General features: G+C 35.1%; 2 protein-coding genes and 1 pseudogene across 32 annotated transcripts; all 3 read left to right on the top strand.

The window, feature by feature from the left end:
- Positions 1-5438: 5438 nt before the first annotated feature.
- On the top strand, positions 5439-7886 carry LOC147566916 (uncharacterized). Of its 2 annotated transcripts, XM_086653493.1 has the most exons (7): positions 5439-5634; positions 5744-5845; positions 6467-6570; positions 6949-6989; positions 7404-7484; positions 7573-7629; positions 7734-7886. In XM_086653493.1, the coding sequence occupies exons 2-7, from the start codon at positions 5793-5795 to the stop codon at positions 7809-7811; spliced, it is 414 nt and encodes a 137-aa protein (XP_086509619.1). In that variant the 5' UTR covers positions 5439-5634; positions 5744-5792; the 3' UTR covers positions 7812-7886. The 2 variants fall into 2 exon arrangements, with proteins under 2 accessions (XP_086509619.1, XP_086509620.1); XM_086653494.1 differs by lacking the exons at positions 5439-5634; positions 5744-5845 and having other exon boundaries at positions 6453-6570.
- An 11235-nt stretch (positions 7887-19121) lies between these two features.
- On the top strand, positions 19122-21235 carry LOC147566915 (two-component response regulator ORR10-like; annotated as a pseudogene). The gene is made up of 4 exons (XR_015230614.1): positions 19122-19259; positions 19361-19461; positions 19710-19787; positions 20942-21235. The product of XR_015230614.1 is annotated as a two-component response regulator ORR10-like (transcript).
- A 3501-nt stretch (positions 21236-24736) lies between these two features.
- Positions 24737-55457, top strand: LOC147566914 (tubulin-folding cofactor B-like). 29 transcript variants are annotated; one of them, XR_015230594.1, is made up of 12 exons: positions 24742-25339; positions 26016-26134; positions 26362-26416; positions 26509-26679; positions 26863-26904; positions 31432-31507; positions 37811-37963; positions 38147-38188; positions 40466-40613; positions 42739-42935; positions 44105-44180; positions 44525-44932. XR_015230594.1 is itself a non-coding variant. In XM_086653492.1 (9 exons), the coding sequence occupies exons 5-8, from the start codon at positions 31502-31504 to the stop codon at positions 44168-44170; spliced, it is 267 nt and encodes an 88-aa protein (XP_086509618.1). In that variant the 5' UTR covers positions 24737-25339; positions 26016-26134; positions 26362-26416; positions 26863-26904; positions 31432-31501; the 3' UTR covers positions 44171-44180; positions 55098-55389. The 29 variants fall into 29 exon arrangements, 5 of the variants coding, with proteins under 5 accessions (XP_086509618.1, XP_086509617.1, XP_086509616.1 ...); XR_015230613.1 differs by lacking the exons at positions 26509-26679; positions 42739-42935 and adding an exon at positions 55072-55389 and having other exon boundaries at positions 24737-25339; positions 44525-47436; XR_015230609.1 differs by lacking the exon at positions 26509-26679 and adding an exon at positions 55072-55389 and having other exon boundaries at positions 24741-25339; positions 42694-42935; positions 44105-47436.
- The last annotated feature ends 230 nt before the right edge of the window (positions 55458-55687 follow it).

The following is a 55687-nucleotide window of genomic DNA, read 5'->3' as shown; positions in this document are numbered from 1 at the left end:
AATTCACTAAGTATGAAACTGATGATAATCCTATTAATAGGAACGTAACGAAAAATATATCATAAGAAACCTTTGTTTCTAGCACACGACCCAAGCTTGTTTCAAGCGATTTCTCTAGTCGTTGTAAATCTTCGATGGTTAATCTTTGAAGATCATCCCCTCTCATCTGTTCTTTTCTACCACTTCATTGGTTAACCTGGCATAGTCGTTATTCTGTGACTAAACAATCCTACTAGCACACGTCCCAAGTCTATCCCAACATTTGCACAATTGCACTAAATTATATGCACAACCCAAAGACAAAAATCGTGAAATAATAAGATACGAACTATGATCTTCAGGGGCGTAGGTAAAATGATGCCACCGCACATGGCCCCCACTCTATCTAGGACCCAAATATTATTTGTTGGTCAATAGTTATAACTCAAATAAATTTACTGCGTAACAAAAAGGGAATATATAGTAACTTTGTAGTATTGCTTTCTCTCTCTATCTTTTGTTCTCTCTCTTTTTTATTCATATGTACTATTGTGCTTCCTCTCTCTTATTCTCTCCAAGACTCTTACACTCCAGCGTTCTTTATCTTGGGTCAATCCTAAAAATATATTTAATATTTGACATTAACTGGCCTAATTGTAATGTGTCATGTTTTAATGTGTTATGTGTCATATTGTAATATGTTATGTGTGTAATTTGTTTCTCTCTCCAACTCACCAATATAATTCTACCGATGAATACCTATAATATTATATATGTTATATTGTCTTATTAGATAGTTAAAATATTTTTTTCATATGGTAATTTTGTGTTAAAATCTTTATTTTATATGATTTTAATCTTATTAATAACATATATAATTATATAGATGTAGATATTATTATAATTTAAACACAAATACAGAATTAGTTTTTCAATTCAGCGATATTTAAAAAAAATTATTTAGTATTCTAACATTTTTTTGGAGGATGTCAATCTTTCTGTATACGGTCACCCGGAAATCAATTGAAATTCACTAAGTATGAAACTGATGATAATCCTATTAATAGGAACGTAACGAAAAATATATCATAAGAAACCTTTGTTTCTAGTACACGACCTAAGCCTGTCTCAAGCGATTTCTCCAGTCGTTGTAAATCTTCAATGGTTAAACCTCGAAGGTCCTCCCCTCTCATCTGTTATTCTCTACCACTTCCTTGCTTAACCTGGCATATCCACAATTCTGTGACTAAACAATCCTACTAGCACACGACCCAAGTCTATCCCAACGTTTGCACAATCCCCCAAAATTTTGTACACAAACCAAAGACAAAGACCGTGAAATAATAAGATTCGAACTACGGTTTTCAGGGGCGTAGGTAAAATGGTGCCACCGCACCGGGCCCCCACTTTATCCAGGCCCCAAATATTATCTGGTTGTCAATAGTTATAACTAAAAAAATTTTACTGGGTAACAAAAAGGAATATATAGTACCGTTATAGTATTGTTTTCTCTCTCTAACTTTTGTTCTCTCTTTTTAATGCAATAGGTTCTATTGTACTTCCTCTCTCTTATTCTCTCCAAGACTCTTACACTCCAGCGTTCTTTAACTTGGTCAATCCTAAAAACATTTTTAATATTTGACATTAAGTGGCAAATTGTAATGTGTCATATTTTAATGTGTCATGTGCTAATGTGTTATGTGTCATGTGTGTAGTTTGTTTCTCTCTCTAACTCACCTATATGATTCTACCGATGAATGATGGGTCATGAAAATGTCCCATCTAAGTCGTTTAATTTAGCCAAGTTAGTCGGTTTCGAGTCTTTATTATAATAAAATGGTTGGTTTTCTTGATTAGGTGTCTTTTGCAGAGTTAGGTGTGAAAAACGGTTAAAAATGAGGAAAAGGTGCATGAAGGGTATTTTGGTCATTTGGAGTGAAGAAAATTCTGGTAATTTGGCCAAGGTCAGTGCGTGGTTGAAAAGTATAGGTCGAGACGAGTCCGTAGGAGAAAACGGAAGTCAAATCGGAGTCCGGACGAAGGAATAAATCATGGTCAAAGTTAAGTCAAAGGATGTTTACTGGTGGGACACCTTCGGGCAAGATTCTGCCCCGCGGTATGCCTAAGGACACGTGGCGAGCTCTAATGGATGGTATATCCAATTCCCGTGTTAGCGCTGAGCAGCGAAATGGACCCTATAGGTCTGATCTAGTGTGGCGCGCTGCAACTTAGTCCGGTAGTCCCGCTCTCACATTTTAATCGTCACCGTTACCTTCCGTGTTTTGTAGATCCAACGGCTGATGTGTGTCCCATCCTTTATCATTATCCCGTGTTACCCGAAGCTACTTAGAACCGTGCTCTCTGACGTGTGTCTTCACTCCCGTCCCTCCGGATCTGCGTGCCTCAAGATCTAACGGCGGCTGTTTCGTCCCATCGTACTATGCTACCTCCGGTTACACCCTAGCATCCGGATTTGAACCAATATTAACCAGCCGCCGACCATACTTGTGCTTTAGGGTTTTTTATATTTTAAACCCCCATAATTCCAAATATAATTCTCTCTTTTATTCTTTTTTACCATTTAACCCAACCAAAACCCCAACTCTATTTAATAGCACTTGCTCCTCCATTAAAACCTAGACTTGAAAACCCTCTCAATCTCCTCTTACCTATTTCTTTCTCCAACCTAATCCATCTTTTCCATTCTTTTTCTATCTTTCTCTACTACTACTACTTCTTCTCTACCACTATTATTATTCCATTAATAGTCTTCTCCTTCTTCCTTCCATATTCTTCTATCATCTTTACCCCCTTTCATCTTTTCTTTCCAACTTCTTTCTACATCTAATTTCTTCCTTCTCTTTCTTTTTCTTATTTGGGTGGCAATAAAATAGCTATTACTTGGATTTTTTGGAGTAAAATTCTTAAGCACAAATGGAGCAAATTTTGGATAAAATGGAGATACATGGGAATATGGATTTTGAACATTCTTGGTGATTTCTTTCCATTAATTTCTTAGTATTTTCATTTATTTTACAATGTCAATGAATGTTACTCTAGATTTCATGTATAGTTAACTTAGCAATCTAAGGTTGTGAATGAAACCCATTTTGGATCTTTATAATACTTGTTCTTGATTAATTAAATCCTTTGATGTGCTTTAATGTCTATTGATTGTTTATCTATATGGATTGGATTTTCTTTCCATTACTCATGCATCATAATTAGATATTTCATACTTTCGTTAAGTTGTTAGATGGAGTATGCTTTTTAGATGATGAATAATAGTTAAGCAATCCGAATCTCTATAAGGAAGACAATTAGAATTAGTAATCATAAAATTGTTTTATCTAGAACATCATCCGGAATCCAAATAGTTCATTATATTGGATCCCGAGTATATACAAAAGAGATTTAAGTAATTAGTGCTTGTTTTATAAAGTGAAAATTGCGGGGGATTTTATAACCTTAGATATCTTCTCGCCTCTTTCTTAGATAGGTTTAGTTAGTTTTATTTATTTTCTTATTTCTTGCAAATCAAATTTATGAGTGGGGTGTGTGTGTGTGTTTTAGTCTAAGTTAGTTATTGACATTTTGATTATTGGGCTAAACTCGCCGTCAATATCTGAAGTTACCTACCTATCCCTTGGGACGATACTCGATCTTATTTTCAATACTATAACTTGACCCCTACACTTGGGGAAAAGACCTAATTTTAGGCCTATCAATGAATACATATAATATTATATATATATATATATATGTTACATTATCCGATTGACTACAAAAGACCATTTGTTTCCAACATGCTCTAAATTTGAAAGTGTCAGATTTTATCCGACAAAATTAGAAGACTGTCTGGTTTAGGTCTGTATAGTTTTTCTTTCCACTTCTAACGCATTGGTGTTCCTGAGAATTAACCTGAAGTTCATATAAGAACGAGGCAATGAGCTCAGAGTTAATTATGTTTCCTTGGTTTTGATTGAAGCTGGATACCCATAATCGTAATCAACAATTATATATTCTTTAGTAATACTTGAAGAGGAAGAAAAACTACCAATAAATTTGTGTTTATGTTCTACTTTAAAATAAGGAGATAAAGTTAAGATGTTTATTAGTAATGCTCCCAAATTCAGCTCGCACCTTGAACTCGGCCACAATAAATGGGTTGTGAGTTTGATAGTGTGGATTAGGGGTGGGTACCTTTTCTTAGAGCGATCAGTGAAGTTCAAAGCAAACCAAACATTTTTTTTGGTTGATATTGGTTAATTGATTCGTATTTAGCTTACTTGTTTGTTGTTTGATATTGGTTGATGTAAGAAATGAAATTTCGGTTTCGGTGAAAATTTCGATCGGTTTAAAAATAGGAATGTTTCGGTAGTGTTGAAATTTTACAAATTAACGGAAATGATTAGTGGTGGCCAACGGGCCGTGCCGTGGCGGCACAACCCGTTTGACAGCCTTGGCGTGTCTGACACGCCACGTCAGACATGACTGTGAGCCGTGTCGTGCCCAGACCACAAAGGTCTGGGCACAGAAACGACCCATAGGAACGCCCCAGCCGTTTCCGTGGCGTTCCCGTGCCGTTCCCTGCCGTGGCGTTTCAAGGTGTTTCCGTGTTCGTTCCCGTGTTTGTTCCCGTGGCTCCGACCCCCTCATAAATATATTTTTTTATTTGTTTTAACTAAGTCTAAGTACCGACTCTTTGTCTCTCTTTCAACAAAAAAAAATCTTAGTAAAAAAAATATAGTAAAACTTTTTTTTTAAGTACAAGTATTACTTTCTTTTGTTAAGTCTTTCTTATGTTTGTTCTTTTTGTAGTATAAAGTTCTCATAAAATCTAACCTAGGTGATTTTAGTTTTAAATTTAAATAACCAAGGTGGGTAATGGGGTTGTGGTTGGTTTTTTCGTTGCTGGCGTTTTTGTGGCGGGTCGTTCCCGTTTCACTGGTCGTGCCGTGCATGGCCCATTCTGTGGCGTTCCCACGTTTCCAACGGGTCATGTCTAACGGGTCTAGACTATAGAATCCCAACCCCGTTACAGAACGCCTGCCCTGTGACGGGTCGGCACGGCACAGAACGGGTCGTTCCGTGCCGTTCCGTGTTCTTAAATAAACGGGTTGTGCCGGTCCGTTTCCGTGTCGGCAAGGCCCGTTGGCCACCACTAGAAATGATAGAAATAAATGCAATTGTATATAACAAGACTATTTAACCATCATTAAGCATAAAAAAAGATGCTATCTTGCGGGTTATGAATTTACATGACACATTTAAGAGAGAAATTAAAATAAATATTAGAATACACTATTGAAGACGGATTTGTAACAAAATTTGTTAATTTGAGGGGTAAGATTGTTATAAAAACTTGATCTAAGGAGTAAAATTGAAATTATTTATTGAGAATTACACCCACAGTATTGTTGGCGCCCCCTTTTATTCTTGTTCTGTTTCTAAAAATTGTCTTTAGGGGCGCTGATAAATCAGTGCCGTGAAGATCAAAACGACTCCTCAGTCCTGCCTTTTTCTCTCTCTAGCTTTTCTTTTCAACTAAAACCCTAAAACTTTGATAATCATCTCTACTACAAGAAATCAGTGAAGAGGTAGTGAAGAAATACAGTGTAATAAACCAGAAAAGGAAGAAGCGAGAGAGATGAGGTATGATCCTTGATCGGATTTTCGATTCTAACAAGTTTCGACTTTAATAGGTATGATCTATTGACCTCATCTCTCGGAAAATAACATTGATTTCTAAATTTCATATCAGATTTCCACCGAAGTGAAGTTTTGTTTCAGTAACTTGAAAAACCGAAATAATGTCAAGATATTACCTAGATACGGAAAGGGAAAAAAGATGCGCGCTCATCAGGTATTACTAAATTTTAACTTTTGTGAACTATTTACATTTTTTTGTCAGTTAAGAACTTATTACAGTAGGTATAAACCCTAAATTGATCATCTTCATTTGAGGAAGACACACTCTCATACTCCTCAAGGCTCAAACTTAGGTTACTCATCAAGACATCCCTCAGAAATTTCACTATTACTGTCAGGCATATTGACATTAGAGTGAGCTATGACATATTTTATTTCAGAAATCACCCTAGATTGAAGCATATACACACGCAAAACGTTGACAACTCAAAAAACATACTTTGCATTCAAGAAACAAATTCGTAGCTACATGCTATGTTCAAGTATCATACATTGCATTCTCTGTACATAAATGGTAAAAGTACCACCCCCATGATGAACCCCCTAGGTGACCTTTTTGCCCTCACCCTCGCCTCTTAGTTAGCGCTAATATCTCTCAATCATCATGTCGATATAATGAAAAACCTTAGTCTGAAACTTTATTTAGATTAAACTCTAGAGTCCAGTTAGATACACCATTTTGGAGATGAAATTCATTGTTTCCGGATTGAATTTCATTGCTTTCTAAAACCCTAATACTATATCCTAAAATTAAGTTAAAAATGTCATACTGCAGATCTCGTGATTTCCTATTCTGTGAAATTTGCGGAACTTTGCTTTCTCTGGGGTCTCATAAGTACGCAGAGTGCTCTTCATGCGGTTTCACTAGAGACATTAAAGGTAAACAAAAAATTTCCCAGTTTTATCTTTGAAGGGTTTTACTGTTTAAAATTTTATTTTTTGTCTATTAAAGGTAAACAAATCACTAGAGACATTAAAGGTAAAAAAGATATACATTCCATAGCTGTGACTTGTGGGTACCCTTTCAAAGAAAAGCGATCAGTGAAGTTGAAAGCAACCAGACATTTTTTTAGGGTTTAGGTATAGGGCGTAACGTCTACTGAATTGATTTCTAGGAGGACATGTTTTTAAAATAAGGAGATTTTGATATACTACTTGTTAGGCTGTCTGTTAAAATATATATATCTTACTTTTCTAAGTGATCATATTATGTTTTCTCTATGGTCTACCTTAAATTTGGGGTTGTCTTATTATTAGATATTGCTGGAAAAGAGACAAGCTATACTATCACTGCTGAGGTATGGCCAATATTTTCTCTAATAAATCTATCTCTTTCTCTCACACACACACACACTCTCACACCATTGAAGTATCATGGTGGGTCTCTATGTACGGGACACCCATCCTCATCTACCCGCACGATGAAAGGGACAAATTCCTCAACCAACCGTCCATATGTATATATATATATACTATAATTATGGTATAATACAACCTTAATAAGCTAATCTGAATCCTTCTATTTTTCATTTTTTTACTTGAATAATGACTAGAAAGTACATGTTACAACGATCTTATAAACACATTTTATCATGAAAAGAATCCATGTGAAATCATTGAGCTGTTCTTAGTCTGTTCTCTAGTGATTTTACCCTAAAATTAATGTATTTTCATCACAGAATAGTTCAAGTTTACTATTTTGTATTTGATAGGATATTAGGAGGGATCTAGGAATTGAACCTTTCGTGGAACTTGATGGAGACACTGCTGAGGTAGAAGTGAAAAGACCACTTGTAAGTACTACTTTTCATCTTTTGCTTGGTAGAAATCATACATTTGCTGTTTTTCAAAGCTTAAATATATTTTTTTGGCCTGAAATAGGTTAGTCTAGAATGTCCTTCGTGCCATCACCATGAGGTTGAATACTACACGAAGCAGGTATCGATCTATCGTATCATAATCTTCTTCCTCCTCTCTTTATAAGATGAACTTTGTCTCAAGAAGTCATTTTATATTGACCCATCTTTTCATGGTTTGTGCAGTTGAGATCTGCTGATGAAGGGCAGACTGTTTTTTACGAGTGCCCAAAATGTGGATATTCTTTTAGAGAGAATAGTTGAATATTTGTTATGGAATCAAAGGTCTTTGAACTTGAAACTTGTAAACCATTACGAAGAAAAAGAAAAATTGTTACATGTTTGGTTCTACGTTTTATGCTTCGATGACCCGCATATATATATATATATATATATAAAACCAGAAATGTGGGGAGATTATTTGTCGTAGAAATCTGTGATCGAGTTGCTTCTTTTGGGAAGTGCTTGATTTAATTGGCTTTGTAGTAGTATTAGTAAATCAGTCTCGTGCCATATGATTATCTTCATCATTTTAGGGATAGAGACGACAGGAAAAGAGCAAGTTTCATCATTTTCTGAACCCCGGAGTTACTTATTGTTTCGACTCTTTTTATTTTGTATTCATTTACTTTTCTGAATTGTAAAGTGAGAGTATAAAAAGTTGTATTTAGCTACTAAAGAATTTTCATTCCGAACAAAATTTTTATATTTGTTCTTTAGTGACCGGTGCCCGATCGACCGATACTCGGTTTGTCCGATTATTAAAACGGTCACGGACGGACACTTTGTTGGAGAAAAATCCGAAATGTCCGCCTGTTTTGTCTGGATGTCCCAGTGGACACTTTGGACTTGTGCCCTTTCCACCTTGACCGATTGTGTTAGTGTCCGTTTCGTCCGGACCAATTCCCGCTCCTAGTGTGAATGGATGAAGTAATCATAAATTTACCGATTCAGGAGTCCTTTGGATTTATTAGTCCATATATTTTTCGAAAAGTCATTTTTAATCTATTTGGTAACAAACTAGGACTCTTTATTCTTTCATTCAGAATGCTTTGATGGCAACAAAGCATAATTCTAATTTATAAAAATAACATTTTACAATAAATTGTAAGAAAAAATTGGATTTTTTTACAACATAAGTTTAGACCATAATTTGAATTTTTTCATGCAAAAATTCTAACCTCCCTTCTGTGTTTCCCCTTCTTCTAGTTTTTTCTTTTTTTTTTGATGAGAACCCTTCTTCTAGTTAATACTATGTAATATGTATTATATTATATATTATATATATTACTCCCTCCGTCTCACAATGAAAGTCCATTATTCCTTTTTGGGTTGTCTCAAAATGAAAGTCCCATACCATATAAAGCCTATAATATCCATTGTTTTGGCAAATATACCCCTCATAAATTCTATCAATATCAAGTGCATTTATTAAGAAAGATGATGCATGCACTACTTTTGTCCAATGACATTCACTAGATTGAATTACAATAAATGCTAGCATTCTAATTTAATACGGACAATATTGGAACACACAAAACGAAAATAAATCAGGTGAGTTTCGATAATGGACTATGAATATGAGACGGAGGGAGTATATTATATAATGATACTTCCATGTGTACTCACTGAACGAGAGAATGGGCATAGGAAACAAATCCCATGAAATGAGCCATCTCCTGCACGCTGCTGACACACTACCCCACCTCACCTAGGGTTGGGAAAACGGTCCGGAAATCCGCGATCCGGCCCGAACCGTGAGAGACCGATGACCGAAGCAGCCCCGAGCCGGGCTAACCCGGCCCGATATATTGGGCTAATAGGGTCGGGACTCGGACAGGTTCTCAATTCCGAGTCCCGACCCGTTAAGCCCGTCCGAGTCCCGGCCCGATGCGTAGCCTGAATACAAGCCCGACGACAGAGCCCGACGACAGAGCCCGACTACAGAGCCTGACAGTTAGCCCGAGAGGGTACCCGTTAGAATCCGCGTGTCATTTTATAATCCAACGGCTGAGATAGGGCGCCCCTTCAAATCACATCTCAGCCGTTGGATTAAAACAACGACCCTATAAAAACCCTCACAGTCGAACCCTAAGTCTTCTCTCCTTCTCCGCCTCTCTCTCCCTCTCCGCCTCTCTCTCTCTCCTACCACCATCCACCACCAGTAACCTGTAACCCTAAAGCCATAAACGAAAATGGAAGCTCTCTCTCCGCCTCTCTCTCTCTACCAGTAACTCTAATACCTAAAGCCCTAAACGAAAACCTAAAGCTTCATCCAAGTAACCCTAAAGCCCTAAACGAAACATTAAAGTTCCCGGTCATCTTACCTTCATCATCCAACAGATAGGATCTACAAAAATGGTTAGTATCTTCTCTCTACTTTTAGTCTTCTACTGTTTCTACTTCTGCATGCGATGTGGGTTTCGAGTTTGGACTTTGGAGAAAGGGATCTACTTCTGAGTTCTGACTTCTGATGATGTTCGGTTAATGGTATATGCTGATGATCTTTAAGATCAAATGAAGCGGTTAAGCCTTCGAACTCATCTTAGATAGGTTTTTTATTTTTATTTTCTGTTATGATGTTGTTATTTGTTTTTGATTTGTGAAAAGAAATATGATGTTGTTATTAGATCTTAGATAGTTACTATATTCTTAAAATGTTAACAGATCTGTTTGATCAGACAGATCAGAGTTCTAAACCTTTGATCTGTCTGATCAAATAGATCGGATTAGGGTATGTTCTTGTTGTAATTTTCTTTTTTGTGATTGATGACTTGAAGTCGATGTAAGATGTACTATGTACCATGTACAGACACAAAAAATAGTGGAATTTTTTTTTTTTTTTTTTGTTCTGAAACAGAACACTCATTTGATTAAACAGATCAAACTCAAATGAGTGTTCTGTTTCAGAACCGTTAGATAATATTGATACAAGATGATAGATCATAGATAATAATCTTTTTTTTTAGTTCTGAAACAGAACACAAACATTGAGTTTGATCTGTTTAATCAGACAGATCTGAGTCATCTGACTATCGATCTGTCTGATTAAACAGATCCGAGTGTTCTGTTTTAGAACCATTAGGTAATTAATAATATTTATACACAGATCTCTTTTTTTAACCAACTTAGTGAGACTTGATCATAGATTAAAGTATTTTTTTTTTTTCAAACAACTCAGTCAGACTTGATCACAGATCTGAGCCAACATGATGATCTTGCCTTCATGTTCAGGACAATTAAAATTTTTTTTTTCAACCTTTTTTTCTTTTCTTTTTAAACAACTTGTTTTGCAAAACATTTTTCTCTTTCTTTCTTTTTCAAAACAAATCTTTTTTAAAACTACTCCTCTTCTTTTGTTTTTCAAAACTACTCTTCTTCTTCTCTCTTTCTTTCTTTTTTAAGACAAGTTTTCTAACCTTCTCTTTACCTTCTTTTTCTAAAACAAATCTTTTTTAAAACTACTCTCTTCTTTCTGTTTTTCAAAAATACTCTTCTTCTCTCTTACTTTCTTTTTTAAAACAACTTTTCTAACCTTCACTTCTATTTACTTTCTTTTTCTAAAAGAATCTTTTTTAAAACTACTTCTCTTCTTCTGTTTTTCAAAACTACTCTTCTTCTTATCTCTTTCTTTCTTTTTTAAAACAAGTTTTCTAACCTTCTCTTTACTTTCTTTTTCTAAAACAAATCTTTTTTAAAACTACTTCTCTTCTTTCTGTTTTTCAAAACTACTCTTCTTCTTTCTTTCTTTCTTTTTTAAAACAAGTTTTCTAACCTTCACTTCTATTTACTTTCTTTTTCTAAAACAAATTTTTTTTAAAACTACTTTTGTTTTTTCTGTTTTTCAAAACTACTCTTCTTCTTCTCTTTCTTTTTTAAAACAAGTTTTCTAACCTTCACTTCTCTTTACTTTCTATTTCTAAAACAACTTATCTTCTAAGTTCTTAAACTTGTCTGTTTTTTAACTTGTCTGTTTTTTAACTTGTCTATTTCTAACTTCTATGTTTCTTACCTTCTCTGTAGGACTCATGATTTCAGACTGGATCACTTGTCATTCCAGTTTTGGATGCGTTGTTTAAACACTTAGAAGGACCGAATTGATGAAGAACCTAAATGGTTCTCCCAATTGTGGACACTTCTTTGTTGTTAGAACACTGTAACCAAAATCGGTGATTCAAGAAAGCTGGTTAGAAATTGAATGTCCGAACGAATATTGATGTTCCTACAAACCGATGATGAATTTCGTTATATTAGATCTCTCATGAACTCAGCTTAGTAGAATAACTTTCTATGTTGGCTGAGGTTCTACTTAGGTTGATTTGACGGAGAGTCAGAGTGGTGCTCATGGAGAAATATCTCCTGCTGGTACTGTTGATCCTCCTGTTCCTGGTGTGTCTGCTCCTGCTGGTTCTCCCGCAGGCGAAGTAGATGTGCTGACTGGAACGTCAACCTGTACGAGAGGCAGAACTTCTAAGGTTTGGGACTTTTATTCCTTTCATGATGCTCCTGATCCTAAAAATGGAGGCAAGATCATTAAAATGGCCAAATGCAACTTTTGTGGTGTTTCTCGAAATTCGAAATCTTCTAACGGGACAACACATTTCAAGAGACACACATTTAAGTGTGCTAAAGCACTAAAAATCGACTTGACTCAATCAAAGTTGGTACAAGATCCAAACAGTGGAAATATGGGTTCATTTCAGTTTAGTCAAGCGAGAGCTCGCAAAAACACGATCAAGCTTTTAATCCTTCGCGAGTTGCCGATGCAATTTGTGGAGGACCCCTTCTTTCAATTTTATATTACTGATTCCTTCCATCCTGGGTTCAAGTCATTTTCTAGGAGCACTGTTAGAAATGATATCCTTAAATACTTTAAGGAAGAAAAAGATGCACTCAGAAATGTTTTACTTAGTGCTCCTGGTCGAATTGCTCTTACTTCTGATATCTGGTCTTCGAACCAGAGGCTTAGTTACATGTGCATAACAGCGCATTACATTGATGAAATTTGGTGTGTCCAAAAGAGAATCATCTCTTACATTCTGTTGGACAAGTCTCATACTGGGGAACACATTGCCAATGTTTTGTATGATAAGCTAACTAATGATTGGATTATGTCTGGCAAAGTGTTTTCCTTGTCAATGGATAATGCTAGTGCAAATACTGTGTATGTTTCTCGTTTAATCGAGTTAATGCCTCATTTACCATTGAGAGGCGAATTATTTCACGTTCGATGTTGCTGTCATATCTTGAACTTGGTTGTTCGGGATGGTTTTAAAGTTCCCCAGTTTAAAGAAATGCTTACACGGCTGAAAGGTTGTCTTGAATATATCTCTGCATCGGAGACTCGAAATGCACAATTTCGAACACATTGTGAATCAAAGAACTATTCTCCTAAAAAATTGCAGTTGGATGTAAAACATGGTTGGAATTCAACCTATCTTATGTTGAGAAGTCCCCTTCCGTTTAAGGATCCGATTGACTCGTTCTTATCTGATCGATCTCCGCCTTTTGTCTTATCGAGTAGTGATTGGCAGCACGCCAATTTGTTGTACAAGTTTTTGAAGCCTTTTTATGAGGCAACCAACTTCTTTTCTGGTGTTGATTATGTGACTTCTAACTCCGTCTTGGAGTATTTGGTTGATATTGGGATGATATTTTTAGATAATCGACATGATCCTATGTTTGCGGGCATTATTCATTTCATGGAGGCTAAATTTTGCAAGTATTGGGGTGAAACTCCCGTATTGTTTGGTGTTGCATGTATTTTAGATCCAAGGATCAAAATGAAAGTTGATATGCTCTTAACCGAACTTGAGAATTGTTTCGATACTTCGGCTCATGTTATCAAGTGTTCTACTGAGCAATCTGCCACCATGATCGACAAGTTACGTGAATTATTTAAAGAGTATACGGCTGATTTGAGTGTGCCTACATCCGTTTCTTCGTCGTCTACTGTTGATCAACCCCAGAGTGAGCCCGATGGACCGTCTAGGCGTGGTGCTTTTTGGAGAAGTATTAAGAGAGTCCGAAAGGACCCTATAGCTACCGCTTCCGAAGAAATATCTAGATATGAGTCTGAGCCAGATCCTGCGGTCGATAATATTGAAAAGTTCGATGTTTTGGGTTGGTGGAGTGAGAACGAGAAGAGGTATCCAATTTTGTCCCGAATAGCACGTGATGTTTTTGCTGTCCCGATTTCGACTGTTGCTTCCGAGTCGGCTTTCTCTTTAGGTAAAAGAATTTAGGGGGACTATCGGAGTAGCCTAACTCCGGAAATGTTGGAGTGTTGTGTTTGTCTTAAGGATTGGTGGAAACATGAGCTTAATGTTACTTTGAAGGAGTTTGATCCGTTAAACGACGGGTTTCCCGAACCAACTCCTAGTCCTAGCATTTCTCAAGTTCAATTGCTCGATTAATGAATGAAGGAGAGAAATGTAACTTTTTGTTTATATTTTGGACTTTTTGTTATTAAAATGTTGAAGGGAGGGAAATGTACTTTTTGTTATTAAAATGGGTGATTATGTAATTTTGTTTATGATATAATCTGATAATCATATATATAATGGTTGGTATTTTAATTGATTATTGTTTTTTTATTAAATTATTGTCTTATTATTAAATTATTGTTTATTTTTTTTTAATAATTCATTAAAACCCGAGCCCGCCCGACCCGAGCCCGTTGAAACCCGTTCGGGTAGTCGGGCTCGGACGGGCTACGGGCACTTCAAGTTTTGGATTCGCCCGGCCCGATCCGCCCGGCTCACTACCTCGGGCTCGGCTTATCCGAGCCCGATCCGCCCGAGCCCGGCACTTGGTAGCCCGAGCCCGACCGAGCCCGCCCGATTCCCACCCCTAACCTTACCTGCTCAAAAGATACTGTAAAAATGAACACATGATTTTGTTATACCTAAAATAAGATAAAGTAATGAAAGCTTAGAGCATCTCCAATGCAAAACTCAATCTTAGAAATTCGGAGTGCCACATAAAATTTTCTGAGTTTTTCTTAAAAAATCGTCTCAAATGCAAAACTCAACTAAGATCTCAAAAATGATGTGTTGAGAGTGGAATAGAGACATCTCAAGAGGACACTCTATTTTCAGAGTGTCCTCTTAAGATATCTCTAATTGTCCAACTCATCAATATTTAAATTTCAACCAATAGAAATCAAGTTTTCGTATATTTCCAAAATAACTAATTATTTTTTTTACAAAAACAACCATGACACGTAAGTAAAATAAAAGAGTTTAGAGTGTTGCATTGGAGACATACAAGAATTGAGGATTTCTATTTTCGACACCTAGGAGTAAGAATCTCAATTGGAACTTGACAAATCGAACGAATAGAGATTTTTTTGAGTTTTGCATTGGAGATGCTCTTATGTCCCAGTATCTCTATCTTAAAATTTGCTTGGTCCCACACATCCTTCTCCTCTTTTATAGGAGCATCTCCAATGTAACACTCAATTTTAGAAACTCTGATTGCCACATATGATTTTTAGAGTTTTTTCTTAAAAACTCTTTCCAATGCAACACTCTATTTGGATCTCTAAGATGACGTGTCGAGGATGGAATAGAGATATCTCAAGAGGACACTCTAGAAATAGTGTCCTCTTGAGATATCTCTAATTGTCCTATTCATCAATATTTAATTTTCAACCAATAGAAATCCGAGTCTTCTATATTTTTTAAATAACTAATTATTTATTTACAAAAATAACTATACCACATAAGTAATAAGACTAGTATAGAGTTTTGCATTGGAGATACAAAAAAATTGAGGATCTCTATTGTCGCCACCTATGAGTGAGAATCTAAATTGCAACTTGACACATAAGATGAATAAAGATTTTTTTGAGTTTTGCATTGGAGATGCTCTAATTCTCCAAATTGAGATTACACTCTCAAAATCAAAATAAGTACGGAGTTAGCTTTCATTCTGGATGTCTCTGTCAAATATTAATAAAATGGTTCGCGTGTGTGAATTTTGACAAAAATATTTTTCATACAATATTTGAAGTTATCTAGACATTGACCTCAACTATTTAGTAATATAAAGATTACAGCCCTTAAATAAAAATATTTCTTGAGTTGTCTCCTATTCTAGATTTTTTTCGTCAAATATCGTTCAAGTGGTTCGCGGTTCGCGTGGCAACCACATGTGCGAATTTCGTCAACCTTCATAAAACATCTATGTAGTTTGCATAAGAACACACCCTAAATCCTCCAAACTAAATCTCCCAAACCTTAAAAAATATCTCATGTCTAGTCGCTTTGTCTTTCTTGGGAACTCCTTCTCTTTCTATCTCTCTTCGAAATCGGCAACCACTATTCCAAGCTTGAAACAAGGAAAAACATAGATTTGATTTTCATTAGAGGTTATAATTTATTCCACAAGTTATTAATAGTATAAACAAGAAAAAATAAATCTAAAATATATTATATGTCACAAAATGGAAAATTTATTCTGACTCGGCAAAAATTAGGTGATTAGTTAAAAAAAATTTAGACTAATCGGGTTTTAGGCAAAATATTGGAGGAAAAAACCATAATTGACCGAAGGTTCAAAGCCATTTTTTTCCAAACCACCATAATCCTTTACTTGTGGAATCACCTAAAATTCTTCGTAATGCATTACGAGTGTTCATAATGTATTATGGACCGTGAACTCATTTTATGAACTGTCATATAATGTATTATGAATGAACATAATTACTCATGACAAAATTCTATTTTGTTCTTCGACTCAAATGCAAAATTGTTTTATTTCTAAAACTAATTTTTTTTTTACGTTTCGATTATCCATTAAACTTGAGATCTTATGATTAGTTCGTCATTACTGTCATTCTAACAAGAGAGATATTAAGTAGAGAAAGAAATCGACAAGATTAAGCTTCACTTGTAGTTTTTGTGTGTAGAATAACTATGACATGCATCAAGGCTAAATTTGTCTTCCGTGTGACGAAATATTTTGTCTATTTGTAGTTACATAGACCATCTTTAATATATAATTTCACAAAATTTAGTTTATCTCCTGATCGAAATAATCATATTTGTCTTACGGGTTTTTCTTCTCTCTTTAGAAGTACAGTATTTTTGATAACACATTATCAACTATCATACTTTGTAAATAGTTTTTCATGATACGTTATTTTCTCGTACGTCATTTTTCCGTGCATCATGTAGAATAGGATGAGAGATATTTTCGCCAATTTTTCCATCTGGACCTCTTGTCTATGTTTTCCTGAGATAGAACCTCTGGTCCACTTCTAAGCTTGAAATGGGTTTTGGTAAAATTTTTGTATAAATAATAGCATGTACGATAGTCAGCGTGACCTTTATTTTTAATCTTTTGAGAAATCAACTATGATCTACTTTAGTCATTACAAGACAATGATACATCGTCAAGATGTGATAAGCACAATAACTGTCTAAGTTAAACCACAAATGAACTGGACCTAAACCTCAACAACATACTAACGAGGCCTAAAGCTAGGCAAACTTATTATTTATACCTTTAATAACTCAAATTCAGTAATCTTGGATTCTACCTACTTTGAGAATCGAACCTGGGACTTCTAGAATTTTTAGAACACTATCAATCACTTGCGCAACTAAGTGTTGACAGGATGACATTTACAGTGTATGAGCGATTGTATATATGACAGTTAGGTTGAAAATTGTGTTGTATCAAAAAATGCAAAGAGAAATAAGGTCTTCAAAGTATAATTGTGAGATGTAACCAATTTTACAAGAATTTTATAATGATTGTTCATTTTTAGAAACATATAAGGGTATTTAACGATTAAAAATAATAACAATGAGAAATGATTTTCAAACATTTGTCACTAGTCAGGTGACAAAATATGACATTTTTAAATATTGGAACAATCATAACGATCCTCAGCCTGCTTTAAACAGTCCTCTTGTTCATATTTCCACCCACATTATTACTAGAAGCATCATGGTGGAATAAGTAAATTTAAAAAGGGTTCATTCTGATATGGTCTTCTAATGTGAGCAACTCCTTTCTCAGGGTCGATCCTGAGATTTTGGAGACCCAAAGCGAGTTTCAAGAATGTGGTCTATGCGCATTTCACAAAAAAAAATTATCTATCGGAACTTTTTACATTTTTCTTGCACATAATGTGAAGTTTAAAAATGAAACTTGTGTTCATAATTTGTAATCCGAATCGAACGATCTGATTGAATTATTCAGAAATCGGTTTGGGTTCGGGGAGAGCCCTCGACAGTCCTTAGTCAATCTCCCGATCAAGTGATTCAACGAGGAACTCGACGAGTCAATAGCTTGTTCAGTTTTTTTTAAATAGAAATAAGAAAGTATCAGATAATGATTCTCTGAAAATAGTCCAAAGAAATTTCAGCCTTCTTTTTTTTTTACTTAGGGTGATAGTGTTGGTTGTGGTTTGATGGTGGTTGTGGTGGCGGAGGTTTAGTATTAATGGTGGCTGTGGTGTTGAAGTTTAGTAATGATGGTGGTGATGGAAGTATAATGGTAGATGTTTGGTAATCATGTTGGTAGTGGAGGTACAACGTGAAAGTTTAGTAATTGTGGCGCTGGTAGAAGTGTCAACTAAAGTATTAAAAAAAAACAATTTAATGGTGGTGGTTATAGCATTGAAGTTTAGTAATGGTGGTGATGTTAGAAGTGTTAGAAGTGTCAACTAAAGTAATGAAAAAAATCTAATTTAAAATTAGAATGATTATGCTTGATATTGAACTCATGGTGTGTTTGGTTGCAGGATTCCTAAGTAGAATTCCTATCAAAAGTAGAATTTGGTAGGAATCATGAATCCTTGGTCTGTTTGGCTACCAAGAATCCTAGGACTCTTGAATCCTAAGGATTCCTAATTTCAAAATTTGTATTGGACCAAAATCCCACCCTACCCCCTAGGATTTGCAAGGATTTTGGATTAATAAACCTAATTTTCAAAATATCTTATTTTTTTCAAAAATCATATTTTTTCTAAAGACGTTTAAAAATACTCAAATAACAATAAATCGTAGGATTCTTAGTTGCCAAACAAACCAAAAAATATTACTTGGATTCATGAATCCGTGGAATCATGAATCCCAAGGACTCATGAATCCGCGGATTTATGATTCCGCCATCCAAACACACCATCAGGTTGTTCAAATTCTTTAATATGCTTACTACCAATCGAGCTAAAGTAACCTACTTGTTGTTTGGTAATTGCTTTATAGAGATAAAATAAATGGAAACCCCTTAATTCTATCTTTATAGACTTCATGTGAGGCCCTTTGATCTTGGTGCTCGGAGCGAGACTTTGCCGGCCCCCACGGCGACCCTGTCCTTTGTTTAGTTCACATTTAAAAGAAACAGTTTAACCTCTTTTTGATAGTCCATTTAAGGGAACTTCTCTTTTTGAAAAAAAGGACTTGAAGTAGAAAAAGTGGTAAGACTAGGTCCCTCGTTCCAAAAAACAAACTTTGAAGATTTGGTGAGAGATCTTTCTTTACTCTAAATTTTGGTGCTATGTATTTTAGTAGTGGGTATCTCTCTCTGTCTCTAAACCAACACCACCATTCTCCACCACAATAGCAACAACTTTCTCTCTTTCTCTCTCCACTACAAACATGGCAAATGATACAAAATTTCATGTTTTAGCAGTAGATGATAGTCTGATTGACAGAAAACCTATTGAAAGACTACTCAAGACTTCATCATATGAAGGTCTTCCAGATTTGAGATGAATCAAGTTTCTTTTCATGAAAGATTTCCTAATACTTGAAGTCCCTATATTTTGATTGTTATTTTCTTATGTATTTTGGTAGTTACCACAGTTGATTCTGGAAGTAAAGCTCTTGAATTCCTTGGTTTGAAAAAGGACTCCCAAATAAACCAAAACCCACCTCCTATTTCATCACATCACCAGGTAAAATCATTTTATTATGTGACTGTTTTTTTTTTTCATGATATAAATTTGACTCGTCTAAATTTAATTCAACTGAAGTAAGTTGACCTAATATCAACCTAATCAGCTATCAGTCAAGTCATATAAAAACAAATTATCTGAAATATGACTCGAGTCAATTCAAACTGTGAATAAGTTCTCTTAATTATATGTTAGTTTTGTGGGTTTTGTGATCCATTTTCAATTCTTATTTTTATTTTTGTTTACAGGAGATTTAAGTTAATCTAATAATAACAGATTATTGTATGCCAGGAATGAAAGGCTATGATCTTCTAAAAAGAGTAAAGGTATTTAAATATTTTAAAGATCTTTATTTTCGAAATATTTCTTTTTAATTTTTTCTTGGGTTATTTAGTGTATAGACCCCAGCTATTTACCTATATTAGGGATCCATCCCCAAAACGATAATGCTTTAGGGGTTACCCCCCATTCTCTATTTTTCCGTCAAAAGTCCGTTAAGTTGCGAGCGTGCCAGTCACGTGAGCTTCCTTTGACAAATTTGCCCTCTCCATCAACTTTACTGTTGAGGGTCTTTCCCTAAATAGTTGTTTTACAGTGGGGGTCATTCACCATTTTAATACTACTTCCTATTTTTCATAAGAAAGTTGTGATTTTAGTGAAAACAAAGTTCAACTCTCTTCCAAGTGAGTAACTAAGTCGAAGTTTAACCTGGGTTTTGGAGTTCAGCTGTAATGGAGTTCTAGAAAAGAAGGTCTCAGATAATTGCCAGGTAAAATTCAAAAGTTTTTCAATCATTTTCTCTTTTTCTCAAGATCAGATTGTTATTCATGTAATGTAGTTGGTATTTCAATCTTTTTCTCTTGATCTTGATCTTTGAGAAAAAGATTGAAAAACTTTTGAATTTTTTTTAAAAGCAAAGAGCTTTTGCTTAATTGCTTCAAATTCAAGATCAAGTACTAAATTGAAGAACACAAATTTACAAAGAAAACATTAAAATTGAGCATAATGACTCAAACCTAACAATTATCTCCAATTTTAGCTAGCATTTATCTGAAACCTTCTTTTCTAAACTCCATTATAGCTGAGCTTCCAAACCCAAGTTAAACCTCGACCTAGTTACTCAATTGGAAGAGAGTTGAACTTTTTTTTCACTAAAATCACAGCTTTCTTATGAAAAGATAGGAAGTAGTATTAAAATGGGGAAGGAACCCCACTATAAAACAACTATTTAGGGAAGGACCCCCGACAGTAAAACTGATGGAGAGGGCAAATTTGTCAAACGAAGCTCACGTGACTGGCACGCTCGCAACTTAACAGGCTTTTGACGGAAAAATAGAGAATGGGGGGTAACCCCTAAAGCATTATCGTTTTGGGGGTGGATCTCTAATATAGGTAAATAACTGGGGTCTATACACTATATAACCCTTTTTTCTTTACAAAAAGTTTGATAGATTTTCCTCTTTTTTTTTATTTGTTTCAGGAATCATCATGTTTAAAAGATATACCAGTTGTGATAATGTCATCAGAAAATGTACCATCAAGAATTAATAACATGTGTTTAGAGGAAGGAGCTGAAGAATTCTTTCTTAAACCAGTTAAATTATCAGATGTAAAAAGGCTAGAACCTCGTTTGTTAAAGGGAAAATCAAGAGAAGAATTAAATCAACAATTACAACATTTGAACAAAAAGAGGAAAGCCATTGATGAAGTTCTTCTTTCACCAGAGAAGACAAGAACCAGATATTGCAGTAGCTTAGCAGTTGTCTAAATTGAGTATTTTTGGTTTCTTTGTATCTCATTAGTATATTTCTTCCTCATGCTTTATAATAGCACTTGAGAGAGTTAATATTATGAATTATAGATAAAATATCAAATTTTGATTGAGAATTCCTATTTGATTGTATCTTTCAATTATGTTTGGATGTTTAATTTAAAGTATGAAAGAGAGGAGAGTGAGAACACTCCAATATCTGTGCGAAGTTTCTTAAAGCGAAATATTATCAAGACAGGGAACTAAATCAATCTCGCACAAACAACTGCTCGGGCATTTGGAAAACATTAACAAAGCATGTGCCAAACATCGAATCGCACACCAGATGGGAAGTGGGAAACGGAACAAGGATAAACATATGGGAGCATCAGTGGATACCGGGATACAAAAAACTTGGGCAACCAACACAAGAAACAACAATACAATGGGTACACCAACTAATAGACGAACAAAACCAATGGAACACTACTCAATTAGCTCAACTGTTCACCACAGATATAATCAACTGCATCCTAATTATCCCAATAACAGGAGGGCAAGACATACCTCAATGGGAAGGAACAACAACAGGGAAATACAGCGTATCTTCTATGTACAATTACATTTGCCAAAACAGATCAATGGAGAACATAGATGAAACAATATGGAAGAGCATTTGGAATTCCAAAACTAATCCAAGAGTCCAGTTGTTTACGTGGAAGCTAGCACATGATATAATTCCTTTCAGAACAGTGATAGGCAAATACATGGATATCCAAGAAATACAATGCCCACTATGCAATATCGATCAGGAAAGCAGAACTCACATGATATTTCATTGTCAGGTAATTCACAGGATCATGTTTGCTCTACCCTATACAATCAGGTATGAGACTCTACCAACTACATCATTCGCAGAATGGTTTCATGAAATACAGACTCAATCAGCAAAATCAAGTCACCAAAACCCTAGTTTCATGGATATAATTTTCATAACATTATGGTTTATATGGAAGGTACGATGCGAAATAGTGTTCCAAAGGCAGAAACTGAACATTACATCTCTCATACAAAGAATATTGGCGTTCATTCAAATTATCCAAACTCAGAGCACGCCAAATATGAGCAAACAACAGGTTAAAGACCAATGGAAACCACCACCTGCAAACTATATTAAGATAAACTTCGATGTCTCTTTTACAAACGTTATGAAGCAAGCAGCTATAGGATACACAGCATATAACTCATCAGGAGATTGCCTCGTCAGAAACGCTCAAGTACTGAGAATAAGAACAGTGGACGAAGGAGAAGCTAGAGCAGCGCTCGCTGGAATCCAATGGGCAAGGGAGAGAAACCTCACGAAAATTATTCTAGAAGGAGACTCAAAGAAAATTATGGAAGCTCTGAAAGGAAGAAATTCAGAACACCATTGGACAGCGAAGGTTCCAATAGACCAATTGGTGAAAAGTCGAAAATATTTTCACGAGTTGCATTTTAACCTCATAGGAAGAAATGCAAACAATAGAACGGATAGGTTAGTTAAATTAGCTAGGAAAACAGGCCAATCTATCCATGAGGATGAGATACATCCTGATGATCATCAACTTGTAATGAACATTAATGTTATTTAATAGATTGATGGTTACCTCAAAAAAAAAAAAAAAAAAAAAAAAAAGAGAGGAGAGTGCACAAGAAAGCAACTTGAAATGTATTATGGGGAAGTTGTCCAGTAACCAAATAATTAAGTCCACAAGAGCCTATTGTTTCAAATCCAGATTTTGGTCTAATTTTTGTAATTAGTGGCTAGTCTAATTTGAGGGTTGAAACCACTGACACTTGTCAATATCGTCATTGACTTTGACACTTAAGCCAACACGTGTGGAATTTTGTCCTTACCGAATGCTACATGGATTTACTCAAAAGGTCTCGACACTTAAAAAAATTTGAACACAATTCCATTTTCTAGACTCCAGAGGCGCTCTTAAACGATGTAGGATTGTTACATCTTCTGTCTTGATAGGCCTCAACAACCACTCACCCCATCCCCTCAATTGCAGCTCCACCACCACAACCACTTCATCACTCAACCACCATAAGACTAACACCATTATACCACCGTGACCACACCTCCACCAACACCATTTTACTGTCGTCGTTGCAATTCTACCAACAACACCACCTCCATTCACCCACCATCATCACTGTCACAACTCCACTACATCTAACCACCCTCACCTTGGTCATAAATCCACCAACTGGTCTCATTGCTCTCACCATGACACCACACACCACCACTATTGTCACTCCACCACCAATAGTAACACTAACACCATTATACTGCTACCGCCATTACCACAACTATAGTAACAAACCCACCTGCCGAACCAACATTACCTTCATAATTCATTCCACCGCCTCCACCACCACCACCAATACCATAATTCCACGCGCCAGTAGCGACCGCCATAACCGCTACAACTCCAACACCACCAACACACATCCACCACCACTACTCTATTATTGCCTCGGATTATTCGGTCTGAGGCCCACGAAAAGTGCCAAGAGTGAAGGCAGGTCTGAGCGAAAACTAGGGATGCTTTTAGGGGTACCCTTACTCTCTCTCCCTCTCAAAATTTGTTTAAATTTGGGGGTTTTAGGGTCTGTGTAATGCGCGCGAAAGTATTTGAACGGGAAAACCAAGTTTTTCTTACCGAAAAGAAAATGGAGTCGTTGAAATGTGGAATCAAGGGTCCATTTGATAGTGTGAAAAAGTGAATAAGAAAGTGGTTTTCCCAAAATAATCAATTTCCGCGGTTTGGTTGGCCACTTTGACTAAGAAAAATCAATTTCTTAAGAAGAAAAAAAGTGGGCAAATGAGTTGATAATTTTTCTCAGAAAATAGGTGTTAAAGTGGTTTTCTTAGGAAACACGCTCTCTTTTAGGGATGTCAACGGGGCGGGTTTGGGACGGTTCATCCCCTTCCCAATTCCGTCCCGTTAGTAAACGGGTTTTACCATTACCGTCCCACTAATTAATCGGGGTGGATATTCAATTACCATAACCGTCCCAATTAAAAATTGCTAAACCATTACCGACCCGCCCCGCCCCGTTTAATATAAAATGCGTCGGGTCGGGTCGGGTTCAAAGTATTTTGTTTCACAAAAGTTATTTTAGTTTGAAGTAACATAACAATTGTTAACAAAATTTTGTAAGACTTTGAGTTTATCAATCATAAACACTACAACTACTTAATAATATAAAACATAAAATAATTAAATTGATAATATAAGATTAAAGTTTTAGAAACATAACCTTAAATAAAACAAATATTTAATATATAACATACTAATCGGTTCGGGGCGGAGTTTACTATCTAATACCAAACCCGCCCCGAACCCGATTAGTTTTTTTAACTTCATACCAAACCCGAACCGTTTAATTAACGGGGCGGTAAAACCCGTCCCATTAGGGGCGGGTTTGGGAAAAAACCCGCCGGTTCGGGCCAAATTGCCACCCCTACTCTCTTTCCTCTCTTGGGGGTTATTTATGTAAATTTAGCTTTTTTTTTTCTCCTTTCTCTCTTTCTGTTGTAGTCTTGCAGATGAGAGCGACGGTGAGATGCTATCATTCTTCTCTCTCCTTCCACCTTTTCTTGAAATCTCTCGCCTCACAACAATCTTCGTTCAAAGGGAGAAATTAGGGTGAAGAATCTAGCCCTAATTGAAGAAACAAAGAATTAAACACTAATTGAAGAATCAATTCAAGAATCACCCCCTAGTTGAAGAACCCTAGTTGAATAATCATGCAAGAATCAAACAAAGCTCAAGTTAGGGTTTTAATCGTTTTTTCTTCGTCTTGTTTCATCCTTGACCTAAAGCTCTGTTGAATTAGGGTTACAGATTGTTGTAACAACACTGAAGGGTTACGATTTATAAATCTCAAGTTAGAAAGAGTGGAATTTTCAAGGGCATTGAAACCGAAATTCCACTCTTTCAAATCGTCTTTGTATTACTATTGCTTGGAAGGAAGGAAGGAGGAAGTGATGGCTAATAAGTTACAGATTGAGGGAGACGATTCTGTCCTTCTAATCTCAAGACCTTCTCATCAGATGTTCGTTTCTCTCTCCAGGTACTACTCTCTTTCTCTCTCTCTCTCTCTTTAAATCTGCAGACTAATTTTATTAACAAAAATGTTGGTATCTTAATTACTTGATATGGTAATCAGATGAGTGTGGAATCTGTGAAGGAAAAGCTCTGGAAAAAATGTGGTACTTCTGTTGAATGCCATCAAGATATTATGAAACCATTTGGGGTTAGAATTAGTTTAAACTAGCACTAATTTTAAGAGTTCTTCCCATGTTTAATGCCATCAAGATATAATGAAACCATTTGGGGTTAGAATTAGTTTAAACTAGCACTAATTTTAAGAGTTCTTCCCATGTTTAATGCCATCAAGATATAATGAAACCATTTGGGGTTAGAATTAGTTTAAACTAGCACTCATTTTAAGAGTTCTTCCCATGTTTAATGCCATCAAGATATAATGAATGTTTTGTTTAATGTTTTGAAAACCCAAGTTCCTATTTGTTTTTCATGGAAGGGTTACAATTGACAAACCAAAGTGGCTACTGGCTATCATTACGGAAATATGATGTGGCTAAGTAGTATAATATAAGTACAAGTCTATATCATAAACTATACAAATGGGAAGAATTTGGAAGGTTCATGTTTACAGTTTTTCTTAGTGTGGCTTCTTATATGTGTTACATGATCTTATCTGATCCACTTGTTCTAATTTATGGAAGGTTCCGATTACATATAGTAGATCTGGATCCCTCTTCAGTAACCTCTGGTGTCTGGCTGGAAGATACTTCATTGGTGGAGAAATACTCAATTTCTGAAGAAGCCTATGACAAACTAGGTGGTGAGTTTTATTTGATTAGTGTCAATCTTGAGAGATTGTTAGGTTGTTGAGTTTGGGTCTTGGTCAGTATTCCTTGTACTGGGGAAGTGTTTTTTTTTCTTTTTAACTTCTCATTTTCCTTGCTGTTTCTTACTTTACGTAAAGAAAATGTTTTGTTTTCTAACTTTTCTTTACGTTGTATTTCTCGTTCTTGGATTCTTAACATTAACAACTCATGAATGTTTCAGGTACTTTTAGAAAATTCAAGGAAAAAATGGCTTCTCAAAACCCATACAGAGTAAAGTAAGCACCTAAGTTTTATTGTTAACATACTTAAGATCATCTTATCTTACCATGGAAACTAATTTTTTATTTTTTTACTGCTTTAAAATCAGTCCAACACTCTGTCCATTCGATGTATACCATGTAGTAGCCTCTATATATATTATGCTATCTCTTCACTAAAGTTATAAGTCGAAGATGACATACATTATGAGAAATGGATGCACAAGTGCCGGTGGAAGGAATTTATGACAAGGTTCAAATATCATTCTGAGGTGTCTTGGGTAGGAACTCATACCTAATTTCAAACAAATTGAGACATTTGATTGAGCAAAACATCTTTGAAACAAGTAAACAACCTTAGAGAGCCCCGGGTTACCACCAAAATATAAACAGAGCAGGAAATACGATGAATTTGATGTTGTGGATCATAGTGTTGCCTTAATTGAGATGGATTTTGTGTGCAGATACCAGATAACTACATGGAAGACCTTTGTGCAAATATCAAGGTTAGAAATCTCTGTCAGTTTAATTTGTGTTCCTTTCTTTTAGTTATCTTTTCCTTCCAGTGGCAGTTACCATATCTACCATGAAATGTTTTATGTGGATGTACTTGTTTGATACAAAAAAATGAATCTACCTTCACCCGATGCTGAGTGTGTCAGGGCTCATTTGTCAAGTATAATATTATATTCTTTATATATGAAATAGATAAGGGAATAGTAACAGAGATATGTAAGTTGGTTACAACTATGTTAACGCTGATGTTTTATTAGACTATTAGTGTCTATTAACAGTATTAGTGGCATTAAAGGTTTAAGAGAACTCTATCGCGTTAATTGATGAGAGATTGTAAAAAAGTATATTAATGGATTTACTTGGTTTCAGTGAAAGGATAAGTAGCACAGTGAGAGAAAATGGTAGTTCGGGGATTCCTATTACTTAGAATCAGAAAATTTTTCAGCTTTAGTCTGTAGCCTCTTAGTTGATGGTCGTGAAAATCCTGAGCTAAAATAAAAGAATTTCGCCCTAGATAATTATTAAAAAGGTGCATAACGTACATAGTGGTTTCATATTTCATGGATAGCCTACTTAAATGGGTTTATGGGTTGTTTATTTACTATCAATGGTAATTCTATTGGAACTTCCATTATAACGAAGGAGCTGGGATAGCCTACTTAAATGAGTTTATGGGTTGTTTATTTACTATCAGTGGTAATTCTGGAATAACATGTTCAATTCGTAAATCTCAGGTTTTTCCTTTGATTTGTTTTACTGAATTGCATAAAAACCTAAACATTGACCATCACATTTTTTTTTACTTGGAAGAACAAGATCTTCTAATTGATTTTCTTGATGGTACCGATGAATTCAAAGTCTTGACTCTTGGCTCTTGACTATCACTTTTTTTATATAAAGCTGTTGTTGTCTTCCTTTCTTGCAACTCATTAAGCGTAGCTATCATTACTAGAAGACATGTTGCTTTCTTGTCCTATCACATACTTGTTATATCATTTTATTAAAGAAGTTTCGATATTACCTTATGCAAATACATATATTCTATTTGTCCACCAATAATTAAGGGAAGGGTTCCACAATCATGGGGAGTGATGCTTAAGACATGGTGTATATGTCTTGTTTTACCCAATAATTGATTTTTTTTCTTATTTACACTACTGCACCTGCTTCATAATAGTGATGCGTAAGAAACTTCAATGTGCTATGTAGTATATTGTTCCATCAATATTCGAGGGAGGATTATACATTTGTCCGTTGTGATGCTTAAGAATTAAAACTTTAATGTGGTATACCACATTGTTCCATCAACATTCGAGAGAAAGATTATAGATTTGTCGGTTCTGATGCTTGAGAAATGGAACCTCAATGTGGTTTACCACATTGTTTCGTCGAGAAAGATTTTACATTTGTTGGTTGTGATGCTTGAGAAATGGAACCTTAATGTGGTATACCACATTGTTCCATCAATATTTTCGGGAAGGATTATATATTTGTCGGTTGTGATGCCTAAGAAATGGAACTTTAATGTGGTATACCACATTGTTCCATCGATATTTTCGGGATGGATTTTACATTTGTTGGCTGTGATGCTTAAGAAATGGAACTTTAATGTGGTACGCCACATTGTTCCATCAATATTTTCGGGAAGGAATATACATTTGTCCGCTGTGATGCCTAAGAAAATGGAACTTTAATGTGGTATACCACATTGGTCAATCAATATTTTCGAGAAGGATTATACATTTGTCGGTTGTGATGCCTAAGAAATGGATCTTAAATGTGGTATATCACATTGTTCTATCAATATTTTCGAGAAGGATTACAGATTTGTCGGTTGTGATGCCTAAATAATGGAACTTTAATGTGGTATACCACATTGTTCCATCGATATTTTCGGGATGGATTTTACATTTGTTGGCTGTGATGCTTAAGAAATAGAACTTTAATGTGGTACGCCACATTGTTCCATCAATATTTTCGGGAAGGAATATACATTTGTCCGCTGTGATGCCTAAGAAAATGGAACTTTAATGTGGTATACCACATTGGTCAATCAATATTTTCGAGAAGGATTATACATTTGTCGGTTGTGATGCCTAAGAAATGGATCTTAAATGTGGTATATCACATTGTTCTATCAATATTTTCGAGAAGAATTACAGATTTGTCGGTTGTGATGCCTAAATAATGGAACTTTAATGTGGTATACCACATTGTTCCATGAATAATTTCGAAAAGGATTATACATTTGTCGGTTGTGATGCCTAAGAAATGGAACTTTAATGTGGTATACCACATTGTTCCATGTGTATTTTTGGGAAGAAATAAATATTTGTCAGTTGTGATGCCTAAGAAATGGCATTATAATGTGGTTTACCATATTTTTCCATCAATATTCTTGGGATGGATTATACATTTGTTTGTTTTGATACCACATTGTTCCATCAGTATTTTCGGAAAGCTTATACATTTATCGGTTGTGATGCCTAAGAAATGGAACTTTAAAGTGAAATGCCTAACATCTGTCGAATATAATTCTTTAGAAATGGAACTTTAATGTGTTATACCATATTGTTCCGTCAATAATTGAGGGAAAGATTATATATTTGTCGGTAGTGATGCTGAAGAAATTGAACTTTAATGTGAATATTGTTTCATCAATAATTAAAGAAAGTATTATACACTTGTCGTTAGGGATGCTTAAGAAATGGAACTATAATTTGGTATATCATATTTATTTATCAATAATCGAAGAAGGAATATACATTTGTGATTTGTCGATTGTGATGCTTTAGAAATGAATTTTTAATGTGCTACATACCATATCGTTGCATCAATTTTCGAGGGAAGAATTATACATTTTGCGGTTGTGATGCTTTAGAATTGAATCTTTTACATGGTATACCACATTGTTCCATCAATATACGACTGAAGGATTATACATTTGTCGGTTTCAGTGCTTAAGAAATGGAACTTTAATGTGGTATACCATTACAATATATTTTCTTCAATAATCGAGGGAAAGATTATACATTTGTCGGTTGTGATGCTTAAGAAATTGAACTTTAATGTGGTATACCAATACAATAAATTTCCGTCAATAATCGAGGGGAAAATTATACATTTGTCGGTTGTGATGCTTAAGAAATTGAACTTTAATGTGGTTTACCATATATTTCCATCAATAATCGAGGGAAAGATTTTACATATATACTTCCATCAATAATCGAGGGAAAGATTTTACATACCTGTGTAGTGATGCCGAAGAAACAGAACTCTGACGTGGTATACCATATATTTTCATCAATAACCGATTGAACGAGACCTTGTCATGGAGGTTGGTCAATGGTTCTTAGCCCATCAGATATTCTAGAAATGTATAATCTTGGGGATGTTGGTCATTCATCATCCTAATGGACTTTCTTTTTTGTCACTAAGTCAATATTTTCACAGCTCTTCCTTTTGAACACAGTATGCTGCATTGTAGTACTTGATTCTTTATACATGAGTCGCTAGCTGATATTTTATTTACGATGAAAAAACTGATTATGTCTTCTGGGAGGCGCTGAATCAACATCTTAAAGGCTGGAAATTCAGCTTATTGGTGTAAACCCGAAACAGTTTTCTCCTTCAGTATATAGAATGTATTAGACTATAAAGGTTTAATGGATAAGCAAATAATTGTCTGTTTCTAGAGTAAGATAATGACTTCGGAAATAGTTTTAGATCTTGGAATGTAAATTGATTCCTCTAATAGGTAACCAAGTAAATATTTGTTTTGGTGACTCGAGAAGCATCGCTTCGAAAATAGTTATAGATCTCCTCTCTTGATGTTGACGAAAAACTGCTTAGGAGAAAAAAAGGTTAGTTAATTTTAGCCAGATTGTTTGATTTACGTTACAACTTGAGCATAATTTTATGGTTTTTGATTGACTTGTCCTTTATACTAATAATATAGACCGTAGACCTGACATGTATTTTTAGTTATTAATCGCTTGATGGCTTAAACAGGAGTAAGCAATTTAGTTTGCACTTGAAAAGTTCAAAAGCATTGACAAGGCTGCAATAATTTTTTTCTAGAATACAAACAACAACATAAACATTAGATATAATCGCAATAATGTGAGGGTAGAACTACATATTTGTTGGTTGTGATGCCTAAGAAATGGAACTTCAATGTGGTATACCAATTTGTTCCATCAATGTTTTCGGGAAGGATTAAACTTTTGTTGGTTGTAATGCCTAAAAAATGGAATTTTAAGGTGGTATACCACAGTGTTGCATCAATATTTTCGGGAAGGATTATACATTTGTTGGTTGTGATGCCTAAGAAATGGGACTTTGATGTGCATACCACATTGTTCCAATCAATATTTTCGGGAAGGATTATACATTTGTCGGTTGTGATGCCTAAGAAATATAGTTCTACAATGATAGATTAGTTATTTCTAATGAAAAAGTGAAGAGTTCATATAACATTTGACAAAATATGATGCTTTTCTGATATTGAATTGCAGGATAACATGATTATTGAGGTGAAGGAGGGAATAAATTGGATGGTTAAAAAGGCGAGCTTCGTTTAAAAATATGAAGGTAATTCTCTTTCTAGTTAAACATATCAGTCGTATAGTATCTGCAGTTGCTCTCTCATCACTTATCACTATTAGTTACATAATGTCTATAGTCGTCAATCACGCATAAAAAACTCTGGCTGAGTATATTGTAACCTTGGCGGTTATTTTGTTTTCTATTTCATGGGATTGTCTGAGATCGTCATAAACATATTAATATGCCAAGACATTAGTATGAAAGATGCAAACGACCTGTCAAAGCTAAAACACCTTTTAGGAAAATTTAGGAACCGTACATGATAGTCTGGCAGACTGTCGGCACAAAATTGAACTGACAGTAAGGCACACAATCATTTTTCCTATGCACAATGGATGCAATTCAGACTTGCTGTCTCAATAGGATTTAGTAACCGTGGAAGTATTTTTAAGCTGTCATTATTAATGAATAAATTATAGAAGTAGCGCGTGGGTGAAATTATTTTCATATTTTTCAGTAGTAAAATTTATTTGTATGACTTAGTCTATCGGCCTCCATCAAACAAAAATCCTACTTATGTCCCTGCTTGGTGGTGTGTGACTGTGTGTTTGATGAAAATGGTGGGCGTGTGTGTGGTGGTTTGGCGATGGAGGAAGTGGTGGAGGCCTGGTAGTGGAGGCAGCGACGGGATTCAAACAACAACATAAACATTAGATATAATCGCAATAATTTGAGGGAAGGACTACATATTTGTTAGTTGTGATGCCTAAGAAATGGAACTTCAATGTGGTATACCAATTTGTTCCATCAATATTTTCGGGAAGGATTAAACTTTTGTTGGTTTTGATGCCTAAAAAATGGAACTTTAAGGTGGTATACAACAGTGTTGCATCAATATTTTCGGGAAGGATTATACATTTGTTGGTTGTGATGCCTAAGAAATGGAACTTTAATGTGCATACCACATTGTTCCAATAAATATTTTCGGGAAGGATTATACATTTGCCGTTTGTGATCAAGGAATCAAAAGTCGAAAAATTTCGGTCGAAATGACCGAAATTTTTCGGTTTTTCAGATCATCGAAACAAAAATACACTTACAAACTTTTCGTGTAAGATTTCGACCGAAATCTCATGAAATTTCGCTTTCTTCATCGTTTTCTTCTTGATTTCTTCATCAAACCTTCTTGATTTCTTCTTCATAGCTTCATGTTTCAGATTTTATGGGTGGGTTTAGGGTGAAGAAGAAGAAAAGAAAGAGATTAGGGTTTCCTAGAAGAAGAAGGAGAGAGAGGGGCGACTGTTGGAAGAAAGGTTAGGGTTTTGGGTTTTTAAGTTATAAAGTTAAAAGCACCCCTTAAAAGTTATCTGGCACCCGTTCCTTCACTGTCCCAATGTCTTGAAGGGGTGCCAGAAACTATTTTTAGAGGCGCCTTAAAGAACCTGACGCATACTTACAATCATCTTGTTGCTTAACCCCTAAACAATTTCTTAAGTGTATAAATAGCCCCTCAATCTAACAGAATAGGTTAAAAATAATTAGATTTGCCCCTAAACTAACTACTTTATTGCAGATTAGCCCCTAAAGTAAGTGGTTTAGGGTTATTAGAGGTGAATAATATAATTTAGGCCCTAAATGATCTCAATTTACCCCCTAAACTAACTATTCTATTGCAAATTAGCCCCTAACATAAGTGTTTTAGGGTTATTAGAGGTGAATAATTACATTTAGCCTCTAAATTAACTACTTTAATGCATATTAGGCTTCTAAGATACTAACCTTTCATATTAAAGAGACCTTAATAAGGATACTAACATTTCCACAAATTTGTAAAGTTTCTACATAGACCGAAACGTTTCCACGAAACGTTTCCACTTTTGGACTCATCGAAGTTTCCACCGAAACCGAAGTTTCATTCCTTGTTTGTGATGCCTAAGAAATGGAACTTCAATGTGGAATACCACATTGTTCCACAATATTTTTGGGAAGGATTTTACATTTGTCGGTTGTGATGCCTAAGAAATGGAACTTTAATTTTGTATACCACATTGTTCCATCGATATTTTTGTGAAGGATTATACGTTTGCCTAAGAAATGGAACTATAATGTGGTATACCACATTGTTGCATCAAAATTTTTCAAGAAAGATTTTACATTTGTCGGTTGTGATGCCTAAGGAATGGAACTTCAATGTTGTTGATTTCCATCAATATTCGAGGGAAGGATTAAACATTTGTCGGTTGTGATGCTTGAGAAATGGAATTTTAATGTAGTATACCATATATTTCTATCAACAATGGAGGAAAGAATTATCCGTTTGTCGGTTGTGATGCCTAAGAAATGAAACTTTAATGTGGTATACCACATTGTCCAATTAATGTTTACGGGAAGGATTATTCATTTGTTGGCTATAATGCTTAATAAATGGAACTTTAATGTGTTATACCATATATTTCAAATCAATAATCGTGAGAAGGATTACACACTTGAGGGTAGTGATGCTTAAGATATGGGAGTGTGGTATATACCATAGTGTTCCATGAATAATCGAGGGAAAGATTATACGTATGTCTGTAGCGATGCTTAATATATGTAAATTTAATGTGATATATCTTATTGTTCCATCAATAATCGAGGGAAGTATTATACATTTGCCGGTAGCGATGCTTAAGAAATGGAACTATAATATGGTATACCATATTTAGCCATCAATAATAGAGGAAGGATTATACCTTTGTCGATAGTGGTGCTTAAGAAATGAAAATTTTATGTGGTATATACCCTATTGTTCCATCAATATTTGAGGGAGGAATTATACGTAATTCTGTTGTGATGCTTAAGAATTGAAACTTTAACGTGTTATACCACATTGTTCCATCAATATTCGAAGGAAGGATTCTACATTTGTCGGTTTTGATGCTTAAGAAATGGAACTTTAACGTGGTATAGCAATACAATATATTCCCATCTGTAATCGAGGGAAGGATTATACATATATGTGTAGTGATGCTGAAGAAACAAAACTTTAACATGGTATACCATATTATTCTACTAAAAATCGAGAGAAGGATTATACCATTGTCAGTTGTGATGCTTAAGATATTAAATTTTAATGTGGTATGCCATATACTTTCATCAATAATCGATGAGAGGATTATACAAATGTGCATAGTGTTGGTTGAGAGATGGACTTGAATGTGGCATACCTTATTGTTGCATCAATAATCGGGGGAAGTATTCTACATTTGCCGGCATTGATGCTTAAGCAATTGTTTTAATGTGGTATGCCATATTATTTCTTCAATAATCGGGGGAATGATTATAAATCTGCCTATAGTGATGCTTAAAAAATTTAGGTTGTGTTTGATAGCAACTAGGGGAAAGGAAGAAAAATAGAGAAAAATTTGCTCGGAGCAAATTTTTCACAGAGAAACATTTACCTTATAGACACTTTTGCATTTTCCGATGTTTGATCCGTAAAGAGAAAAAATTCTAATTTTCTATTTTCTCAATTTTCTATTGTTTGTTTCACGGACCCAAAAGTTTTTGTTTAGATATAGAAAGAGAAGCAAAGCAAAATACAAGTTGATAAGAAACAATAAAATTAATACAAAACACAAATTCGGTATGTTTATCAAATTCAATATTGTTCATCATGGTTATTAGGGGTGAAATCAGGTTGTATTCAAGTAACTTTGCCAGGTAAAATCGGATAGTCTTTGTTGATAAATCTTGAAAATCCTGCAAAAGGTATGAACCAGTGTTTTTTCTTACAGACAAAATTCTTTGTATATCTATGGTGGTGATAATTGATTGTAGTAGGGTAACATTTAAAGTTATCAGTTTTTACTCTACCATTAAAGTTTGGATGATAGATCATTGAAATCTCTACATGGACATTACTGTTAGATGGTGATTAAAGAACCATGGGTAGTACTTTAAGGCAATGGAGATTTATTACAAAAATAAAAGCTCTCTCTGAATCTAGAGAGAGAATACTACTTCAATAAATATTTTGAGGTTATCTTTCAGCATCTTCACTCAGTATTGGTATGAATAAAAAAAACTTAATTGAAGATTGTGAAGACCATAAAAACCCCTCTCTGTCTCTCTCTCTCTCTGCAACTTTTGTGAAAGGAGAAATTTGAAATTTTGGAGTGGGAAGTGAGGTATATGCATTGAAATAAAGTGAAGGCTTTTTTGGGAAGTGTGTTAGGAGTCAGATGAAGAATTGAAGTATGAAACCCAGGACTAGAGAGAGAAAGTAGTATTGAGAGAGAGGTAAGTGGCAGAAGATGGGACGTTTATGAGGGAAACAACGACAAACTTTTCTTTGAAGAAAGTTTTTCTCTGTTATAAGGCGGGTCAATAGTTTCTCTACTTTTGAGGAAATTCGGGAAAAAATAGTCACGTGACAAAAGATTTCACTTTCCCAGTTTTGTCAATCAAACACCGGTAAAATTCTATTTTAGAGAAAAAAATTCTTATTTCCCCGGGAAAATGGTCTATCAAACACACCCTTAACTTCAATGTAGATTCCATATTTTTCAATCAATAATTAAGGGGAAAAGTATTCATCTGTGGGTAGGGACGCTTAAGAAACAAAACTTTAATAAGCTTGAGAAGTATTATAAATTTGTGGGTAGTGATGCTTAAGAAATAAAGTATTAATAACCGAGGGAAAGATTATACATCTGTGGGTCCTATGCTTAAGAATGAAACTTCGATGTGGTATGCAATATTGTTCCTAAAATAACTAAGGGAAGGATTGGAAATTTGTCGATTGTGATGCTTACGAAATGGAATTTTAATAACTGAGGTAAGGGTAGTACATCTTTGGGTAGTGATCCTTAAGAAATAGAACTTGTTGAGTTTGATCATTGATACACTAACAAATATAGTGGTGATTTAAGTCGTGCACGATTTTGCCTGTTGAATTCAACTATATTATAATATAGTTATAATATAATAGTTTTCAGTTTTTGTTGCTTGATTTATGCTTTTTTGGTTTGCTGATGCGTACGAACATGAACGATAGTTTACGACAGGATAAGGAGATTAAGAGATACGTTACTAAACAACCATTGGGATTACACAATTTGTACAATAGCATCAGATTTGTTCCTTGTGTTACCAAATGCCATAACAAGCGAGCCAATCAAAAAAAATTTCGCCTATTGACCCATTTGGTTGAGATGCTGCATCTTCCATTATAATGCCTTAATTGTGTTTGGTGGAAGCTAGTCAGGGGTTGCAAGGTAGTCTTTCATGTATAACTTGGTTCTTGTAATGTTTGTTATCAGTTGCATAATCATTTGCAATATGTCATCTTACGAATTACTCAATAGTAACGCCTGAGAGGATTAGGACATATCATATACAGACTATATGGACATAGTCATTAGAAAAAGAAGTTATCATAGGATGGTAACAATTGATAGAAAACTTCAGTAAGAACAAAAGAGATCATTAAGGCTCATATTATGTATGCTGTATCAAGGAGACCATGCCATGGAGGTTGGTCGTTGGTTCTTAGCCCATCAGACATTTTAGAAATATATAACCCGTGGATGTTGGTCATTCGTCATCCTAATGGGTTTTCTTTTTTTGTCGCTTCGTCAGTTTGATTCAAAAAGAATAAACTGAATTTGTAATTGTTCAATAATAGCAGCCCTTCTTTGTGAAGAAAGTATGCTGCATTGTGGTACCTGATTCTTCATACAGGAGCATCGGTGGCTGGTATTTTAGTTACGATGAACAAACTTATTGCATTATGTCTTTTTGGAAGAACATTGTTGATACAATGCATTAAAAATAAATGAAATAAAGTATGAAACTTCAACAATAAATAACATGTAATTTATGAAATTACAGCTAGGTTCGAAGATTTCATATGAAACCCTAGAGAGAGAAAGTGGGCGGCCAGAGGAAGAAGACAATGAAAAAAGAAACTGTTCTTCAAACCCTAATCTATTAGGGAAGTTTTGAGGGCGCCCCCGTAATTGTAAAAGGCACCTCTCTCAAGGCAGACGCCTTTGACATTTACGGAGGGCGCCTTTACCTTCCTTTGTAGTTATTTTGCCTTCAAGTCTTTTAATGTTATGGATTTGCCATTTGACCCTGACCTAACTATGTGATTGCAATTTACACCTCAAACCTACTGATTTTGTAACAAATCCGTTACTTTTTTTCCTTTTTGCCCCTCATATAAACTATTTTCATCCATAATAGTACTATAACTATAACAATGTTCTCTTTAGGCTTCATGATGGATAAAATATATTAGTATATACAATTCTAATATATTTCTATTATTTTTGTGGTTTTGTAAAACTTCCACACTGACAGAAACGTTTTCACGAAACATTTCCACTTTTGGGTCGACCGATATTCCACCGAAACCGAAGTTTCATTCCTTGCATACATTATGAGAAATGGATGCACAAGTGGCGGTGGAAGGAATTTATGACAAGGTTCAAATATCATTCTGAGGTGTCTTGGGTAGGAACTCATACCTAATTTCAAACAAATTGAGACATTTGATTGAGCAAAACATCTTTGAAACAAGTAAACAACCTTAGAGAGCCCCGGGTTACCACCAAAATATAAACAGAGCAGGAAATACGATGAATTTGATGTTTTGGATCATAGTGTTGCCTTAATTGAGATGGATTTTGTGTGCAGATACCAGATAACTACATGGAAGACCTTTGTGCAAATATCAAGGTTAGAAATCTCTGTCAGTTTAATTTGTGTTCCTTTCTTTTAGTTATCTTTTCCTTCCAGTGGCAGTTACCATATCTACCATGAAATGTTTTATGTGGATGTACTTGTTTGATACAAAAAAATGAATCTACCTTCACCCGATGCTGAGTGTGTCAGGGCTCATTTGTCAAGTATAATATTATATTCTTTATATATGAAATAGATAAGGGAATAGTAACAGAGATATGTAAGTTGGTTACAACTATGTTAACACTGATGTTTTATTAGACTATTAGTGTCTATTAACAGTATTAGTGGCATTAAAGGTTTAAGAGAACTCTATCGCGTTAATTGATGAGAGATTGTAAAAAAGTATATTAATGGATTTACTTGGTTTCAGTGAAAGGATAAGTAGCACAGTGAGAGAAAATGGTAGTTCGGGGATTCCTATTACTTAGAATCAGAAAATTTTTCAGCTTTAGTCTGTAGCCTCTTAGTTGATGGTCGTGAAAATCCTGAGCTAAAATAAAAGAATTTCGCCCTAGATAATTATCAAAAAGGTGCATAACGTACATAGTGGTTTCATATTTCATGGATAGCCTACTTAAATGAGTTTATGGGTTGTTTATTTAATATCAATGGTAATTCTATTGGAACTTCCATTATAACGAGGGAGCTGGGATAGCCTACTTAAATGAGTTTATGGGTTGTTTATTTACTATCAGTGGTAATTCTAGAATAACATGTTCAATTCATAAATCTCAGGTTTTTCCTTTGATTTGTTTTACTGAATTGCATAAAAACCTAAACATTGACCATCACATTTTTTTTACTTGGAAGAACAAGATCTTCTAATTGATTTTCTTGATGGTACCGATGAATTCAAAGTCTTCACTCTTGGTTCTTGACTATCACTTTTTCTATATAAAGCTGTTGTCTTCCTTTCTTGCAACTCATTAAGCGTAGCTAATCATTACTAGAAGACATGTTGCTTTCTTGTCCTATCACATACTTGTTATATCATTTTATTAAAGAAGTTTCGATATTACCTTATGCAAGTACATATATTCTATTTGTCCACCAATAATTAAGGGAAGGGTTCCACAATCCTGGGGATTGATGCTTAAGACATGGTGTATATGTCTTGTTTTACCCAATAATTGATTTTTTTTCTTATTTACACTACTGCACCTGCTTCATAATAGTGATGCGTAAGAAACTTCAATGTGCTATGTAGTATATTGTTCCATCAATATTCGAGGGAGGATTATACATTTGTCCGTTGTGATGCTTAAGAATTAAAACTTTAATGTGGTATACCACATTATTCCGTCTACATTCGAGAGAAAGATTATACATTTGTCGGTTCTGATGCTTGAGAAATGGAACCTCAATGTGGTATACCACATTGTTTCGTCGAGAAAGATTTTACATTTGTTGGTTGTGATGCTTGAGAAATGGAACCTTAATGTCGTATACCACATTGTTCCATCGATATTTTCGGGAAGGATTATATATTTGTCGGTTGTGATGCCTAAGAAATGGAACTTTAATGTGGTATACCACATTGTTCCATCGATATTTTCGGGATGGATTTTACATTTGTTGGTTGTGATGCTTACGAAATGAAACTTTAATGTGGTACGCCACATTGTTCCATCAATATTTTCAGGAAGGAATATACATTTGTCCGCTGTGATGCCTAAGAAAATGGAACTTTAATGTGGTATACCACATTGGTCAATCAATATTTTCGAGAAGGATTATACATTTGTCGGTTGTGATGCCTAAGAAATGGATCTTAAATGTGGTATATCACATTGTTCTATCAATATTTTCGAGAAGGATTACAGATTTGTCGGTTGTGATGCCTAAATAATGGAACTTTAATGTGGTATACCACATTGTTCCATGAATAATTTCGAGAAGGATTATACATTTGTCGGTTGTGATGCCTAAGAAATGGAACTTTAATGTGGTATACCACATTGTTCCATGTGTATTTTTGGGAAGAAATAAATATTTGTCGGTTGTGATGCCTAAGAAATGGTAGTATAATGTGGTTTACCATATTTTTCCTTCAATATTCTTTGGATGGATTATACATTTGTTGGTTTTGATACCTAAGAAATGGAACTTTAATGTGGTATACTTTATTGTTCTATAATATTTTCTGGAAGAATTATACATTTCTCAGTTGCGTTGCCTAAGAAATAAATATTTGTCCTTAATACTAATAATATAGACTGTAAACCTGACATGTATTTTTAGTTATTAATCGGTTGATGGCTTAAACAGGAGTAAGCAATTTAGTTTGCACTTGAAAAGTTCAAAAGCATTGACAAGGCTGCAAAGATGTCAGTACTAGAATCAGTTGTTTTCAGCTTTTATAGATGGAAATTTTAATAAAATCGAAGAGTTCATCTGCTTTTGCATGGCCAAAAAGGTGAGCTTCTTGTGCAGGTAATTTTGGGTATGTTTGTCATATCTTGAGTGCCCTAGTTAAAAATAAAGGGCATGTTATATCTTCAGATATCTATTCTAGACTCTCTATCAAGAGGTTTGCATTAAAAGTTGAAAGTTAGAATCGGAAATCATTTTGCCACCCTGTTTCGTAAGAGAAGAACAAACTGGTCGAGATGGGTAATCTACTAAAATCGTGAAATGTTCAATTTTGTAGCTCTAACTGTTAAACAATGTCCACTATGTTGCATTATAATACATAGATCCTTATACAAGGATGATTCTAACTAACATATTGTTAGTGTGGATGACAACTTCAATCATTATGGATGATCCCCTAAAACAAGCACAAGCTTCTCGCACGATGTCGATATTATTACAGAGACCCCTAAGTCACAAGCTTATCAGGTATCTGCATTCATATTCAGGAGCTGCTAAATATGCTAGCTCAAAGCTGGGAGGTCACTTATTGGTTTTTTAATTAAGAGCAATTATCTCCTATAGTAGAGAATGTAATGGACTACAAAACGTTCCATAGGCGACCAGTTTACGATTCATTTTATAGTTTCACATAAAATCAAATTTTGAACTCTCGTATGTAAATGGGTCTGCCGTAAATAACCTTGCATTTTGGCCTTGTAATTGTCTTGTTTGTTGACGTGGAAGAAAAAAGCAGTGATAAAGAAATAAGGTCAGCTAGTTTTGTCTGAATTGCTTGGTTTTTGTAACAATCTTACTTCGTATAACCCTGCACCTCTTTATACGGATATAAACTAGATTCCTTCTATTAGGAGTTGAATTTAAGGGGTCACGATCCGTTTGTCCCAGTACATTTGTGGGTCTCGGACACCGAAAGCTTTATGAGGACTCAGGTGTAAAAGTTCACCTAAGTTGTAGTCTCTGTCGCAGTTATTAATTGGCAATTTAGTTTGCACTTGAAAGATTTAGGAGAAATTTCATGACATCTTTATAGATTTTCTTCTGGACTTTTGCTGTAAAGTTTCAAATTCGAATCTGTGTTTTCAAGTTTCATAGTTGGAATGTTTTGTATCGTGATTGATTAGTTACTTTTTATGAGAACCCAAATACTTTTCTGATATCTGCATAGCTCAATTAGATTTGCAGCTGAGAACACTAGAGAATACTATATTTTAACCTGTAATTCAAATAGTTCTACCAGTGGGTATTATGCTTACTATATGATCATCTACAATTTTTTTCGTGGGTACTAACAATGCTGTGGTGGTTCGAATGATGCTTACTATTATGATCATGGACAATACCCTACCATCAGTAATTGTGGAGTGCCTAACAAGTTTGTTTCGGATAAGTAAGAGATACATCACTGAATAGCCGTAAAGATCACACATTTGTCTTCTTCAGTTAAAAAACATTTTTGAAATCTGAAGAGAATCAGTTTGTACAATAGTTTTACAAGAGCATCTGTGAGGGGTTTGCATCTTAAGTTCGGAATTAGAACTGGAGATTAGTTCGTTGCTAAGCCAATCTGATTCGTAAACACAATAATTGCTTCGATCATTTACAATGATCATTCCAGACAAGAACAAGCTTAGCGTCTAATATCTCTTCTATAATGGAGAGTCAGTGAGCTTATACATGTTTTTTTTTGTGTTAGTCTTCAAGAAGGATTCACTGAATTAAGTTCTATCAGGCCTGGGAAATTAGATTTTGGTATTCACGGAGCAATTAATCTCTCTTAGATTAGAGAATAAATTAGACTGTAGTATAAAAGGCTTCGTGAATAAACTCCATATTTATTGATTTCAATTTTATTGTTGTCTCATGTTTCAACATTGAGATTTGACATCGAAATCAGATTTTGACCTTGAGATGTAAATTGATTTCTCTTAAGGTAATCAAGCAAAAATCTGTTTTTCCCAATGGCGAGAGGAAATCATGCCGGCCTAGTGTTTACTTTCTTTTTCATTTTCGAACAAAAAAACAGTGAAGGAGAAAGAAGGATAGTCAATTTCCTCCAGATTGCTTGATTTACATTACAATTTAGAAGTACTTTTAGTTTTTGATTGACTTTTCCTCAATAGTCTATTTGGCAGTTATAGTTTGCATTTGCACTTGAAAATATGTAGAGAATTGTCCAGGCTGCAGAGATGCAAATACTGGCATCAGTTTGTTTTTCAGTTTTCATAGCTTGAATTTTCAAGAAAATCAGTGAGTTCAACTTGCATCTGTCAACGAGAACTACGAAGATTAATTTTCTTATTTGATTGCCAAGATGTTGAAGATGATTATTGGGGTGAAAGAGGGAGAGAAGAAGGCTAGAAAGGTGAGTTCTCTTTCTAGTTGAATCACATTACCTAAATAAGTTCATATTAATGGTACAATATCTGCAGCTTGTTTCTCACGTCACTACTAGTTAAATAATATCGATAGTGCATGTTGTATCGAAGAAATCATGTGTTCCAGTTTTTTTTCAATTGCTTGAGGTTAATACATGCCTGGGGATATTGGTAATTCATCACTCATAAAATAAATGGTCTGGCCTATAAGTTTCTCCTCAGGAAACTCCATTACGAGGTTTGCTCATAAGTTTGGAAGCTTGAATTGAAATTTATTTCGTCACCAAGCCATTCTGGTTTCTAAATAGAAGAACTAATTGCTCGAGACGGGTATTGATCTATTTAGATCGTGAATATAAGAATTATACTAGCTCTAAGCCTCTAGCTCCTTACAATAATATGTTACATTGCGATAACTGGCCCTTATACTGAGACTACCCTAACTAAATATTTTTTCTGTAAACGACATGCTTCAATCACTTGTGGTAATCCTTCCAAACAAGCACAAGCTTATTGCCTAAGGTCTCTTTGATTACAAGTCGCAAAGCTTATCTAGGTGTATGCAATCACATTAGTTGATGAAGTTGGCTTCTTCTTTTTAAATTCTACTTTTAGTGATAATTATCGCAAAATCCATTTTGATTATTTGCTGTTTTGTGTTTCTCAGTATTTATTAACTTTACTTTATTGTTTCAACTAGACTTCTAGTGAGAGGGCAGGGTTTCAGCCTTAAGGTTGTTTGTCTGAATCCTTTGCAGTCGTGGTCACCGGGAAGCCTTATCTAGACTGTATCTGCATAGATCGGCAAATAAAATCAGTGAGACTTGGGTGTAAAAATTCACCCAAGTTGTAGTCAACACTAATAACTTGAAATGTTGACCAGACATCTAATGCCTACTTGCAGTTATTCATCAATTTACCGCTTGAACAAGAATGTCCGATCTCAGTTTGCTCTTGATAGATTGAGTGTAATTGACAGAGAATCTTCGTAGAATTGACAGAGCATCCAGTTTATTAACTCTACTCTTATTTGTTAATTTTTCAATTTTATAGTTGGATTTCTTATGACGTAATAGATTAGTTATTTCTAAAGAAAAAGTGAAGAGTTCATATAACATTTGACAAACTATGATGCTTTTCTGATATTGAATTGCAGGATAACGTGATTATTGAGGTGAAGGTGGGAATAAATTGGATGGTTAAAAAGGCGAGCTTCGTTTAAAAATATGCAGGTAATTCTCTTTCTATTTCATGGGATTGTCTGAGACCGTCATAAACATATTAATGTGCCAAGACATTAGTATGAAAGATGCAAACGACCTGCCAAAGCTAAAACACCTTTTAGGAAAATTTAGGAACCGTACATGATAGTCTGGCAGACTGTCGGCACAAAATTGAACTGACAGTAAGGCACACAATCATTTTTCCTATGCACAAAATTGAACTGTCTCAACAGGATTTAGTAACCGTGGAAGTATTTTTAAGCTGTCATTATTAATGAATAAATTATAGAAGTAGCGCGTGGGTGAAATTATTTTCATATTTTTCAGTAGTAAAATTTATTTGTATGACTTAGTCTATCGGCCTCCATCAAACAAAAATCCTACTTATGTCCCTGCTTGGTGGTGTGTGACTGTGTGTTTGGTGAAAATGGTGGGCGTGTGTGTGGTGGTTTGGCGATGGAGGAAGTGGTGGAGGCCTGGTAGTGGAGGCAGCGACGGGATTCCGAAGAGGTATGTATATATATATATATATATATATATATATATGCACAAGACTGCTTACTTAAATATTTTTGTAAGATCTATTTAAACTCATTTTTTTCTAGAATACAAACAACAACATAAACATTAGATATAATCGCAATAATTTGAGGGAAGGACTACATATTTGTTGGTTGTGATGCCTAAGAAATGGAACTTCAATGTGGTATACCAATTTGTTCCATCAATGTTTTCGGGAAGGATTAAACTTTTGTTGGTTGTGATGCCTAAAAAATGGAAGTTTAAGGTGGTATACCACAGTGTTGCATCAATATTTTCGGGAAGGATTATACATTTGTTGGTTGTGATGCCTAAGAAATGGGACTTTAATTTGCATACCACATTGTTCCAATCAATATTTTCGGGAAGGATTATACATTTGTCGGTTGTGATGCCTAAGAAATGGAACTTGAATGTGGTGTACCACATTGTTCCACAATATTTTTGGGAAGGATTTTACATTTGTCGGTTGTAATGCCTAAGAAATAAAACTTTAATGTGGTATACCACATTGTTCCAAAATATTTTCGAGAAGGATTATACATTTGTCGGTTGTGATGCCTAAGAAATGGAACTTTAATTTGGTATACCACATTGTTCCATCAATATTTTTGTGAAGGATTATACATTTGCCTAAGAAATGGAACTTTAATGTGGTATATAACATTGTTGCATCAAAATTTTTCAAGAAAGATTTTACATTTGTCGGTTGTGATGCCTAAGGAATGGAACTTCAATGTGGTATAACACATTGTTCCATCAATATTCGAGGGAAGGATTTTACATTTGTCGCTTGTGATGTTTGAAAAATGGAACATTAATGTGGTTAATTACCATCAGTATTCGAGGGAAGGATTAAACATTTGTCGGTTGTGATGCTCGAGAATTGGAATTTTACTGTAGTATACCTTACCATGTATTTCTATCAACAATGGAGGAAAGAATTATCCGTTTGTCGGTTGTGATGCCTAAGAAATGAAACTTTAATGTGGTATACCACATTGTCCAATTAATGTTTACGGGAAGGGTTATACATTTGTTGGCTATAATGCTTAATAAATGGAACTTTAATGTGTTACACCATATATTTCAAATCAATAATCGTGAGAAGGATTACACACTTGAGAGTAGTGATGCTTAAGATATGGGAGTGTGGTATATACCATAGTGTTCCATGAATAATCGAGGGAAAGATTATACGTATTTCTGTAGCGATGCTTAATATATGTAAATTTAATGTGATATATCTTATTGTTCCATCAATAATCGAGGGAAGTATTATACATTTGCCGGTAGCGATGCTTAAGAAATGGAACTATAATATGGTATACCATATTTAACCATCAATAATAGAGGAAGGATTATACCTTTGTCGATAGTGATGCTTAAGAAATGAAAATTTTATGTGGTATATACCTTATTGTTCCATCAATATTTGAGGGAGGAATTATACGTAATTCTGTTGTGATGCTTAAGAATTGAAACTTTAGCGTGTTGTACCATATTGTTCCATCAACATTCGAAGGAACAATTATACATTTGTCGGTTTTGATGCTTAAGAAATGGAACTTTAACGTGGTATAGCAATACAATATATTCCCATCGGTAATCGAGGGACGGATTATACATATATGTGTAGTGATGCTGAAGAAACAAAACTTTAACATGGTATACCATATTATTCCATCAAAAATCGAGAGAAGGATTATACCATTGTCAGTTGTGATGCTTAAGATATGAAATTTTAATGTGGTATGCCATATACTTTAATCAATAATCGATGAGAGGATTATACAAATGTGCATAGTGTTGGTTGAGAGATGGACTTGAATGTGGCATACCATATTGTTGCATCAATAATCGAGGGAAGTATTCTACATTTGCCGGCATTGATGCTTAAGCAATGGTTTTAATGTGGTATGCCATATTATTTCTTCAATAATCGGGGGAATGATTATAAATCTGCCTATAGTGATGCTTAAAAAGTTTAACTTCAATGTAGATTCCATATTTTTCAATCAATAATTAAGGGGAAAATTATTCATCTGTGGGTAGGGACGCTTAAGAAACAAAACTTTAATAAGCTTGAGAAGTATTATAAATTTGTGGTAGTGATGCTTAAGAAATAAAGTATTAATAACCGAGGGAAAGATTATACATCTGTGGGTCCTATGCTTAAGAATGAAACTTCGATGTGGTATGCAATATTGTTCCTAAAATAACTGAGGGAAGGATTGGAAATTTGTCGATTGTGATGCTTACGAAATGGAATTTTAATAACTGAGGTAAGGATAGTACATCTTTGGGTAGTGATCCTTAAGAAATAGAACTTGTTGAGTTTGATCATTGATACGCTAACAAATATAGTGGTGATTTAAGTCGTGCACGATTTTGCCTGTTGAATTCAACTATATTATAATATAGTTATAATATAATAGTTTTCAGTTTTTGTTGCTTGATTTTTGCTTTTTTGGTTTGCTGATGCGTACGAACATGAACGATAGTTTACGACAGGATAAGAAGATTAAGAGATACGTTACTGAACAACCATTGGGATTACACAATTTGTACAATAGCATCTGATTTGCCCCTTGTGTTACCAAATGCCATAACAAACGAGCCAATCAAAAAAAAGTTTCGCTTATTGACCCATTTGGTTGAGATGCTGCATCTTCCATTATAATGCCTTAATTATGCTTGGTGGAAGCTAGTCAGGGGTTGCAAGGTAGTCTTTCATGTATAACTTGGTTCTTGTAATATTTTTTATCAGTTGCATAATCATTTGCAATATGTCATCTTACGAATTACTCAATAGTAACGCCTGAGAGGATTAGGACAGATCATATACAGACTATATGGACATAGTCATTAGAAAAAGAAGTTATCATAGGATGGTAACAATTGATAGAAAACTTCAGTAAGAACAAAAGAGATCATTAAGGCTCATATTATGTATGCTGTATCAAGGAGACCATGCCATGGAGGTTGGTCGCTGGTTCTTAGCCCATCAGACATTTTAGAAATATATAACCCGTGGATGTTGGTCATTCGTCATCCTAATGGGTTTTCTTTTTTTGTCGCTTCGTCAGTTTGATTCAAAAAAGAATAAACTGAATTTGTAATTGTTCAATAATAGCAGCCCTTCTTTATGAAGAAAGTATGCTGCATTGTGGTACTTGATTCTTCATACAGGAGCATCGGTGGCTCGTATTTTAGTTACGATGAACAAACTTATTGCATTATGTCTCTTTGGAAGAACATTGTTGATACATAATGCATTGAAAAAAATGAAATAAAGTATGCAACTTTAACAATAAATAACAGGTAATTTATGAAATAAAACAAGAATCAATAAACAGGAAAACACTGTAACTTAGAGTTGTAAAAGAAATTTTCTTTTTGGAAACTAGGGTTTTTGGAAAACCCTAGTGTCCGGCTAGGAAGCTCCTGGACACGACCAGCAGCTGCAACAGAAGCTTCTGGATGCGTCTTGGAGACGTGACCAGCAGCTGCAAGGTAGCTTCCTTGACGCGTCTGAGACACGTCCAGAGAACTCGACCAGACGCGTCTTGGAGACGCGTCTGGGAGGTTCTGGGTGTCTCGGAGACACCTAGTGCTGGTCCGGTCCAGCACCAGACGCGTCTAGGACGCGTTCGGTGCATGGACTAGCGTCCTGGCTCTGGCCAGGACGAGACTAGGCCTCGGCCAGGACATGCCGGCCCTATGGGCCGTGCCATGTCCGGATCTTGTCCGAGCCCTTGTGTGGGCTTGGGCCGGGACTTGTCTAGGACTTGTCCCGGGCTTTTTCGAGGCTTTTCCAACCAAATAATTCCAAAGTTAATCTGGGCCATCCGGAAGGCCAAAACGGATTTCTCTTTAAATTGATGTATGAAATCATTAAGAATCGAACCAAGTTTTTTCCGATATTGACCCGGGCTTTCTCGAGCCCAAAACGGAATTTTTCTTAAAGTTGGTTTTAGAAATCATAAGAGATAAAACGAGAACGCACCATTAGTCGAATTCTTCGAATTTAGACTTAAGGTCCGTAATGTGACATAGGATGTCAACAAAAGTATCTCCCGGATTAACATGCATATATAATTCTTAGCCTTGATATATTATATGATTGCATGTGATGTGAATGCGGGAAACTATTATGACCATAGATATATTTCTTTGTAATTAATTTTAATTTCAAGTTTATACGATCTGCGAATCGTTAGAGTCTTGTAAATAGAGTTTAGGGTCTATGAGTCCATTGAAAAGCTCAAGGATGAAATCTAAATGCGAGTGGGAGAATTCAATAGAAAGGCGAAACAAGAAGAAAATCAAAGGAGATTAAATATTTTAGCTTAGGGGTCATACTAGGATCCATGTCTGCTTGATTTACTTTCTCGCGAGCATTTACTTACTTATTTACGCTTTATGTCGAGGATGTTAGTTAGGATAAATAGTTCACTATAACAAACGCCAGACTAGCGTAAAAGTTCCTAAAACGTAATCTTGAGTAATCGCCTATCAAGATTAAGACGCTCGTTGCGCCCTTGTTCGAGGAAGGTGGGTCGGCCTTCGCAGAGTACCTCCTCTACCTTGGGACAATGCGGGTAGGTCTAGAGAAGAGGCCTACACGTCTAAATGGTTCTATTCAACGAGATCAGCAAGAGAGTCTTGGATACTCGAGGCAAAAGGATAGATTAGTCATCTATAAACCAAGAGTCATAAGGTATGATCAGTGAAGTAGTTCACTCACCCGGAACGACAGAGTCAAAGGGTAGGCCTTCATCCGCTTTACTCCGAAGAACTGGGGTCTTGGAATCACTTATTCAATCGGGGACGATTTTATTGAATAATGTGGGAAAAACGATAACGAGTTTTAAAACTTTGTCATTTCTTTATTTAGTTTTAAGATGACACAAACGAGTTCAACTCTGAATCACACCTAAGGGAGGTGTTGATCAACTTCCTAGAATGGAAGAATAAATCGAGAATGAATCTTAGATTTAAAAGGAAAGCGTACTAGAATACCCAATCCCAATGTTGACTCATACCAAAGAAGGTCAAAAACCATTTGCAAGCAATCGTATAACATTCTCTTTGGAAGAGTAATGGATGCTAGCATAACAATCAAGACAAACTAAGGAAGAAATTGATACAGAAATCATAAATGGGGAGGTACAAGACCTCCAAGGCAATCTGAAAGTCATTTTAAGGGAAGACAACAAAGTAAATCTATCACCCAATTCAATATCGATTGAACAAAGATAAGACCTTAGATGAGTCACTCAGGTTGTTACGAACAAACTGAGCAGAACATACGAGAATATCCAGTCTAAGAGAGGTTCTTGAGATTTGCTACAAGGAATCTAAGAAAGAGTCCTTGAGATTCAAAAGGGCAAAGGATCAGTCAAGTGAGACAAACATTTGATCAAAGAAAAGCAGTTGCCGAGTACATGATCAAGAGTATTCCTCATTACTGTGAATGTTTCCAAACAATGGCTAGACCATTTAAAAGGAAACTACCTTTAGCACTTGGAGGACAGATGGAATGGAATTATGAATTCTGGTTCCGTATCCTTGTTAACAAAGTTAAAAACAAGTATCGTAAAATTCCATCATTAGGTATTTTAAACCGGATGTGCGGTTCGGTAAAGCTCAAGGAAATCAGATACCTGACTAAAAGAAGTAGAGATCAAAGAGGGAGCAGAAGTAGTAATGTTAGGGATGCTGAAAGGGATCAAAGTCTTCTTTTAGACACTGATCTAGCTTAGAACTTAATAGTAATTATGTCGTTCTTCTAGAAACATTTGATGTTTTAAACCAGTGGTAAATTAACTAAAGGTTAACATTGATAATGGCTGATATCGAGAGATTCAAACTCATTAACTTCAGCATTGTCGATTAAGTCTTAAGGACTAATTGACAAAGTCACCCCTTTTAAAAGGCCATAGAGATTAGTAATCTATTAGGACTCATATGGTGTTATGCAGACCTATAAGTTTACTTGCAGAAGCTAACGAGAGAAACTTCAAAACGTACACTGGCAAACTTAAATGAAGTACGGAAACGTGCAAGTCATCAAGTGTGAAGTCGGAATGTTTGAAAGGTTCAAACAAAGTATAAACCGAAGTAAAGAATCACTTTGACAAGAGAGTTTAAGTCATCTGGTTAGATTGGAGTGGTGAAAACTTGAGTCAAACACTTGATAACCATCAAAGGAATTGAGAAACCGTTTCCTAACTCACTGCATAGAACAAATCTGAGGGATGGTGGATTCAGTGGGAGAAATCGAACACTGCTATGCATGATTCATGATGGGTTTAAGCCAGTCTTCCGAATATTTTGGGACATAGTCTAGAAACGATTGTTTCACACATTTACCAACATCCGTCTAAAAGCAAAAATCTCGTGTAAAAACATCTACAGGGATACAAAATTAGCTTAAAAGTCTGACGCAATTTCTTTAGAAGAAATTTGGGCTTTTTCCACAAGCAATCAAGAAAACAAAGAGTTTGTTGCTCATGATGGTATTCTTATAGTAATTAGAACACCTAGTAATCTGGGAGAAAAGTACTAATTATTACAAGAATAAGTGGGAGAAAAGTACAAGTCGAATTAATTCGACCATGAGAAAAATCATGAAGAGTCATGAAAAACAATCATGAAAAATGTACAGGTCGATTAAGTTCGACCAAGAACAACAAAACTGTTGAAAGACAGTAAAAACGCGGTTCCTCAAAAAAAGAAAAGGTAAAGATTGGATGTTAAAAACCTACCGCACAAAAGCGAATGTAATTGCAGGAGAACTCTCAAAGTAGTTGAAAGTGTCTCTAAAGGAATATCTCAAAGTTGTTGAGAACATTCCAAATTGTTGTTCAAAAGCCCTTAAGGTCAAAAGAAAAATCTCAAAGATTCAGAAGATAAAGGTTATTTCTGAAGAGATAAAAGACCTGCGCAGAGACGGAATCTGACTCTAGATTTTGGCTATAAGCCAAAAATCACATATCTCATCAAGACATGTAGCTTGAAAATTTAAGTCAACGGAAGACCTAAATTAGTTTTCCGAAATTGAAAACTGAGAAGGATGGAAACATTCATGTTTTCCGAAACCAGACGTGTTCATTAGCATGCTTCAGAAATCCATCGACGGATTAAAAGCACGCATGAGTTAGAACCTTCGATTCATAGAGGCAATCAAAGAAGTTTGATTCCTGAGGAATGAAGAAAAATCTTGAATCACGAGTTTCAAAAAGGTAAGTGGGAGAAACAAACCTTCCGGGTCCGTATGCAGAGTACATACAAAACATTGAGTGCGACATAGGATGTTGTATAACAGTAACAAACTGACTCAATAAAAGGATAGATCAAAAAGATGATAGGATTAGAGAGACTCAATACGCTGAGATGATTGAGATTCGAAACCGAAAATCTAAGATTCGGAAAAGTCTAAAAGAATTTCGACCCAAAAACTCATAACAAAGAGCGTTGCAACACTCGTAGTCTGAAAGACACCGATGAGCAAGCACGCGTGAGAGAGACATCTATGTTAGTAAACATAAAGTCAATCATGTCAGACATGATTAGCATTTAGACATCCAATTCGGTTTGAAAACCCGATACACTACTCAAACATCCCAGAAGGCAAAAGGATGAAAGTAGTACAAATAGTTGAACAAGTCATCATAGCAAACTTCCTGACATGGAAAGAAAGTAGGCTTAAAAGTGTTTTACGGAGGAGGTTCAGATTTACAACTCTCGTTATCAGAAATAATAGAAAATAGAATTATTTCGCAAGTCGTCTAAATTTGGTTTAGTATTTAAACGACAGTCCACACGATAAAGAAAGCACTCCGAGTAGGCTTGTCAGATACGTGATCTGATGAATGAAACCCTACTAAGTGAACTTGGAGAAATTCATTATCAATTCCCTAGTCCAGGTCATTGCATGGACAACAATGACTCACGAAGACTAGCACGGGAGTGGATGGGATAACGCAATTTCATGGGCTATAGGAATAGTGTATTCGATTCGACTACGTGGGTGTGTAAAAGGTTTATACACTGGATAACCCTCTAATGACATGTACATCACTCTTGATGAACGTCAAATACTTCTCAAAAGACAAGATTGGAGAGATTCCTCAAAACATGAGTGCTCAACTCATCTTATGTAAGGAATGTCTGACTTTGGTTCCGTTAAACGCCGCGCCGTAAAAGGAGGTTATAAAAACGGACACTGGGAAGGACATGATAGACATGAAGTTGAGTGGGAGCGCAATAATGGATTATGTCCTCCTAACCATATTAGGATGCAGTGTCCTCGGGCCACTTGACGAGCAACAACTGAAAATGCATGGCCGTGCTCAAATGCGTTAAAAGTTAATCATTTGTTTTGACAGTTGTACTCGAGATCAAGAAAGTCTAAATGACGTGATGTATCAGATGGGATACTAAGTGACATGGGAATCGAGTATTGTACTTGTTCTAAGTCCAAGTGGGAGTCTGAAGGAGTTGAAGGAGATGTCCTTCGACCAAGGTAACAATGCGAACAATTTGTCGGATAGGACAATTGATGTGGAAGATCATCAAGTCCGATTGATTTAGGGATCATAGAGTTGTAGCTAGAGACCAACTACGATCGGCGAATTACGAAGTAATTCGCGGCTAACTTCGATCGGATCCTACAACGGGTTACACATAAGAGTGTCAAATTGATCTAGGATATGACTAGTGAGAGTGAGATATAACAATGGGAATGTCCCATAAACATATCTCATAGGCCTAAAAAGGAATTAGGCAAAGATAGTACAAAAAGGCCAAAAACAGGGTTTTTGGGCCTAGGCCGATTCGGGCACTTTTAGGGCTCGGATTGGCTGATTTTTGAAGGGACGTTTCCTTATGTTATGAACATTAAATCTGCCAATTTTGGCTGGGTTTGGACGTCATCTCCTTAGGGAATTGAGAAAATATCAATAGTTGCTATTTTCGACAATTCTTATTAGGGTTCTATATAAACACAATTAGGGCAGAGAATAAGGTGTGGAATTTCTCTCTAAGCTATCTTACTCTACCACATCAAGTAGAGAGGAGAAAGTGAGCTAATTCCCATTACTATCTATCTAGTCAAGAAGAAAGAAGTTCTTCCAACCACCATTGGTGTGCTAGCTAAACAACAAGGTGGGAGATCAAATTGATTGCTCGTGTCGCAAGTAGAGGAGCTACGCTTGAAGCTCTTGGTCTTCTCATAAGCAATTGGAAAGGTTCGAGGGAAAACTAGAGAATAAGGTATTTATCTTTCTAGTTTGACTTAGTATTATTATGGGCTAATGCATGTGATCCTGGGAATACTAATGTAGACATTAGATGTCTTATTTCCGCCATAGACATTAGTATAAGGGTGTAAATCCCAACACCACATACCTTCAGCACCACTATCACTATCGCCACCATACCCCTGCCACCGAACTCCACCACTACCACATCTCAATCATATCACAGCCACCACCACGTTCCATCGCCATACCTCTAAGGCTCCACCACCACCACAACTACCGCCAATATTGTCACCACCTCTTCCAAAAGAGTAATCATGAAAATTCTAAATAAAATCAAGTATCTTTATGAGAAAAAAAATAAAATAGAAAAGTAAATTACATTATCGAACTAACTTTTTGACTTTTTACTTATAAGATACATTTTTGCCAAATATAGTTTTGATAATTGTTTTACTTTTTTTGAAACAAAAGTACTTATACTTGTGGTTGCCAAACGAAACCTTAAATGTAACAAATTTTATCATTTTTTTCGTAAGAAAAGAAGTTGAATTTTCGATCACTGCAGTCTTGTTTTCATAAAAAAAATATAATATAAACTGATATTTATTTTGCTGACATTTCAGTATTTTTCTAACACTTTATTTGATTCTATTAGCATAATATGTGTAGCCTATGTGTAGCATAATATGCGTAGCATATGTTCTGAATTAGTTAGAGTAGGTAAATAAAAGTTTGATTATTTATCCAGCATCTTATTGCTTCTAACAACATTCTTAGATATAACAGAATTTAAAAACATTTTATTGATTTTAAAAATACAATTATATACTTACACTAAAAATTATTTCTAATTTTGTAAAACAACTTTTTTTATGAGATTTTGTAAAACAACTTAGGTGATGAATCGGCGTAACAACAACATAATAATGTATCATATATTTTCTGACTTACTTACATTATGTTAACCAATTTTTTAACATTTCTCTAGCATTTCTTTCATTCTCATGTATTACTTAAATTAGGAGAACGACATTTTAAACATTTTTCTAGAATTTTCTTTATTCTTATTACACGTAATGTTTTTACAGTTATTCAATCGTTAAATGGATTTCAGTGATGCAAATTCTTATGGTTGTTACCTTAAATGGTAAATAACTAAGGCGGATGTATGGGGTCCAATTTTCACCAACGTCGGTCAAGAGTTTGAGGGTGGGGTTCAAGCCTTCCGAGTTCTTCTCAGTCATTGCTCCATCAGTACGAAAAAATTACAAATTTAAAGAATGATCGATATACGGTGATTGTTGCCTGCAATCGAGATGGGTGTCCTTTCAACATTTTTGTAGCATTTTATTGATTCTAACAACATAATATGCGCTATTATGTTTGTAAAATATGTTATTTTTTTGTCAGAGGTTTGAAAATGTTGGTAAAATTTTAACAATTTATGCAAAATCAAAGAAAATGTTATGAGAAATTTGAGGGTGTTGTCGACTGAAAAACAAACTCGCTCATTCAAAATTAAAAAACGGACATGATTTTCTGGGTAAGTCAAAAAAATTCAAAACGTAAATATGATGTTAGCATCAAGAAAATGCTATGGGAATATGCAAAAAGTTTGCAAAATTTATAATTACCTTTCATGCAATTTTTTTGGAGAAAACAAGATTATAGAGAGAGAAACAATGAGACAAGATCTGAAGGAAT

Source organism: Eschscholzia californica, unplaced genomic scaffold (assembly GCF_041429995.1).
Source record: "Eschscholzia californica isolate CP2 unplaced genomic scaffold, dmEscCali1.0.p SCAF_1, whole genome shotgun sequence".
In the NCBI taxonomy this organism is placed as follows: Eukaryota; Viridiplantae; Streptophyta; class Magnoliopsida; order Ranunculales; family Papaveraceae; genus Eschscholzia; species Eschscholzia californica.
This window is presented reverse-complemented; position numbering and strand designations above follow the sequence as displayed.

Excerpts from the sequence above, each read along its gene's own strand:
- LOC147566916 (XM_086653493.1), top strand. The coding sequence starts at position 5,793 with ATGTCAAGATATTACCTAGATACGGAAAGGGAAAAAAGATGCGCGCTC. Across the intron at positions 6,571-6,948 it reads TTTCACTAGAGACATTAAAG|ATATTGCTGGAAAAGAGACA; the intron begins GTAAACAAAAAA and ends TCTTATTATTAG. Across the intron at positions 7,485-7,572 it reads TAGAAGTGAAAAGACCACTT|GTTAGTCTAGAATGTCCTTC; the intron begins GTAAGTACTACT and ends GGCCTGAAATAG.
- LOC147566914 (XM_086653488.1), top strand. The coding sequence starts at position 25,254 with ATGGCTAATAAGTTACAGATTGAGGGAGACGATTCTGTCCTTCTAATC. Across the intron at positions 26,135-26,361 it reads AGCCTATGACAAACTAGGTG|GTACTTTTAGAAAATTCAAG; the intron begins GTGAGTTTTATT and ends TGAATGTTTCAG. Across the intron at positions 26,417-26,862 it reads CAAAACCCATACAGAGTAAA|ATACCAGATAACTACATGGA; the intron begins GTAAGCACCTAA and ends TTTTGTGTGCAG.